This window comes from Podarcis raffonei, chromosome 2, assembly GCF_027172205.1.
Source record: "Podarcis raffonei isolate rPodRaf1 chromosome 2, rPodRaf1.pri, whole genome shotgun sequence".
Classification (NCBI taxonomy): Eukaryota; Metazoa; Chordata; class Lepidosauria; order Squamata; family Lacertidae; genus Podarcis; species Podarcis raffonei.
In genome coordinates, this window is record NC_070603.1 from 59318019 (window position 1) to 59389658 (window position 71640).

Consider the following 71640-nt stretch of genomic DNA (forward strand, 5'->3'; position numbering starts at 1 on the left):
TCTCATTCTCAGGCTGCCTTTCTTTGACTTCACCATAACAACAATGCCAGATAAATGGAGCGAAAAGAGCTCTTGGAGAGATCATTTGAGCATCTTCGCACAGAAATAGTACATTGAGGCCACTTTCCTGGCTGTGGATCTGTCAACTTGGCTGAAGTCTTAGGATATTGGACACAGATTTATGCAGAAAATATGGCAGTTCTCCACATATCACATCCCATGTGATTTCTCTCTCCCTCCCCACCCCTTAACCAGCAATCAAGTTCAAAATATGAGACTAAAAATAGTTCCAATGGCTACCACAAATGACGTAGTCACCAAAATAGCCAATTTTTTCATACAGTTGTTGCAGTGAACTAGGTGTTTTTTTTTAAGAATGCAAAAAACACAGCACGTGGGAAAAGCTAGTTTTACCGTAAGATAGTATGTCATGAAACAAACACGCCAGGCTTACGTATGTATAATTAAATAAACCCCCTTTGTTCAAGAAAGGGGGTTTCCTGATGCTCATGTTTACCTAACCTCATAGTTACTGTATAGTCGCAAATTTGACCTTCTTTGACAATTTGATTCTCCTCTACTTTTCAATTCACAATCCAACACATTTACTAGGAAAGTCTAATTGTTTTCAAAAGGGCTTCAAAGTATTCTTAGGCTTGGGGTGTTAGTGGCTTTAAGTAACCTCTTTCCTAGCAATGCCCTCAGCAACAGTCTCAGTAGTGTTATCCTTCTCTACATGGCTTTGATATGTAAAAATAAATGAAGCTATAGAGATATATTGGGAGCACTTCAAACCCTATTGAAGGAATCAGAATTATTGTTTCTGTTCCTGTGAATGTGTCACTTTACTCTCATCTTGGATAGATTTGGGATCTGTGCAGGAAAGCCAAAGACCTACAGCCACCTTTGTATTTCATGGCTATTTGCCCCCCCCCAATCCCTCCTCCTGGGACGTGGGTGGCACTGTGGGTTAAACCACAGAGCCTAGGACTTGTCGATCAGAAGGTCGGTGGTTCGAACTCCCACGATGGGGTGAGCTCCCGTTGCTCAGTCCCTACTCCTGCCAACCTAGCAGTTCGAAAGCACGTCAAAGTGCAAATAGATAAATAGGTACCGCTCCGGCGGGAAAGTAAACGTGCGCTGCTCTGGTTCGCCAGAAGTGGCTTAGTCATGCTGGCCACATGACCCAGAAGCTGTACGCCGGCTCCCTCGGCCAATAAAGCGAGATGAGCGCCGCAACCCCAGAGTCGGTCACTACTGGACCTAATGGTCAGGGGTCCCTTTACCTTATCCCTCCTCCAGTACCATCACCCCTCTTTGAATTCATGCTGTGTACATCTCAAGCAACTGAAACTAACACTTAAAAGGGGATTCTAGTCCATAAAAGGTTCTCTCTGTCAGGAAAGTGTGTTTAGGATTGCAGCCTAAGAGCAAGCCCCATTGAGCTCAAGTTCTACTCAGAACTCAGAACTTATTTCTGACAAGATTCTTTTGTAATCGTGGCTAAATATTTGCCTGAGTATTGCAAGCTTGCTTTCAGCTGTTTATATTGGGGGTGTCGGGAACTCCAGTTCTGTTCTTGGCCTAAAGTGGAGTATTAAAAACCTACTGTTGTACCATGCTTTTTCTCCAGTGTCGTTTTTTCCCATCAAGCTGTTGGAAGTCTATGGGGTATACACCAGGAGTATTGTTAGGTTGGAAAAGGGAGTGTGTCCTCTACTTCTCCCCCTCAGAAAAGGTTCAACAGAGGGATGGTGCTGGTCCACAATCTTCTCACTTTTTTTCTGGAAAACTGGCCTCAGATTGTTTCAAATATTTATTTGACCAAAAAGGTTGACACAAAAAAATGGGATGGCTTTATCAAAACTATGTTCCGCTCTTAATTAACCTGCTGACTGTCTCTACCCAAAACTGCAGGCTTCAGCCAGGAGCTCTGATGCTGGAAACATCTCTTTGGAAACTGTAGAGCTTACTTTCTATTAACAAGGAGTAAAAAAACAACAAACCCAACCCTTTCCATTTTCCAGAAATGGAGGAGCAAAAAGCCCCTCTGTTCTTTCTCTTTGTCTTTCTACTTTCTCCCATGTACTTTCTCTGTATATGGGAAAGACCCTGATTTTAAGGGCAAGCCCCATCACTTCAACCAGGAAATCATCTCCTATTGATTTCATTGTAGTCACTTCAAAGTTAAGTGTACTGTATTTAATATTGTAGCACTGAGATCACAATCTTGGAAACAATATCACTGGAATCTTTGCACTAAATATAGGGGACTAATTCAATGGCTTTGAGGCAAATCCCACGGTAAAGTCCATGGGACTCAATTGCAATGTTCAGTATCAAAGTTATAGTGATACTTGATCAATTTATGCACAGGCCACTCTTTCACTTGGTCTCATAGCATGTTTACATTTTGGGGCTCATTATATAAGAAGACAAAGGAGGAAAAGCCCACCACTACCAGACTGCAGTATTAAATGTAATATTCAAAATATCCTCTGGGATATTTTCTTTAGATTAGTGGATCTAGACATTAATATAGCTAGAAAGGAAGACCGAAAGCATTTGAAGAGGTTTTTTTTTATTATTATTCCCATGCTCTTAATTTTGAAAAAAAAAATCACAAAAACATAACTTATAAAACAATATATATACTGCATCCTCCACAACAGCATTATTGAAACATCCAGCGTAACGGTTACCACAGGTGGGAATACACTGGGAAAGAAGTACCTTGTGCATTTTATATTACGTTTCTTTGTCATCTACAGGTAATAAGTACTGACAGAAAGAAGCAACAAATATGTCTGCAGGAAAACTTCATATGCGTTTTTAATGCGTATTAATAGTTAAAGATCATATTTATCATTTTCATAGTCATTTTAAGTATTATCTACATTTACATCATAACACCTTTTTAAGATTTCTTGTTTGGGCTCCTTGCTTTTTGTTCAGAGCTGGAAAAGCAAAGTCACTTTTTTCAAACATTTCCCCCAACCACGAGATTACTATACTCCTTTCCTTTTAAGATGCAGTATCGACGTTTCAGGATAGTCCTTTTCCGTATTTTAAACATTTCTGTCCCTAGATTCTCTAGGAGAATTCTTTCTTAATTAAAAAAAAGAGCCATTTAAATAAGGATGAACGATAATTTGATTATCAGGGGTAAGACTTTGCAAAGGGGAAGGGCTGGGGGTGGGGTTCTGCAAAGTTCCTTTTTAAAGGGAGGCGATTTAAAGAGGGATGTTGGGGGGGGGGAGATACTGCCGTCTTGGGAGGGAATAAACGAGAGAGAGGTAGGAACCTTTCCAGCCGCTTAGTGCTCGGCATGGCCGGCTCTCCACCGCTTTCAGCTAAAGAAACAAATCCCCATCGAGAGTCACTCATGCACGTGGAAAGCAACGCCGCCCACCCGACGGCCAAGCGCAGGGAAAGGCGAAAAGCTAAACAGACCCTCCCTGAAGTGGTTGACCCTTGTCAGGATGACATTTGCTCCGCTTGAGAGTTCCCATCTTTCCATTGACCCGAAGCCCCACCCCCTCTCGCCAGAGTCCCCGCCCCTTCTCCTGAAGCGGCCGGAAAAGCAAGCAAAACCCCACCCCGGAAACCACGCCTCTTCCCCCTCCCACCCTCTACCACAAAAAGCCCCGCCCACGACCCGCGCATTTCTTCGCTGGCGCGGTTTCTTTCCCCCCGCCCCGCCCCCTCTCCTCCCCGCCGTATTTCCTCGAATAAAGTGGACGCTTAGAAGAGGAAGTCCTGTGCAAGTTCAAGTAAACACGCATACAAAACCCGCATCATCCAGAGGAGAACGAAATACATTGCAACTCATCCCCGTGTTTCAGGGCCGGGCTGGGGCGTCGTCTGAACCCCCGCCTCTCTCTCCTTCTCTCTCTCCTTTCCCGTCGTCGTCGCCGCCCCGCCGCGCCCTTCCTCCTGCGGGGCTCCCTTGGCGCAGCCGCCGCCGCGGTCCCTGTGCGGAGGCGCCGGCCCGTCAGCTGTTGTACTGGCAGGCGTTGAGGGTGGAGCCGGGGCTCTGCAGGCCGCTGTAGCCGAAGTTCGAGTGCTGCTTGGACTTGAGCCTCAGGCTAGCCAAGCTGGAGTTGCAAGTGTCCCGGTAGACGCTGTAGGGCGAGCCCGGCGGGCCGTAGGGGCAGGCGGGCGACGACATGGCCGTGTTGAGCGACGAGCCGCTCAGGTTGTTGAGGCCCGCGTTGGGCACGCCCGGCACGGCCGAGTGGCCCATGGACGACGGCATGCTCATGGAGGGCAGCGTGCTGGGCGCCGAGAACATGGACTGCGCCGACGAGAGCGGGCTCATGGAGTTGAAGAAGGTGAAGCTCTTGGAGGAGAGCGGCGCCGGCGCCAGGCTCTTGGCGTGCCAGTAGTTGGACGGGTAGCCCGCGTACACCTCCTCGTAGGGCTGCATCAGGCCGCTGAACTGCGGCACGTAGCCGCTCTTGCACAGGTCCATCTGCTGGTTGCGCTCCCGCTTCCGCCACTTGGCGCGACGGTTCTTGAACCACACCTGCAAGGGGCGGACAGAGCAGGGCTTAGCAGGGGGCGGCCGAACTCCACCGACGGCCAAAGCCAGGCACGCCTTTCCCCCAGTCACCCACGCACCCACCCACACTCGCCAGGGCAGGAGAATCGTCATCTCAGGGTCGTGGGGTAGGGCAAAATATTCCAGCGCGCCAGGAGTTGGACTCAGGGGTGCCAACTTGAATAAAATATTGGCGGGGGGGGGAGGAAGGCAAGTCACACCCCGCATACTTGATCATTGAGCCTGGATAGCTCAGTTGGTCAGAGCGTGGGGCTGATAATGCCAAGGTTGCAACAGTTGCATAGTCCTGCATTGGTCCTTGAGTTTACTATCTGCAAACAGGCGTTTAATGCTCACAACCAGCTCTATGATTCTATGATCACATGAAGTGGCGCGCACACGCCATTTGAATTGCAATAGTCATCAACAGGGGGGGCTCCCTCAAATATTTTATGGGGGGGCAAAAGGCCCCTAGAAGTTGGCTCCTATGGTTGGACTAGATGACCCTGGGACATAGCTGTCAACGTTTCCCTTTTTTAAAGGGAAATTCCCTTATTCCAAATAGGATTCCTCGCAAGAAAAGGGAAAAGTTGACAACTATGCCCTGGGATCCCTTCCAGCTCTTACGATTCTGATTTCAATGGCCTTATTTCCCTTGCGCCCCCCCCCTTTATTACATGTCACCATTAAGCGGTACAGAAAATAATTAATAATAATAATAATAATAATAGCATAGAGGGCTTCAGAGTTGGCTGCCAGCCCTGCTGACCTAAAGTACGTCTCCCTGTGGCCCCCGCCGCTACGCGGTCGGAGCCTTTTTAATGGGAAGCGCTCAACAGATGAAACTGAAGGACCCAAGAAGGGTAGCATCAGATTCCAGGGATGGCCAGCTGATGGTGCGCTTCAAGATGCCGTGGGCGTCCACTTCCCATCATCCCTGGCCTTTGCTGATGCTGGCTGGGGCTGACCGGGGGTAGACAATATCTGGAGGATACGACCCTGGCAACGCCGGAGCTAGTTGCGTACTAGCCAGCCCGATGCTTCCGGAAAGCGTCTCCGCTCAACTGAAGCTCGACTAAAGATGCCGTTTAGTTAACAGCTAATATACTATCTCTCCGTTGTGGCATCTTCATGCCAGATTATGGAATCACTTGGTGGAAATTCTGGAGGCCTTGCTAAAATGTAGCAGGATGGATATTTTCTGAAAACTACCGTAGAAGTATTCTGCCAAATGCTTTGCAAGGGTGCAACATGGTTAAAAGTAATAGTTGCTTCTGAGCTATTTAGAAAGGAAAAAAGGGACAACCAAAGTAAAGGGAGAAACACTTCGAGCATGTTCAAAATAGCTTTTCTTTCTCTAAAAGAAGAGCCATCAATGTTCAATAGATTTCTGCTATTTCTTTCTCCTTTAATCCTCCAAATATGAAAGAAATCTATGAGTTATTCTACTAGCTTATTGCCCCCAAATGCATTGCTCACCTGATCTAGCAATATAACCCTGGCACTGAAAATAGGTTTGGGGCCACCTCTTAAGTTTATTGAAGTGGATATGGAAACATGAAGTTTATTTATTTTTAACGGTCTTTCATGTGTATGTTGCCTTGATGTTTTATGATACGATAGTGTCGAAACACTGTTTAGAAATTTAAAAAATGGATGGCAGAGGGTGACCGGAATGTTAAAAACACGCAGGATCAGCACATTAAACTGTTTTGTTTTTTTAAATTCTCCACTGTATATAGACACCTATGGGCACTGTATATAGACACCTCCATTTTATATAGACACCTACCAGTTTCTCAGCCCAACTTATGCATTTGATAAAAGTAAGCTATTGCCTTTAGAAGATTGCACAACAATGTCAGCCTTTAAAACAGGTGTGGGGACCTGTGGCCCTCCAGATATTACTGAATTACAGCTCCCATCATCCCTGACCATTGGCTATGCTGGCTGGGGCTGGTGGCACCCAACAACATCTGAGGGCCTTAGGAGTTCCCTGTCCTGGCTTTAAAAGGGGCCATGGTACTTTTGACCATTTTTTTTTGCTGCAAGCTAGCATGATTGCTGGTCTGGATTTTTTTAAAAGCTGAACTGTCACTTGCAATATTTCTCATATTCATGCTGCTCCACTCCACTGGGAAAGCTGTTTGTGGATAATCTATTATGCCAGAGAGGCCATTCAGCCTCCCTCCACCTCCACCCCCAGCCCTCCCAAAGGAACAGCTGGAGTTGAAGTCAATTGAGTAGAACCAAGAAGCCAGTAGAGTACAATTTGTTTCTGGGTCTCAGCTAGGGTCCAGTTCCTGTCTCTGGGGAGCAATTATCCTTAAAACTATGGCTGTGAGCCAGTTAAATAACGTTGGCTTTAAGAGGGCTTTTAATTGATTAATCAGCAAATGAATTAAATATAAATAAATATGCCAATTTCCGAAACCTCGGTCTAGGTGCCTTTCTGGGGATACTGAAGAAAATACATTGTCCATCTATTTGTGCCCAGTCTGAACTTATGCCAGATTATAGATTTCCCTTATCAAGTTTTCCTGCTCTCCTTTAAAAAGCCCTGGAGAAAGTTGTCTTAGGAAGAACACACTTCCTCAGAAAGGAATTCTGTATCTGCCATCCCTCTCCCAAGCATGATGTCTTTGAGGTTCCATGCAATAAGACATGTAAGCTGTTTGTGTCCTTGCATAAATCCCTTCTTGCAGACTGCTGCTTTGGACGGGCATCTGATCTCTCTCCTTTCGATGATCTCCAAAATTTCAAACCCTCCCTTCCTTTCTCTGCAGAGAATTAACTACCCTTGACCATACTCTTGTTGTGATCAGGCCCTGGCTATGGCGGCTGGTCTGCTTTGTCCAATGCTAACGCTTTTAACAAAAAGCACACCAAAAACACCCTCCTTACAGATCATAAAAAGTGGGACTGGGCAAGTAGGTTTAAGGTAAACACAGAGCCAACCACCCCCTACATCCTTCGCCTTTCAATGCATGCAGCATCTGCCTTTGCGTTTAATATTCAGAATTTACAGCTTTGCTGCTGGAGAGCAAAAGGAGGCTGGTTGCTCCTGGGGTTTAATGTAAAAAACGGTGAAAGAGGAGGGGGAGGGATCTGATGCAGATTTGTGGAAAGTGCATCTTTGGGAAATGCTTTGAGTTCCTTTTCATAAAAATCCAGGGCTCAGAGAACAGGAAAAGACACCCAACTCATAACCTGAAGCAGGACACAGCCGGATCTGGTTTAGCGTCCTGTTAAGAGACAGCAGGTCTAATGGGGAGGTATGTCTTCCACGTGGTTTCTGCTACAGGTTAAAATATCTTCCCCTCCCTTGGTGGAAAATATCGGCCTCCGGAACTGCCTGTGTTACTGGTGGGTTGTGTGGTCTTTGTACAGGTCCTGGCAAAGGAGAGTCAGGGAAAGCAAGCAGATGTGAGACGACATCCACCTGGCCTCTTAGAAAGTGAGCTCTTCCTTCTAACAGAAACCAGTTTTCCTTAAGTAAGGTCCTTCCCAAAAGTGGAATGGTTGCTGTGTCATTCAAGGGAGCCTTTCAGACTCAGCCACCTACTTCAAAATAATGCATGTAGCTGATGCTCACCAGTGTCTGAGTTCAGGGGCAACAAACTCGAATGCTACATTGAGAGCAGGAAGGCAAATTGTGAGGGGGAAAGGACCAGGGAGGAGGAAGGATCCGGTTTAAATGTAAAAGAGGAAACGAAGGAAGGCGACACACTCAAAACCTGTAATTCATTTTTCGGAAGGTGCTTCCAGACAGGAATTTCCTGAAAATGAGGCTAATAGTTTTAATGATGGCTTCTAGACGTTTTAAAGGAAGGTCCTCTTAGCAAATTAAGGGTGGATTGGCAAAACTGAGTTATAAGGCTGCTTCTAAATATATATGTATTATCTACAGAAGGCTGAAGGAGGAGAAGAATTGCAATGAATGGGAATGAATTCCCCGAAATTTTTCCACACCAAATGTTCAGCTTGCCCACACGTCTATTATTATTTATTGATTGATTTATCTACCTCTTACTTGCCAAAGTGGCTTCTGAGCTGTTTACAAGTATAAGCGCAATCACAAAATTTACTTGGGAGGAAACCTGATTTTTCTGGCTGCCCCTGAAAGGTTAAAAGCGGCATCTGCAAGCGACGTTTTTATTGGTTTGTTTTGTTCAGGTCTCAGTGATTTACGAAGGCCAAAGTGGGATTTCCGAAAACGGCCTTTCTTTTAGATTTGGACAGAAGTAAGGACGGGGCGATTCCAGCCGGATGAAGTCCTACAAACGGGGCTAGGTCCTAGAGTTTGAGCCTACAGTCTTACATCTCGCTTAGGGGGAGTGACACGCCTTGGCAAGAATATAGGAAGGTGTCCCTCGCCTTCCAGTGATCCTCAGGTGATCCACTTCGGGTGGATCGCGCCAAAACTAGACTAAACGCATTCCTGCAAAAATGCAGCATATTCCCCGATCCTGCTCATGCTTTTTTTCAGACACACGTCCCATTGACCTCAGGGATACTTCCTCTCAAGTCACTGAGCCTCGGGGTTACTGCTTAAATTTCAATCAATGCAAAAACGACCCATAGCCCTTTTTTTTGCTTGTCACAAGAAGGGCTGCCATTTCGCGCGCAGTTCCCGGGGATTAAGCCGGGATTCACTTTTGAGGAGACAGAGCTTGCCTAATTGCATTTTCTGAAATAAATATCAAACCTCTGCGGATTTCCCAGTTCTAATAGCCCGATCCCTAAGCCGGTTAAGCGCCCGTTTATTTATTTATTTATTTATTTGAAAATAAATTAGCGGGGCTTCCTTTGCAAGTGCCACTTGGGGATAGAATATCAGCCTAACAGGGCGATTTAAGCAGACTGAGGAGGAGGTGGCTGAGATCCCATGCAGGCGTGACTTGAGAGTCACTCTGGACTTGGTGTGATTTACCCCCGAGTAAAAGTGCATCGGATCCGGCTTCACCGCGGTTTCAAAAACCCCAGTACTCCAAGCTGACCTCCATCGAAGAAAGCAGTTCCCTTAACGTTTTCCCGAGCTGAGTTTACGCATATACTCCCCGATCGCTTCTCCTGCCCCACTGCGGTATACAAGCCCCTTTGGGGTGGTCGCCAGCTGGAGACCATGATGACGCGGTTTTAAGAGGATGCAACGCATAACCATTGAACTGAATGGGCGTCTTGACATTCGCTTCCGCCCACTGTAGTTATGTCGCAAACTATCCACAGCGGGGATTAAACGCACCCGCAGCTTTGGCGCTAGGAGGATTCATTCTCCCTACAGTGTAAGGAAGTATCCTGGGCTCATAAATGGGGGGTGGGGGTGGAAGAGGAGAAACAGAGAAAGAAAAGAGGGCGGAGAGAGAACCTCCAAAAAAGTCCAATAAAATAAAAATCCAAAGTTAAAAACAAGCAAAGAGAAAGTCTAATAAAATACTAATCCTCTCCCTACGGCAAGATATTTTTTCCTACCGGTTGGGGCAGGAAAAACTTTTAAAACAAACAAACAAACAAACAAACAAACAAACAAACAGAAACAGCCTCTTCAGTTGTAGGCAAGAGAGGCGTAAGAGAACATCTCTGTACTGATTTAGGACTATAATGATTTGTTGACTTGGGAGCCCAATGCAACTGGCCCTGGTAGCCGAGTTTACTCGGCGGATCCTGTCCCTGCTGCGCTAGAGATTCCGACCTACGCACAGACTTGAAAGTCGCGGATCCTTTGATTTCAACGAAATCTCTTGAAGCGAAAGTGTGCTTTGGGGTGTGTTAGAGCTACAAGTTAGGAAAGATATTAATAATCAATATATCCTCTCCTGCCACCCTCAACATTCCCACACCCACAAGGCCCAGGCCATATAAAGTCAACACCAATGGGATTGTTACTCCGATCCCGAACACTGAATTTGTAGTTTCTTTAATTCCAGGGGAACTTAGCGTTTTAGGGCCACGCGCTTGAAATGAACTCTCGCCAAAAGCGGGTCGGGCACAGTCAGGGAGACGGAGCCATCCGCTTAAAAAAACCAGTTTTGTGAATCAGGCTGTTGGCGTTCAAACAATATGTACACGAATATAAGGAAGGGGTGGCCAAAACAAAGCGAAACAAAACAAACCACACAGGAAATGGGGCCTTTTATATATGGTTCCCTGCTGGTTTTAGGGATTTTGCACAGCTCTCTCTAACACACACAGAGCACCCTCAGCGCAACATATCAAATGGCATTTCATTTCACCGGGATTTACTTTCACGCAGTGGGCACGATCCAGCAACAGACCCTAACTATGTTTAACTGAGAAGTCCAACTGAGCGCTATGTAATTCCCCCTCGCGGATTATGTTTCCTGGGGAGAGTTAAGCAGGTCTAGGCCGCTGAATTCAATGTGACCTTCCAGGCCAAAGCAGGGCATCGTTGCTTGGAATTAAGTCTCAGCGAGCTCAGGTGAACCTGAACCCACAGCAATGCACCTTTCTGAAGTGCTTATTTTGGGCTGGATCGTGTCCAGTGTTCTCCTCCAGGGCACTCCAGGACAAGCCTCTTAATTTATTTTAAATCTCCGCGTTCTGCAGTAATTTAAGTACAGCGCGCAAATGCCACGTTCTGTCCAGCCAGCGCCATTCACAATGCCCAGCACGTGCAAACGAGCGCGGCCCTTGCCTTCTCCTACATTAGCTAAAGGCGCAGTGTGGTCGCTCCCCTACGTAGAATGCGTAGACGCCAGAATGTGGGCCGGCGCTATACAGAGGGCTAAAGAAACGAGGCATTTCAGAGGGTGTCTCCTATTCTTCCCCGCCTCTCTTTTGTTTAAATATGCTTAAACTTAGAGCTGAAGTGCAGGGTTCTGTCCTGAACGTGTCTCCCGGTCTCACTGACCAAGTTAGCTGCAGTCTACCATCTAAGGAAATGCGCCAAGGAAACGCCGCGCAAGCGAAGCACCACCCAATGAAAGCGGCCGGGGCCAAGACTCCCCGGGGGGGGGGGAAGAAACCCACAAGTTCCTCACTTCTAGATCAGACGACACAATTGTTTTTGTTTTGTTTTGAAAGATCCCTTCCTGGCCCCACGAAAAAGAGCGCATTCATAAAGACTTTCTACCCGGATGCCTGGGCTCCCTCTCTCTCTCCCCCAGCAATCGCCCGAAGAGAAAATAGATTTCCTGCTTGGTATTAAATGGCTGCATTTAATTAATGCAGGAGAGAACAGTAAATTCTGAAAGATGGCTCTCCTGGCCAAGACCCGCTTTTCCCATGCTACGGAAAAGGACAATGATCTGGGGCGGTCTCAATCATCTCAAGATTATTATTTGTTTACGGCCCAATCCTGGGCATGTTTACTCGGTTGTGCTTGCTCCTTAACGTTCGTAGGATTGCGCCATCAGGAGTGCAATGGAGCAGGGATTTTGTTTTAAATAAAGCCTCTGGAGGCCTGTCTCCCTAGCGGCTTTAAAGGGCCAACGACGTGCCAGGAAGGGCGCCTTTCCACTGCCGCCTTCTCCACCCCTGGGCCCGGGAGGCCCCAGACGCCTCGGAAGGGCTCGGAGCTGCTTGGATCCTGCACTCTGCGGATCCTGATTTTCTGCGGGAAATCACCTCTGATGCTCCTCCAGGGACCTGGCTCCAGCCCTGTGGTCGCGGCCTGTACTCGCCCCGGGATTTCCCCTCCGCCGGGAGCCCGACGCGCAGTTTGTTGCGCGTGGATTCTTTGGTCCTCAGGCCCCCAAGTGAGGCCCGATCCCTCACCTCGTTTACTGTGCGCCATGCACGTTTTCACTGGGTTTTACTCCCCAAATCGCAGCCTCCCCAACCCCCACAACCCTTGGCGTATAGGGTGCTTCCTCGGATTTCCTAAAGCAGGCTTGGAGCTGGAGCTTAGCCGAGTCCACTCAGAAGTAAATCCCGTTTGGTTTCTTACTCCCGAGTAAAGCTGAGGTCGCTTTCGTGCGAGCCCGTTGCTTGGGAGTAAGCAGCGAGGCGCGCGTCTAAGGAGTGAGTTGCGCGGCTCCTACACGACATTCGACGGGGACTTTCTCCTCCATGCAACCCAACTCTGTGCACGTTTATTCTGAAGCAAGTCTCGCTGTCCTCGGTGGGACTTCCTTCCGAGTAAGTGGGAATATAGGGCTGCAATAATTACCTTGGTTAAGGAGATGGCAAGCACAGAGCAGGTCAGGCCCAGCTCAGCCTTGTTTTCCTGCATGGAATTATGCATTTTGCTGCCTTCAGTACTGTAAAGCAGATTCCCCCATTCCTGAAAGACTGCCTCTTTTTTCACTACGAAGGACCTAATTCTAATTACAAGCTATAGGACTTCCCTTCTCTTTCTGTAGATCTTCCTGGCATGAAGTGAAATCGACCAGACATGGCTTAGGATCTGTAAAAACAAAGCACCCTTGGACAGCCCCACCAGCGCCAGATCCCCCGGTTGTCTTCCTCATCTTCCAACAACGGGCGCTTCCTCTTAACCGCCTCCTGCCCCAATGGCTCCCTCTCCTCGGATTCCACCTGGGACTCCTCTATTTGGTAGACCGGTGTCTAAATAAGGGTCGAGGCTGCGCTCCTCTCGGCACAGGCGCACCTACCCGGGAGGAGAAGGCCGCGCTACCTCTGGAACAAACTTATTTGGAAGTCCGTCCCCTGGGGGGGCTTACTTCCGAGAAAAGCTCTTTCTCGACCTGGGCTCCATCCGTGCCCTGCCAAGAGGCGGGAGGGCCCAGGGGAGTTGGCGATGGGCTCTTACGGGCTGCCTCGGAGTTGTCTTCAGGCAGGCCTGGGAAGTGGCTGGGTTGGTTAACCCTGGGAGGCGGGCGCCCGAGGAGAGAGCGGAGCGTGGCTCACCCTGACTCGGGGCTCCGTGAGGTTGGTCCACACCGCGATCTCCTCCCTCATGCTCATGTCCGGGTATCGGTTCCTCTGGAAAGTGGCCTCCAGCTCCTGCAGCTGCTGGCTGGTGAAGTGCGTCCTTTGCCGCCTCTGCTTCTTCTTCTTCGCCGGGTCATCCACGTTCCCGTCGTCGCTTTTCTGCACGCCGCTTCGCTCCTTTTCTGCAAAGGCAAAGGGCCGGGCATAAGGAGGCGAAATAAAGAATTACAATTAGAAAGGGCTGGGGGGGGGGGGGAATAGAAATGCCCAAACTGCTTCTCCTAACTCCCCAGCCCAAGTCAGCGCCACCAAACTCTCCCTTCGGAGAGGAATCTGAATGAGGTCTGGATTTGTAGCCCAAATCTTCCTCAAATGCATCTTTGCACAGCACAGCAGCGAGAGCTCCTGGACTGGAACCGTCGCGTCTGTTTTAGAAAGCCTCATCAAACACAACCCAGAACCAAGGATTTTCCATTACAAAAGCAAAGGCCAATCAAGCCCGGATCCTGACCTAGTCTTCCTTTTACGCAAATGACAACAGATTTTTTTTGTTTTTGTTTTCATAATGGACTTTAAGAGATTCAAGGTGGGGGAAACATTTCTTTAAAAGGCGTGGGAAACTTTTACAAGCCATTTCTTTAGGCACTTTTTAAAAGTCTCTAAAAACAATGAAGAATTCACATCGATTTTGTTGTTGTTTTTGGATATTTTCCTAGCAGGCACCAGGACACAAAATATACTCTCCACAAGGGGAAAGTTTGAATTTACTTAACCCGAAAACGAAGCCTTTCACACAACTGGATTAAATTTCTACTTTGGGAATTTGGATTCTGACAGTCAAATGATTTTTCAGTTAGGTAAAATTTAGAGCCTTATTTTTTATGGTTCCTTAAATAAAGGAAAACAACAACAGCAAAAACAAAATACATTTGATCCCACCTACACCTTTCAAAAATGGAAATTATATGAATTATTTTCAGTTTCGAAGTGCACACACAATTTAAGGCAAAACATAATACCTGCTAGTTAGTTACAATACAGCATGTACAACTGGTACAAGCTTCTATTGGCACATTACATCAAGACCGGGGCTTCACTCTACGACCCTCTGAAGTCAATGAAGGAAGACTTCGAGGGCAAGAGCTCCATTGACTTCAACGGGCAAAAATTAATCATATTCTGAACTCTGCCTGACATCCATAGGACTTTCAAGATGTCATTGGTATGCGCCCTGGAGTGCAAGTATCCTCGCCTTCAATTGACTCGCTTCCGAATAAATACGCACAGGATCGTGCTGCCTGGGCAGTGATTAAATATATTGCCTTTGCTGGTTCGATGTCTCCATATTTTTATTCCTGCTTAATAATATTAGTATATCTACTTAAATTATACAACGTTCATTTTATAGCAATGCATTCTACAATGGGGCGAGGGGCGGCGGCGGAGAAATCTTATGGCTTCTTACTTCTTTAAAAGCAATATAAGAGGAAATACCTAGGCAGGTCAATTTGATTTCAGTGAATTTCGTGGTTCACCGGAACTACCGGAACTACGGTGCTAACATATTAATGTAGTAGAAACATATTTCAGACCGGCAAACTTTTTCTATCATGCAGCACGATCCTCTACTTGTTTACTCAAGAGAAAATCCCAGAGTCCTATTGGGACTTGCTCCCAAGGGGTTGCCTCCTAAGGTGATGCTTTGAGATCACTAATCATTTCGTCTTAACTGAAGCTATTCAGCTTGCAATCCCTGGCAGCAAATATTAACCACTGAACCCAGCGGCACTTTCTTCCGAGTAGAAACGTTTAGGGTTGGGTTACCAGTGGTCTGTTTTTCTGCATCGATATATTCGTTCCTTATTGCAGAGCCACTCCAATTTTACGGGCCTGCAAACCGGTTTTTAAGCTCATATTTTACGAAGTATTTTATCAATAGCAATAGACACGTGTGTTAACCGATGATGATGCGTTGCGCGTGTCTATCGTAGTATGCAAACAGGAGTCCATATGCAAATCTTTTCAGGTGGGATTATGTGTACTCCACACATAATCGACTATGCAAACGAAGCAAATATTATGAAAACCACCCATTTTACTCGACAACGCTTTTCAAAAAAGTAACATCCTCAAAATAATTGCAGTAAGTTTTAAAACAAAGGGACTATGGATCTCAGCCATAGGCTGTTGTGTGTGTGTGTGCAGAACGAGAACGATTTTGTTCTCACGTACATAAAACTTTGCTTTTTTTTTTAACAAGCTGATGTATAACAACATTATTTGAAGTCCCAGTGCTATGGCATTGACTTAGGATCGTTACCTTCTAATTTCTCTATGTATTGAAACGCACAAATTGTAATTGAATCCGTGCGTAAATATATGTACAACACATCAGTGTTTATGTAATTAACAAACCAAACCAAACCATAGCACAGGATCCATCAAACAGCAACCTCTTTCCTCCCATTGATTTCAAAGGTGAGATTAAAGCATACACTTTAATCAGTGGGATGTAGGGGGCTTCAGAATCTCTCTCTCACACACTTTGTTTGGATCGGGAACTATGTGCCATTCTATAGAGCGAGAAGAATTCCGTGTGCTCCTATCAGTGTGTGTAAGGCACGCACAGCACACATACAAACAGGAGCACGCATACACCTCAAGGACTCACGCGAACAAGAGTGAATGCGCTTTAATTCGCATCTGGAATGTTTATCCTAAATCCAAGGCTTAGTACTGAATTAATTTCCTTGAAATTTATTTCCTTGAAACGTCGTTTCATGTACCGGGCAGTGAGGATCTGAAAATCCTAAATAAACGAGCTCTACTCCTGCAAAGAAACAACAACCCTCAATTCCCTTTAAGTCACCGATTAATGCCTATCCCCCGCTCTGGCTGTGCTTAAACTGACTCCTGCGTTCATCTGGGAGCTCTGAAAGCAAAGAGGCGAGTTCAAACGGTTACACGGTTCCAACCCCAAAGTGGTAAATGACCTTACTGCAGCCTGTGATAGCCCTCTTTCCAGTAAGCGGTTTGCAAAGCAAACAAGGCCTGGAACGCGCTCGCCTCGTTAAAAGTTTCCTTGGTGGTGTCCAAGCCAGAAACCCATCGCTACCCAGATCCCACCCACTCCAGCCCCGGCTGGGCTCCTCCAGCAAGCCATCCCTGGAAAGAGGGTCCGGCTGGCTAGCAGCACAGAGAGAAGATTTGGGACGCCTCTTCGAATTGGTAGAGGGCAGGAGAGCTGCCTCTGACACACACACACACACACTACACACACACACACACACACACACACACACACACATGAATTATATACATATAAATCTTTGGAAGCGCCATCCATCAAGGCGATTGAGATCTTGGCCTTTGATTTATCCCTCTTGCCCGTTTCATTACAGGGAAAAAAGGGGGAGTCTGCCTTCTCCAACGGGCCTCTGATACAGTTTCAAATCATAACACACATTAGGCTTAATTGGTCTTAGCACATTTTTCCACTTAGAAGAAGTGAGAGGTACTTTGTGTCTTGGCGTGGACTAGCTCGGGCCCTGCTCGCTGAACCGCTTTGGGATTTATGAGCCACAGTTTAGGGGGACAACGACCACTGGGAAAGGTCCCCCCCTCCTCTTTCCCACAGCTCCCTCTCCCCGCATCAAGACACATCGGCCTTTCAGCCTAGGCCCGGCCGCTTTCAAACTGCCTTTGGAAAAGAAAAAGGGGAAAGGAGGTTTCTTTCTTTTTTCCGTGACTTGGATTTAAGGCGCCTCCTTTGCGTTGGAGCTGCTAAAACCGAAGCTCCCTATTATTTTAAGACCTCGTCAAAGCGCCCAGAATCATGGATTTCCGTGGGGAAATCTAGAGGCAATAATGACCATTCCCAGCCCTGTTTTTTTTACTGCTTTTGTTACACAAATTAGGTTTGTTTTAAGTTATCCTGCTTCTCTTGATCCATTTTCCTTTGTCTACGGAGCTTATGCAGTGTATATGCGTTCTCGGTATATCTATATTGTGTAGATGGCTGCGCGTGTCTTACAGATCCGTATGTCGAAAGTTACAACTGTCTATGCAAAGGAAAACGCACGGGGCGCGGGGAGGTTGTTCCAGAGTTATAAAAAGATACTTAAATTTAAATGAAGCCAATATATGCATTGCCCTGGAAAACGAGGCTGCGATCCTGTGCACACGCAGAAAGAAGTGTGGCACAATGAGACTTGATCGCAAGTAGATTTGTATAAAATTGGGCTGCAAGTCCCAAAGGTTTCAGTAGATCTCCCTTCCAAGGGTGCACGCAGTATCCCGGCCATAACCTCTTCCTGTGCTCTTTTAAGCTTCCAACCCTCCCCATTCACTTCCAGGTTACAATCTGTCATCGAGGCCTCTAATCGTGGTTTTAAGTTTCTAGGGATCTTAACCACAGAGCTCTGGAAATTAAATGGCAAGGCAAGGAATAGGGCCGTATGTACCGACTTGAGGGACACGGCCTGGGTGTCTGTGACTCTGTTTTGTGTTGAAATAAAAGATAACCTTTTCAGCGGAGGGGCCTTATTATATGCGGGACATCCGCCAAAATTGAAACAGGCAGACAGTTTGGAGGGGGGAGAAAAAGAAATCCGAAAGTCTCCTTAAAATAACTTTGAGCATTAACTTTAAGGCTGCGATTATACTACGCACGTTTACCTGCGAGTAAGTTTCAGTATAAGCATACACACGCGCACACACGCGCACACACACACACACACACAGAGAGAGAGAGAGAGAGAGAGAGAGAGAGAGAACCATACACCCGTCCCCTTATTTTGGCATCTTCTAAAAATGATTTTTCCCTTTACGAAGATATATTGTAACATAACCCAAGTTTTACGTGATGCGCAGCCTATAGAATAATATAGATTCTGAATGTCTGGATTTCTCAGTCTTTCTCTCATGTTCTCCCACCCTTTACCCCCTCCTGATTTTTGATGGGTGCTCCCCTGTTTTGACAGAGAGATATATTTTTACATGTTGTACGGTTTCCAGGATGGAAAATAAACCCATCAGAGCTGACATGCTTTCAGAAGCATTCTACAAAAACCGCAATCGGAATGACAGCTCTCAAATAAATTTATAGCACCTAAATTTATGTGCGTGTGCAACGCCAATATTTCGCTTGGATGTGGAGAGCAATATACGACTTTATGTTAGAAAGTTTTAATCCCTCCTCGCCTCTTTCCCTCTCGGTGATTAACATAGTTCTGCATTCACCTATTTGGTTAAAAGACAAAATTCCGGTGTATCTTCCCTTGGTAAGGAAAGCAGGCATTTGCCCTCTTTTCTTACGTGACGCAAACAACCCCAAGAACGACGCCACTCGCAGGATGTCAGTCCTTACCTGGGACTTCGGTGTCGGACGATTCGCTGGCGGAATTCTCGATCGCTTCCCTGGCCTCGGACGATCTCTGCAAATGGAAGCTGGAAGCCATGTCGTGGGGCGCCTGGGGAGCTCTCAAGCCGTCGGGAACCCTTTCCAAATTCATCCCACCTTTAAAGGAATCCATAGCAAGAAGAAAACTCAGTTGTGCTAGCCTGTGCCTTCGGGGAGGCGCGCGCGCTGCTTTCCCAAGACAGGGCGAGGGTTATTCCACCGCGGTTGCAAAAGGAGAAGTCTGCTTTTGGGTTTTGCTCTGATTTTGACGGGTTAAATCCACTCGGCTCCGGGCTGGGCTTGGCTCGCTGCGGGACAGGCGGCGCCAAGCCTCGACGGGCTCTGGCTGCATATGCGGGGCAGTGGCAGCAGCCCCCCGCGCCAGCCAGCCCCTTCGATGGAGAGCAGGGGGGCCGAGCGCAGCAGCAGCAGCAGAGCGCAGTGGCGCGAGGTGGCCGCTGGCGAGCGAGGGAGCTCCGAGTGCGCTGCCCGCACCCGTAGGTCTGTAAGCTGTCTCGTAGCTCCTCCCTCGCCGAGGTTCGAGACCTCCCCGTCCCTCCTCGCGCTGAGATGCCTTCCCTTCGACGCTGGGGCGGCCTCAAGGGAGCTGCCTGCGAGCCGGCGGCCCAGGCGAGCGCTCTCGGGGGCTGGCGGCGGGGCGCATTTCTTAAAGAGACCGCGCCGGGGAAGGAGCGCTCTCGCCTCTCTCCCGGGTGGTTTGGCGCTGCTCTCGCTCTCTTGCCTCGCCTCCCCTCGCTTGGCTTTAAAAGAACCGAGGCCCCGGAGCAGCCTGGAGCCAATCAGGTGGCTCCTCTTGCCTCTCCATCAGCGCCTGCCTCCTGCCAGGATTTATGGCGCAAGCCAAGGTCCCATTCCAGCCAAAGGGGACCTTCTGGCATTGACATCACCGGAGAGGGGGGAGGAGGAGGAGGAGGAGAGGGGCTGGGAAAAGGTAGATCGCCCCCCCCACCCCCTCCAGTCTCCTCCAGGGAACGGTCATAGCTTTTAACCACATCCTACTGGAATCCACGAAGCCTCCCACCCCACTTAAGTGGCATCATACGGCGCCCACTGTTTGGTTGCCAGTGCGCATGCTCCACTTCAAAGGGGATTAGTTCCTTCCTAAGAACTCCTGTCCCAATTTACCTGTAAACGAGGCTGGTTGGAGACCGAGAGGCTGAGCCGCCAGTAAACCGGCCATAGGATCGGCTTGTGCGGCTTTTTTGGGGAGGCGGCGGCGGGGATGGGATAGTCCAAATTGATCCTTAAGGCTTCCTTCCCCAAACCTGGGAGTGAGCCCTTCTGAAGACAATAGGGTTTGCTGCTGAGCAAACCTGCACAGGATTGCTGATAAAAAAGTGGGGGCATGGGATGAGCTCTCAACACCATTTCGATGCTCACGTGCGGATTTGCTCGGGATTATCATGTCTCACCTTCCCAATAGAACTTTCTGTGCCGATAGGATTGCTCAAGCCTAAACGACTTTTAGGCACAGGACATAAGCCGCAAAAACCAGCCGGGGTGTGTAGTTCTTTCGGATTAAATCCCGTTGTGCAAAACGGGTGTGCTATTGCTTAGGGCTCGTGGTGTAAGGTCAAAGGGGGGGGGGGAGAGCACGAGAACGAATTCAGCCGAGTTGCTCTGGTTTCGGATAGGGTGGTGGCATGATGTTCTAACTTCTTCTACGGGTTCGGAGGTCCCTCCGCGCCCCTCCATAAATTTAAGAGCGACAGAGAACATATTTCACCCCTGGATATAAATCCCCATCGAAAAATCCAAGTACAGTGATGCTCAACAGATTTTAAAGAAAAAGCAAATTAAAGTATTCATTAAGACCCCCACCAATTTGCAGGATAAAGCACACCAGCCAAACACTCTCTCTGGGACTGATATACAGTGGTACCTCTGGTTACGTACTGAATTCGCTCCGGAGGTCCGTTCTTAACCTGAAACTGTTCTTAACCTGAAGCACCACTTCAGCTAATGGGACCTCCTGCTGCTGCCGCGCCACAGGAGCACGATTTCTGTTCCCATCCTGAAGCAAAATTGTTAACCCGAGGTACTATTTCTGGGTTAGCGGAGTCTGTAACCTGAAGCGTATGTAACCCGAGGTACCACTGTAATGATGGCGTGGAAACGTTGAACATAGGAAAGTTCTCAGTTTGTTACATATTATCTTTAAATATATCAGTGAAAGAACTTGCCTAGCTGCCTGTAAACTGGCGACCGGGGAGCGCAGTCGGGAAATAATTTGTTTTCATGGGGCAAGAAAGGCGACGCCTTTCCCCCCTGGCCATTTCTGGAGCCTTTGGGCTGAAGGTGTAAGAATCCATGCCCCAGCCCCCCCCCCCCGCCTCGCCCGCATTGCCGTGAGGCTGAATAAGAATCTGCCCAATTGTTATTCTTGAAGGCCAGCCGGAGATTTCCTTAATGCGGGAAGTGGATTTATTTGGTTAAAAAGAGAGGCTTTTCTGGCGGGATCCTACCAACACCTGCCTGAGTAAGTTGCGGTGCCCCCAGTGTTGCTGAACTGAGCGATGGACTCGTTTCTGAGACCCTTTGATCTCTTTAAAAAGTAGAGCCTTTGGGGAGTTTTCCCTCGCGAGGCGAAAACAGTACCGCTTGAGGATGCAGCCTTTGCATTCCGTGGGAATGTCTCCCGACCTTCCCGTAGCATTTGGATCGCAGCCCACGTGAACTGAAATTCTCGTTCTTCAAGTCAACCGGGAGGCCCATTAGGGATTGCCACAACGTGCGAGGCTCTCATTCCATGCAACTTCGGGAGGACTACTTGGGAAACTGGTTGTGGCTTACAGTTTGGAATAATAATCCCTTTTGCTCCTGTGGTTTAAAACTCTCCTCTCGGTTGCCTTAAAACTGGCCTCCTAATCTCGTCCCATTTTGGAGCCCAGGGCCACTTTTGGGGCAGGTTGGATGATGATGGGAAGGTCGTAGCTACCACGTGCGCGCGCGTGTATACGTTTTGGTGACTCCCTAATGAGTTGTTTACAGATCTGTCGACCACCCTGAATTCACACACACATCTCAGCCCGAGAGGCCAACTTCTGGATCCCACTGCAAGCCCACCGAATATTTCAAATCGGGGAGAGGCTCTTCCTATTCCTACTCCTTGAAATCTCTTCTCCAAACTGGGCTCAAGGGCAGAATATAAAGCCTGGCTCTCCCTCCTCCCACTCAAAACTAAAAAAGAGACAACGCCACTTTCAGATCCTCTGGCAACCAATGTTGAAATGTTTCTCTCCAGGAGGCCGGCTCGGTAGATCGGTTGTGGTTTGATGTCTACCTAGTTATAATACCATTCGCATATGCACCATTACTAGCAATAAACCAGTCGATTCTATGAATCTACCTTACATTTATAAGTCCTTTAGTTGGCTATATACAGTGGTACCTCGGGTTAAGAACTTACAGTAATTCGTTCCGGAGGTCCGGTCTTAACCTAAACTGTTCTTAACCTGAAGCACCACTTTAGCTAATGGGGCCTCCTGCTGCCACCGCTGCGCGATTTCTGCTCTCATCCTGAAGCAAAGTTCTTAACCCGAGGTACTATTTCTGGGTTAGTGGAGTCTGTAACCTGAAGCGTCTGTAACCCGAGGTACCACTGTATATAACTCTTAGTGTTGGTGCATATTAAATTCCACCTTCACCTAGGAAGGGCTCTTGCACAAACCTGGGATTGAGGCATGTGGGCCTGGGGATAGATTCTGCGTCTATACACTGGAGAGTGCTCAGGATCGGAATCTTCCCCCATCCCCTATCACTCTGTCTTGTCTTTCACCCACGCTAAACAATAAATGCAGGCTATAATGTTATTTAGCATTCTTCTTCTTTACAACTTATCTGTTGGGGACGGAATATGCATTTTTTTGGATAGGAATGCCGAGTGTGGATGTTAAAGAAAGAAATCGCATCACAAAGAGATCAGCTCAGAAGCTGGAACTTTCCCTGTGTCCTGTTTAAGGAAGCCTCCTCCCCGCCCCATTGTGGAGCATCCCAAATCCCTCCTGTAACCCCGGAAAAAGGAACACCGGGAGTGCTTCAGTGGTGCCAACTTTACCATTTGCAAGCCTAAGCACAATTTCTTGGAAACTATTCCACCTGAAAACAATCAGGAGGCCTTGTTCCAAATAGAGGTGGTTTGGGTCGAGAAGGCCACTCCTTGCAAGATCTTGCTTGCTTGGCAGGGCTGATGAAACTGTGGTCCTCCAGATGCTGCTTGACTTACAATTCCCATCATGCCTGACCATTGGCTGCCTGGGATGCTGATGGGAGTCGGAGTTTCGCAACATCAGGAGGGTCACAGGTTCCCTTCATCCCTGGTCTAAGCCGAGTGCCTATGCTGAAAGGATGGTCTCCCCAACAGACTGAAATCAGAGACAAACCTCTGTGTGTGTATGTGTGTGTTTTAAAGGGCTGTGTGGGTTACATAGAATCATGGGCAACTATCTAAAGCAGGAGTGGGGAACAGCCCTCATCACCCCTTGCCATTGTCATGCCGGCTAGGGTTGTTGGAAACTATAGTTCAACAATACCCGAAGGTTCCCGGGTTCCCTCCCCCCTTGAGCTAAAGGGCGTCTTCGTTTCCCAGCTCCCAGGTTCCAAACAGGTTCGATTCGGCCCAAAATACGTTCAGAGAGAAGAAGAAATCTGTGGTTAACCTTCATGCTCCATATTCCGGGGAAATGTCACTGGAGGAAGTTTTCCAAAAAGGGAAAAGGGCCCCAGGAGGTCAGTTTCGGTTTAGGAAACCCCTAAATTCCTGTACTGGACTCTTTTCTTCTTTAATCGCACCCTCCCCAACCAATGTGCGAAAGGAAGACTGGAGAACTGTCTTGAACAGACTTTTCCCAGACAACCCCAGAGCGCGCAGCTCTAACGCGGACTCAGGGCCGCCGAACCACTCCCCGGTTAAAATGGCCCTTCAGCGTTTCACTCTCACTTCTCTTGAAACCACCGACCCACCCACTTGCTCTGAAAGCGCCGGTTTCCTTAGAAGCTACTTGTAAGTAAGTGCGCCTAGGATTCCAGCCTTAATCCAACATCCCTGCGTTTTTCAGCTGCTTTAGGCTCGGATCCTAAACCAACAGCTTAGAAAGGCGCTTCAAATCACAGGGGCAAAAAACTTCCAGGGTGGCCGGGACAACCTTGCGTCGATCGCCCAGGGAAACTCCTGCGCTCTACAAATCCCTCAGAACAAACTCTGTGGCCTACACCAGGATCACTCCGGAATCAGGTGCCAAAGGCGGTTCGAGTGTCAAGAAGAGACTTGCCCGGGGGTTGTGTCACCAGAGGCTGCTGGGAAGCCGGATCCACCAAGCTGAAGTGGCGGGTGGGGATAAATCATCCATAGAAGCACAGAACTGTAGAGTTGGAAGGAACCCTGAGGATCATCTAGTCCAACCCCCTGCAATGCAGGAATATGCAGCTGTCCCATATGGGGATCGAACTCGCAACCTTGGCGTTATCAGCACCATGCTGTAAGAACCTGAGCTATACGGAGTGTTTTCTCTTGACATCCGTTCTTGAGGCCAACAGGACCCAGCAGTTTAACTCCAGCTGCATCATGGGCTGTGAAGGAACTCAGAATTTGAGCTCCCCCCTGGCTCCGCTTGGAAACTATTTTTCATGAACATAGGATGCTGCCGTTTACTGAGTCAGACCATGAGTCCAGCAGCATCTCGAGGGTTCCAGGAACAGGACATTCCCAGCCCCACCTGGGATTGAACGCGGGACGTGTTGCAATGCGAAGCAGATGCTCTGCCCCTGAGCCACGGCCCTTCCCTAAGTGGTGCAATGGTGCGGGTGATCTGTTAAACAAATGCACCGCCAGTGACCCGCATTCTCTGCCATCGTTATGACGGTTTCTGTTGACAAAGCGCCACGGAGCTCTGGGACGGAGCTCTCAGAAACACCCCACTAGGGTATTTATTCTTTTATTATCTGCGTCTCTTCCTCCCCCCGGGGTCCAGTCCCAAAACTACGACCTCTGGACTGTGTTTTAAAGAGACAAAATATTTGCCTGTGCTGATTTCAGACACAAGGAGCCCAGTTTGTTTTGTGGGGGTGTGTGTGTGGATTGGGAGTGGAGTTTTCCAAAAGAAAATAAAAGACAAGCGCTCCAGAAGTCAGTTTGCTTAACCGAAACTCCCAAAGTCCACGGCAATTTCGTCTCCTTGAGTTAATCCCTTCTTATCGCCCCTCCAGCAGCAACGCATGGGCGAGAAAGGTGTGAAACCAAGCCTGGAGATTTGGGCTGCACAAATGCAACCTGCCCTTTCTTTCACGAAATCCAATTTCCCTCAGAAAGGATGCACCCTAAATCAAGAACATCGATTTCCCCAAACAAACTAGGTCTCGAAACCCGCTTCCTCTCCCGATTCACGTCGGAAGCTAATAGAAAACACAACTGGGTTTCTCCCATATGAGGCTTATCAATCGGCAGCAGCTAACAGACCAAGAGTGCTGTGGCACCTGGAAAACGAACTCGTTTCTTTGAGGGCATGCATTGAATCCGGCACATGATCCTGTGTCATAATTAGCGCGCTGTCTTGTCTCCTGTGTGAAGCCACAACGGGGTCCCTAACCATGTTCGGTGCGTCTTTGGCTTCGCACGCATCCCCCCCCCACAAGTTAAGGGTCAGCGGATGTAACCTCCACGGCAGGCTCATTTCGTTTCGGAAATGAAACCCAGCATAAAAAAAACACAATACGTTCTAATCTCCCCAGCCCTCATTTATTCCCTTTTTAATTTAAATTTTATATTAGTTTTACAAAGGGATGATCGGGGCACTGCTTGATTCCAAAGGATGCGGATCCCCTCGCTTTCTGATCTTCCATGGTTATGGCAAAGTGCCATTGAGACAACTACCCATGAGCTGGTTGGACCAGCTGGGAAATGGAAGTTACAGAAACACAGGAAGCTGCCATCACATCACTGGTCTGTCTAAATCAGTATTGCCTGCACTGGACGGCTGCAGCTCTCCTGGATTTCAGGCTAGGCTCTACATTGGGTTTCAGGTGGGAGTTTTACTTACTTCTTTAATATCACGCCTTTCCTCCAAGGAACTCAATATGGCATAAAGGTAAAGGGTAAAGGGACCCCTGGCCATTAGGTCCAGTGGTGACCGACTCTGGGGTTGCAGCGCTCATCTCGCTTTATTGGCCGAGGGAGCCGGCGTTCAGCTTCCGGGTCATGTGGGCAGCATGACTAAGCTGCTTCTGGCGAACCAGAGCAGTGCACGGAAATGCCGTTTACCTTCCCGCCTGAGCGGTACCTATTTATCTACTTGCACTCTGACGTGCTTTAGACCTACTAGGTTGGCAGGAGCAGGGACCGAGCAACGGGAGCTCACCCCGTCACAGGGATTTCAAAGCACTAACCTTCTGATCAGCAAGTCCTAGGCTCTGTGGTTTAACCCACAGCGGCACCCAAGTCCCATACTTCTCCCCATTTTGTCCTCACAAGGACCCTGTGAGGTAGGTTAGGCTGAAAGCGAGTGACTGGCCCAAGGTCACCCAGCGAGATTCATGGCTGAACAGGGATTTGAACCCTGGTCTCCCAGGTCCTAGTCCAGCACTCCAACCACTACACTACGCTGGCTCTTTTCTCTATCGTACCTGGAGATGCCAGGGACTGAAGCTGGGACCTCTTGCCTGCAAGGCAGATTCTTGACGTCTCAGCCACAGTCTGTCCCCTGGTATTGGCAATCAAATTGTAAAGAGCATTCATCTGAAATCTAAAGGGATAATTTCCCAGTGTCTGTGTTTATCACTGCACAATGCATCAATCAGTTAAAATCCATGTTTTCTCTTAATTTGCTTGTGGGTAGAAATATGATTGAATCAACCTTTTTTTAAAAAAGAAAAACGGCATGTTGTGGTGGAGAAATGACAAGTCTCCAATCTAAATCAGAGGGTCGCAACTCATTTGCTGCAAAATCAACATTGACAAACTTCACCGAAAATGCTCCAGGGCAAGCTACCTGAGACTTCGAAGTTTATTTTCTTGAGGAACGCCCTCTGCATTGTTTCACTGAAAGTTAACACAAAGGGACTGAATTGCCCTTATCTCTTCTTCAATGATCAGCTGAGTGGGCTGGGAGGGAGGGAGGCTGCAGTCTGCGTTAGAAAGCCTGATATGGGAAGCTGCTGTGGCAAAGGGAGACAGGGCCTGTGACAGTCACAGAAGATGGCATTTGGGCAGGTGCAAAGGACAAGGAAGCTTTATCTCTCTCTCTTTTTGAAACTTTTGCAAAAAGTAACTGTGATTCCTGTGTTACCTTTCAACCATGTCATCAGAAAGCCATGAGAAAGAGTGTGAGTTCAGCATAGCTCTTATTTGGGCTGGATGTTAAGCAAAAAAGAATAAATGAAATAGATGAAAAGAGAAAATAAGAAGTTGCAGGGTATTTTGCAAAAGGCCCAGTTCATAATTTGTGTTTTAAACACACAACTTGGGCCTCTCTAACCATGATATGTTCCTCAACGCCCCCCCACCTTTTGCTTGACATACAGTCTGACAAAGAGTTCTGTTGAAAGTTTGTGACCTTTTAGGGTTAGGAGATCCTAATATAGGCACTATGGAGGGGTCAGTGGTAGAACATATATTTCTAGGTTTAGTCACTAGCATTTCCAAGCCAAGTACAGTGGTACCTCTGGTTACATACTTAATCCGTTCTTAACCTGAAACTGTTCTTAACCTGAAGCACCACTTTAGCTAATGGGGCCTCCTGCTGCCGCTGTGCCACCGGAGCACAATTTCTGTTCTCATCCTGAAGCAAAGTTCTTAACCTGAGGTGCTATTTCTGGGTTAGCGGAGTCTGTAACCTGAAGCGTCTGTAACCCAAGGTACCACTGTATCTGGACGAAACAAGTCTGTGGCATACTGTTTTTGAGGATCTGTTAGGGGACAGGGTAGGTAAGAGGAGGAGAACCAGTGGCCCTCTGGATGTTGGTCTCCAGTTCCCATAAGCCCCAGCCAGCATGACCAATGGTTAAATATGATAGAAGTTGCAGCCCAACAACTTTGGGAGGGCACCAGGTTCCACACCCCCAAGGAGCTTGATTATCCAGTGGTGTGACTCAATGAAAGACAACGTCAGCTATGGGGTGGGGAGCCATGCCAGTGGAATAGATTTCCTAGCATAGAGAGAGAACAGAATCAAGAAAACATAGAGGAAAATGTAAATCTCTAGGGCATTTTAAATCTTCACAGGGAAGAACTGAGGACTTTGAAATTGCAATATGCCACAACGTGTGCAGCAGCATAGTGCAGTGGTCAGAGTGCCAGACTCTGGGGTTCAAATCCCCACTTGGCCACGAAGCTCACTGGTTTACCTTGGGCCAGTTACTGTCTTGTACCTCGCAGGGTTGTTGTGGGGATTAAATGAGGAGGGGGCTCCACATTGGGCTCTATAGATGAAAGGTGGAATATAAATGCAATGAATGAATAATTAAATAAATAAACAGTGGAAGAGGCAAGTCTTCCTAGGAACACAGGAAGCCGCCTTTCATCACGTCAGTCCACTGGTCCATCTAGCTTAGCACTGTCTATGCTGACTGGAGGTGCTCTCCAGGGTTTCAGATGGGATTCTTTTCTCAGCCATACCTGGAGATGCTGGAGACCGAAGTTCTGCATGCAAAGCACCTGCTCTGCTGCTGAGCTCCATCCTTTCCCCTTCCTACCATTATTTCACCATCATCATTTTATTATTTATACCCCACCCATCTGGCTGGGTTTCCCAGCCACTCTGGGTGGCTTACTGAAAGGCTGAGAGTCCTCATGGAATCAGAACTTTTGTCTGCCTAAGGTCACTTCTTTTTACCATATCTATTAATAGGATTGATATGCCGTCCCTTATCACATGGGAACCTTGGGGCAGGTCACAACATTTTTAAATACAGCAGCCAGTGTCAGAGAGACAGTAAAATACTGTACAATTAAAATCAGAATCGCCAGTCCCTGTATTAATTATTACAATCAGTAGTTACAGGGACCGACTGGATTCCTTTATTTAATAGGGCCTAGTCAGTAGCCAAAGCAGCCACCAAAGAGGAACTAACTTTCAGAAGCTAAGAGAGAATTCTTTGAAACCACGACCTCCTGTGCCAAAGATGCAACAGCTCAGGGTCTTCTGGCATAATTGCCTTTAAGTGTTGACACTCCTGCAGCCAATTTAAAACCAGCTTCAAAATCATAGCCTGTCCAAAGAGGCCTGGAGAATTGCAGTCTTGTAAAGTGGCTGGGCGCTGGTCCCACCAGAAAAAGTACAGCCCCCACAGTCCACTGCAGGACCATCTCTTTGAATGCAAAGTTCTGCAGGATGTTTGAACGCCAAGAGGAAGATCCTTCGACTTCTAACTATCCTGTTCGCCCTCTCTCTTCCTCCCTGACCCATTTTGCAGCCTGACCCTTTGATATGAAACTCTTTGCTCCTTTCGAAATAGCATCTGGTTAACACCTCAGCCCTCCTTGGGGGGGGGGGGAGACATTTATTTGGAATACTACTGATTCTATGCAGCGTTGCTTACTCTCAAGGAGCGATGCTCACGATCGAGTGTGGCTGCCTGAGTTTTCTGGCCAGGAAAACGTGCTCATGGACTAAGGGGGTTTGCTTCCAAAAGAAGCAACCCCTCATCCCCAATTATCCCCTTCTGGAAATCAATTTCTTTTCACTGAAGAGAATTGGATGCGTGAGCTACAAGGCCTGGTGGTGTCTGAAAACACCAAACTCCAAGCAAATGATGGGTGCAGATGCATATTTGGGGACGTGGGAAGAGGGTTGCCTTGATGTGGGCCCGCCCCACACAGACGTCCATAGGCACAGATCAGCTGTAACGGGGGCAATGGGACTGAATCTCCGAGTACGTAAAAGTGATATTTTTAACTGGGTGCGTCAGCTCTTGTAGAGATGCCTAGGGGTCTGAATTAAACCCTCGATCCCTTAAAAGAGTGGCACCCAGCGCTGGGCTCTGCCAAGTGGCTGGTGCGACTCTGCAACCCAAAGGGTCCCCGGCCGGTACTCGGCGCTCGCTCTCCCCTCCTGGCGCCTTTCAAATAGATCCGTGTCGGCCTGTCATCTTTTCCGAGCGCGGAGGGGCATCCGGAGGCAGCCGGTTGGTGCCAGCGGAGCTCCTGCTTCCCTCCTCTTTGAGCTGTCAAAACTTACACCAGCCTTTTCCATTGCAGAGAGAGAGAGAGGAGAGAGACCCACCCGTGGCTTTCAACGAAATCTCCCAGCGGAGCCTCCGGGGTTTGTGGCTTGGAGAGATCTTCCAAGCCAAACAACCAAACAACCGCCGTCGGTTGGTTAGCAGCCTTAGCCGAGTGGAAAAACTACCGAGGCAGCCTGCGATTGTCACCGCGGTCGATCTCAACCCGTCTCGCCTCTCTCGCCAGCCAAGAGCAGTTTCGTGCGGCGATGCTGGGAACCAGGAGGTGGCGGGTTCGAATCTCACCAAGCGACTCTTGTTATCTCTAGCTAATAGGGAAAATGGAGATATTGGCCCAACCTTACAGGGTTGGTGTCGCAGTGGCGTAGCGTGGGTTGTCAGCACCCGGGGCAAGGCAAGTAATTTGCGCCCCCTAACCCGTGGATTTGCGCCCCCTAACCCTAACCCGCCCGGGTTGCGCCCGGTGCGGCCGGCCCCCCTGCACCCCCCACACTACGCCACTGTGGTGTCGTAAAAGGTGGCGCACGTTATTAAAAACATGGCCGCCGATCCCAAATGTGTCTGCCTTGCTTTGGAGGCCTTCCGTAGCTTTCGGTGGGGCTTGCGAGGAAGGGCGCTTAAACGTCCTGCCTTTGTTTCACACACATTCCTAAGCATATTTGGGAAGCAATTCCCATTGGTTTCCTTGGGATTTTTCTTCCAGGTCAGCATGAATAGGATTACAGGATTTCCTCAAGTGGCAGTTACTTTTACGAATTTGTAAACCCACTAGAAGGATATTTGTTGTAGCCAACCAGTGCTAGTCCTGCTCACTATGGAGAAGCACCACTAATTTGCCTCCATTGACTTTAATGCCGCTACTCTTCGTTGGATACAGCCCAAAACCTGTGTTCTCCCATGCTATTTCATCTGTATATAGTAAGGGGGTCCAATGAAGTAGTGGACTATATCTCTTGTCATGTTTTCCCACTCATACTAGTTGGTATGACGGAAGAGCGCCGGTTCAAATGAAGGAATGGACGGAGAGGATGGCAGATGAACAAGATTTCATTAGTTAAACGGTTCTGATAGCTTTGTCTTTTTTCCCTTTTAAAGCAGAAGCATCAAAGGACACACTCACGCAGGATATACGTTTCAATCTGAAATTGCGACCATATAACGTGCGTGGACGTGGGATCTCAGAAATAAAGGCCTTACAGAGACCTGTCTTGTTGTTGGTGCTCTTATTTGAGTCCACAAGAAACATCTAACCCACTCTCCCAAATATTTCGCCAGTAAAATATAGAGATTGCACGTTTGTGCTAAACTAATCTTGCCGCGCAATTCATGGTAAACTTATGTTCAAAGTGGGTTTTCTTCTTTAATCTTAGTAGGTTATTTTTTAATTCTTATTTAATTAGACGCTCTTTCTGCCCCACGTGTCTATCATTTGGAAGCTGCAGCTGAAGGGTGATGTCACCAAGCTCCTTTAATGCACGCGCATGACGTCACAGGCTGGAACTAATCCCGGTCCAGCGGGCTCTCAACTTGGCGCCCTCGACAGCGTCCACTGATCGTCCTATGTCAGGACGTTTTGAGGGGGCTGGCTCCATTTTCCACGGGGAAATTCTCCTATGAATGCGTTGGGCGCCTTATGGGAAAGTGTGCTAAACCGGAGTTTTTTTCTTATGTTATTATAGATTTATTTATTAAATTTATATTTCGCCCTCCCTCCTAAAGGTGCCCAGGGCGGCAAAGACAGAAACCATAAAACAACCAAAACACCCGAAAACATTTTTAAAAAAAATAAACTAAGAGCCATTCCAATGCACATATTTTGGAGAGCAAAAAAGAGGACACATTTGCCGACTTTTAACTATGGATTGCAATGACGACTCTCATTTTACATACCCATGAAAAACAGGACGTGTCCTGGAGATAGAGGACATACGGCAACCCTTAAAAGCTTCGTTGGAAGCCTTTTTGTTGTCGTTGGCTTGTTGGGGAACAACTACAGAACAGAGAGTCAATTTTAGGAGGATCTGGTGGGGCGAGGAATTCAGGGCCTGTATCGAGCGAAAGGGGTCCAAGAGGCTTGGGAAGGCCGAACACAGGAGGCAAAAGGTTGGGAATGAGCCAGCAGGAGAAAGGAGGAAGATGGGCACAGATGGGAAGGCAGGTGTCGGAGATGCGAGCCTGCACATCCTTGAGGGTGTACTATAGAGGATGAATGAAGAAGGCAGGAGGGGTCCTTGGAGCAAACCTGGCGGGGCGGAGAGGCTGGGGGGAGAAGGTCCACCTGCTTGTATTTCAGTAGCACTTTCTCTGTTCAAGACTATCAAGAACACAGGATACGGTCCTATATGGTCCAGTATTATCTACACAGTTGGCAGCTGCTCTCCAGGATGTCAGACGGGGGTTTCCCGCAGCCCTACCTGGAGATGTTGAGAATTGAACCTGGGTTCTTCTGCACGCAGAGCAGACGCCCTGCCATTCCCCACATTCATCCTATGCCCACTCAGTGGATTTAGGATCGGGCTGAAAGACGTGGGACGCAATCCTAAATCACTTGTGTGGGCTATCTAGAAGTCGTGTCATTGAACACCGTAGATCTTTCTCGCGTTGGCTCAGCTCAATGGCGCAGCCACGCAATTTCAGGCTCTGGATTGACAGTGAAACTCCATACATGACTTTTCAGAAGTAAACTCCACCGAACTCAATGGGAAGTGTACAGGATTGCAGCCTAAAGGGCTTTGGAGTTCTTGGTTTTTTCCCCCAGATGGCGGAGTGTTTTACTTCCCTGACTTGATAGGCCAGCCAGGCTGCATTTGGGGGCCCTGCTACTGATTCTGCCGAGTGGGATCCTAGACCTCTAGAGGCCCTAGACCTCTGCCCTGACGGCAACACGGGTTCCTTACTCTGATCCGGCGGAAGCAGATTCGGTTGGAATCGGCGCGGGTCTTCCTCCCAGAGGCAAATGGGATTTGATTCAGGGATGCAAGCAGGGTTGTGCGTTAACAGCAGCAGTGCAGTTCTCACTTATCTCTCTCGTGATTATTAAATCCAGATTTGGTGACTAGGGGAAACAGCAGCAAGGGCGGCCTGCACAGGGGAGCCGACCAGCGAAACCGTTAAGCCGGAGTACTCGGCTTGTGCAGTTCCAGCCAAGGGGGCATAAACCGAACAAACCAGCCCGAATTGAACCAGATTGTGGGCCAGAGCCGCGCTTTAAAAGGTCATTGCATCCCAGCTCTCGCTTTCCTGAAAGGTCTGAGGTTTGTTTGCGTTCAAGGAATTCCAGCAACCTTCCTACTGAAGACCGAAATTACCCTGAACCGATTAACCCTTTGCTTCCCACGGCGACCACACATCTGAAGGCCTTTTTCCCGGCAGGTAACTTTCCTTTTACGAAAAGTGCCAAGGCGCTTAAGTGGAAGTAAGTAAATCCACAACGACAAACCTGTTTTCTTTTAATGTGTTGAGGGTCCCGGTGTCAGAATGGTTGCAACGGCCCATCTGCAACAATGCTATCCAGAACCAGGACCCCGAGCCTGACATCTTATACACGCCTCCTCAGAAGTGTCCCATTGAGCTCGGGAGGCGACTTACTCCCAGGAAAAGGTGTATAGGGATTGCGGCCCAAATCTGCGGCCTTAAACGCATTTATTAGGGAGCAAGTCCCTCTGTTTTATCAGTGAAACGTAGAAGGTTGCGCAGTAAACTTCTACACGACTTGTTTTCTTTCCCGAGTCTGGGATCAGGCTAGAAGGAGTTCCTCCAGTTAAAACCTGGCTATAAATCCGGATCTAAGCCTAAATTTCGAAGCTGCAAGCATGTTTGCTTTGGCTGAAAATGCAAGTGAATGTGTGGTTGGGACGCAGTCTGTTGGTCTTGCGACAACGGGGCTGCACCGTTTTTTACTACAAGCCTTGTTCCTACAGGGAGGTTTAAACGTCGCAAGAAGCTCTTCCCAAATGCCTGCATTCCCCTGGGAACAAAAATGTGCTCCGGACATAAAGTTCATCACAACACACTCACGAGAAGGCTGAAATGCGATTGTAAATCAAGCTTCCTACCTGGCCATCAATCAATTAAAAACACGGAGCAAAGGTATTTGTATAGTTCAAATGCCAAGGGTGGGACGCGGTGGCTTAAAAGTGGTACGTGTGAAACGCGGTTTGGGGTTTCCGGATGGCGCTGCTTGGAGCTGTTCTGAGCCAAAATTGTGGAAGGTTGCAAATAGGCTTCCCTGCCTGACCTCCGCCCCCTATCTGTGTACAAGAAAAATACCTAGAGTTGTTGAGCTGGATCTGTACGTCCAGGAGCTCCTATGCGCTCTGGATCCGTATGCCTATGTATTTGTGGGTTTTTACAATAAAGTCTAACTCGATCCCATGAACGTTCAGACTGGGCGATTTCCCTCCACCGCTTGGTCGTTTTGCGACGGCTAATTTCTCAGTTGTTTTCTAATGTTCAAACTAGCAGCCCACAATGTATGTGTGTTTAAAAACTTGATGATTCCTTTTTAAAGAAAGTTTCCCCGCCCACCTTGTACAGATCCATAAACCAGTTAAGTTATAATATAGAGCTGATTACTAAACAGGGTATTATGCGCAGGACAGTAACCCTTGGATCTCACTTAAAAGCCACCTGGCAGCAAAATGTGGAATTCCGCCTCCCCGCCCCCCCCCCGCTCGATTTTCTGCAGGTTTATTAGCGCTAAACAGACTCATGTTTCGCCGATAAATTATTGAAAATCGTTAAAGAGTAAGTGACACCGTTTCCTCTCAAATTCCAAGGAGAAGCCTATTATAATGAACTACTAGTTTATATATTAGGCAAGTCTTCTGACGCACAAGCTCCACAAACGCTCCTAGGACGACATGGATATTATTTTGTGTTTTTTAAAACAATAAAAACTCCTTATTTCCTGAGACGTTTAGCAAGCAATATTTTAACTGACTGATATTCCCAGTCAGTCCATCGTACTTTCAGTAGGGCAAAGAGTTGGATGGCTGCATGAACCTCAAGGGTGAGATTTTGGTCTGGCTACAATCTAAGCGCCCGGAACAGGGCTGAGAGCAATCGCTGGCTGATACAATCGATTGACGAATTCACACGTGCCAGTTAATCAGGTGGCTTTAAATGGGACTTGAACTGGTCCTTGAGCCGGTTCACTCCGGCAAGCAATCCTGTGCCCTTGTCGGGGTTTCCCTTCCCGGCAGGAGTATTGCGTTGCGTTGCGTTGCCCAAGACATTGCCAAGACCAACTGGGTTCCGTAAGAAACGCTTCCAGCCAAGAAAGGAGAAGGGGGGCGGGGCGGGATGCGTAACTCTCGACAGAACTTGTCCTAATTGTTATGCTTTATGGACAGTTACTGGGGAGTAAATTTCATTGGATTCAATGCGACTTAACATCCGTGAATTATTATTATTTTTTAAAAATGCACAGGCTCTGGTTGCATATGTCTCCGAATGAGGACAGTTGGTTAATGAATAACAAGGTAAGCCTATGTATGTCTACTCAGAGGTAAGTCCCCCTGAGTTTAATGGGACTTTCTCCCAGCGGGATGGCATCCTTAATACGGTATAATTCATTGCACACAAACATGTACGCGTGGATGGCAAGTTCTGAAAAAAAAACTCGTAGGAAGACTTTTGGACGTTGGTTGACTTGGGACTGTGCTCTCTCCCGTGGAGGAAGCAGAGAGTTAGGAAATTAGGGAGAAACGTTTTTTTTATTATTATTTACGCAACTTGAGCCCCCTCATTTCAGACTCACCAGCTATACTTCGATTTGTGCGCTGCTTGCCAAAGCAAAATATGCCCCAAGATTTCTAAGGAAAATATGTAACTGTTTTATCAAGAAGACAATGAGACTGTGGGTGGCGTTGAATGATGTGCCCATTCTCCTCTTCCAGACAACAAACAAGAACAATAGCCATTTCTATCTCGTCAGGAGAGATAAGTTCTATCTGCACAAGAAGGTGCAGCTCGGAAAATGGCTGGAAGGAGCGGGAGGAGGGAGATACTAAAAAATTGAAAGGCAGAATAAAGCTTCAAGCTGCGCTTGAGTTGGCCTACATCATTCTGTTCACTATTGAGGCACGCCTTTTACTTTTAAACTAAGGCTTGCTTGGCTGTTATTTTTAATGATTTTACAGAGCGACAAACAAAATAAATACCTAAATAAAGAGTTCCTGCCCCAAAGATCTTACAACCTCCATTTTGCCAGCAGGAAGACAACTGCGCAAAAGGAAGAGAAGCCTTCTAAAATTATGGATATTTGCATGGGAGTAAGCCTTCCTAAATGTATTGAGCTACTCCTTAATTTACTCCTTAAGGACAGCAGTCTTTATTTTACCTGTGCGTTTACATGGGTGCAGCCAAGGGTGGGGCAGGGGGGCAGCTGCCCCCTAGATCAAGTAAAACAATAGAAATACTTAACTAACTGACCAATCACGTCGGTTCTGCCCCCTAACGAAAGTCCTGCCCCCCATACCAAGTCCCGCCCCGCCAACAAAAATCCTGGCTACGCCCATGACCTAATCTGAAAAAACCTGTTGTAAATTATTCTCCGATTGCACTCATAATCTTAAAATATGGGACACGACTCGCTTTTGAGTCCTCCATTTTCCCCTAGAGAGTATTAGACAGGCCCCTAACAGACCACTCTTGTGCATGTGAATTCGAAGTAAGCCCGGTGGGGATACTCCCTAATACATTTTCTTAGGACTGTGCGTCTATCCTGATCTCAGGGTCATAGAACCGTAGAGTTGGAAGGAACCCAAGTGTCACCAAGTCCAACCCCCTCCAATGCAGGAAGGATATACCTTGTAAGAAAGGCATCAACGTAGCTGTGTCCCTTTCTTGGTCTTCCTCATTTTTTGTCCATTTACATATAACCGTTCTCTCATCTATAACTGGGGGGGGGGGGACGACGACTATTCTAAGCTTCGCATCAGTAGTACTGTATTCTGTTTTGGAATACTTTCTGCTTCTGCATTATTATTTTTTAATTTGAGAGTTACATAAATTAGTATAAAACAGCACACTGCTGGCTTGAGGTTAAATGGTTGTACCCTCGACTTTGAAATCTACCAATAGCGCAATCCTAGGTCTGTTCATGCAGAAGTAAGTCTCACTGAATTCAACGGCGCTCACTCCGAGGTAAATGTGCATGGGATCAATTCACTTTGTACACAAGGAATTCGGATTAACTGGTTTGTCTGCTCAGAGCTGTGGAACCCAAATAATGAAACCAGGAGGGAGGTGGAAAACATTCAATGGTGCGCATACTAACGGTGTAGGATGGGACGCGACTGGTACGTGTTGAATTCATAAAAAGCAGACAAAAGCTAATATCAATTATTAAAGCCTTAAATCGCCAAGGAAGACCTCCGCGTGGTTTAAATGCAGTTCCTCGCACACATGCAAAGCACACAGTTCAAACCTTGCGTCCCGGGGGGGGGGGTGTGAGCGCCAGCCACGTCTCACCGAAGCCCGAAAGGCAGAAAACTAACCCCACGGATTGCCACCAGACTCCCCATTGCGCGCACTGAAACTTAATCTGTCCCGCGTGTATGTGTGGGGGAGAAGTTCGCATCCCGCGCCACCAAACCCAGGAAACAAAGACATTTATGCGAGCACCGCGACAGCTCAAGAAGCTCATTATCTGCCTGCATTTCCCCGCCAAGGAGCGCTCCATAAGGAGATAGGCGAAGTCGGTCCAAATCTTGCGCCCTTTTAAATCTGGAAGTCCGTCCCCGTGGGAGGGTGAAGCGGGACTTCATTCCCAGCTAGCCTTGGAAAGGACTGCAGAGACACGCCAACCAAGGGGCAGCTCTCGGATTCCCGACCTCATACGTGCTGCGAGGTATAGCTGATCCTCGAAAACAAGTTCCACGGGGACTTACTATTTTTCCAAACCATTTGTTTGGGTCGGATCAGGGCGCGAGTCCCACGAAAGCCAACTGAACCAATGCCCAACGCCTTTATTGGGGGAGATAAATGCATTTAAGGATGGGGACGTAGATATAGGCTGAAATCGAAGCCTAGGGAAGGGGAACCCTTGCGGCGGACCGGCGGCTCTTAGGATTTGCAAGCAGCCTGCTTCTTCTTAAAGCCGCGAGTCCCAGCGCGCCGCCCCGAGGCTAATGGAGTCCCAGGGGCGCGGTTCCTCCAGGCCTCTTTCTCCCACTTGCCCAAAGCGTTATAGAAGCGTGATCGCGCCGCGTTGCCGTCGGATCTGCCCGCTCAGCTGCCTCTGCCCTCCACCAACAGCATTGGGCCTGCAGCCTCGCCACCCCGTCTTTGCGGTGGTGGTGTGCTTGTGGTGACCCGGAGGATGCCAAGGGACGGCGGGAATCACACCGGCCCTGTCCTTGGAAGCGGACCCGTGGCCTTTGGGCCCCGCAGGCGGATCCTTCGCCGGCTGGTCTGTCCTAGCCAGGGCGGAGAAGGAGCAGAAGGCGCCTGCCCCGCTCCAGGTGCCCCTAGCGTCCACCACCGTGGCAGCCATCCAGAGCGAGGCAGGTTTTATAGAGCCTTTTATTTTACACGGGACAATAAAACAGCTCCCTGAGCCGTTTGCCAACATAAAAACACCCCCGACGACGGAGGTGCCAATGCAAAGCGGAGGGCAACGCGCTTTGGGCTCGGGAAGCGATCGCAGCAAGAAGGGAAAGGGGGAGCATTCAAGAAGAAGGAGGCACTTTTTTGGGGTTCTGGACCCCAGAAACAGTCTCTCCCTCTCTCCGTGTGCACTTGACATGGCTAGACGACGTTTAGGCACTTAAGCGCGAGGCTGCTTTTATTAAGGGTGTGTTGGGAGAACAAGCAGGCTGGTCGGTTTCCTCGCGCATGGCGGCCCTCAGGACTGGAGGTCAACTTCTGGCCCTTTACACAAACCATTGCCAGGTCAACACCGCCGCCCAAGCAGCGTCAGCGCTTGGAGAGGCGTCCCAGAGGTCCGAGGACCTACCCAGGCATGCGGGGGTCGCCCAGGAGGAGGAAATGGAAAGTTACAGGGGCTACAGCAATAAGCCACAGGCCCTCCCCCCTCCAAGCACTGAGGGACTTCCCCCTCTCTTGGGGGTGCACAAGAAGAGAAAAACTAATCTCCTCGCTGATCAAAGCGCATCCTGACACGTACAGCCCAACAAGCAACATCCACTCCGCTGTGTGGAGTTCACCAACTCCTTCACAACTACCACCACTGCGTTATTGCAATCCATGAAAGGTGGGGGGGGGGGCTGTGCATGACCCCCCACCTTCTCGCTTTGCCTTGTTATTTGATTCACAGTCATCCTTGTCTTCGGGCAAAATCCCTCCTTTAGCCCCATGACGGGATCCCACTTCCCTCCTTTAAAAAAAAATGCAAGGGGGACATACAACCACACAAAAGAATTTGCTCTGGAGCTTGGTCTGCAAAACTTGCCTCTGGGCGATCTATTTATTCAAGTGACATTCCAGCTTTAAGCTTCAGAAGTGGATAAATTCAAGCTAGAAAACCCAGATTAGTTAAATAAATGGGCGAGGACCACCTACTTTCTCTGTCTCACCCCCCACCCTCTCTCTTCAGACGTGGCAAATGCACTCTTCCGCGAGCACTGGGACCCAGTGTGGGAGCACCATATCAGCGATCTACCTGCACGGATTTGAGAGAGTGCGTGCGTGCGTGTGGACTCGTGTGGAGCTCTGACTGTAATAGGATGAGGCATCGCGCGCTGCGCAGATGCAACGTCTTTAATATATTACTGTCCAAACAGATGATGGAACTTTAATAATAAGGCAGCGGCCCTGAACTAAACGTTGGGAGAGCTGACAAAAACGCGGGCTAAAAAACAGAAAGCTTAATTTTCCCTGACAGATACAAATGACACCCCAAGGCTTTTTCGAAGAGCAGCAACTGGCTGCCGGAACCGCCGCTGATCTCTCCCGCTCCCCTCCACCCGCCGCTTGAACATGCTTCCCAAAGCTGGGAAGAAAGAAAAGCCCTTCCCTCCCCCTCCCCCTCCCTCTACAGCAAAGCGAGCTGGGTTTCCGCTTGGCACCGGGACAGCCGGCCTGCCTGCCTGCCTAAGGCGCGCCTGGCTGACTGCAGGGCCCCCAGGCCGCCAGAGCGCAATGGCTGAGCCTCTCTCGGGGGGCCTCCGCCTCTTGTTAGGATACGGAGGCTCTCTTGCGTCCTGATCCTAGACGTTTCCAGGAGGAAGAGAAAAGGAGAGGATTGCAAAGCGCGTGTGGGAAGAAGTATCAGATAATAAGAGCATCTTCTTTGCATGCAGTCCCAGGTTCAAGTCCCGCCATCGCCAGGCAAGGGCTGCGAAAGGCCCCTGTCTGAGTCGCTGCCGGGACAGCCACGGGGAACCTCTGGCCCTCCAGATGTTGATGGGGTCCAGACAGCCAGGGGGAGGGTGACAGCTGTACTCCTGCGACATCTGGAGGTCCCACCGGTTTCCTCATCCTTGGTGTAGACAATAGTGGTCTGTCTTGCTATTCGTTTAAAAGGAAAGAGGTCCCACAGTTCCAGTTTCTACTAAAAGAAGCAACCCTTGGGGCTGAAATACACGAGTGACAGCCTGGCACTTCAGTTTCGGGACAATTACATCGAATCCCATTTTGGACACTGAAGGCACGTTCGCGTCGCATTGGGAGGGAGAAGCAGGCCTTCATCTGCTCTTGCTTTTCAACCCATCTTAGCATGCAAAGAGGTGAACCTCAGCAGGAGCGCATCAGCCCCTTGGAACCCGAGTTTCAGCCTTGGGGCTACGAGGACCCTAATCCCAATGGAGTAGCAGGGACCCCGCCCGACTCAGTGGCCTCTGAGTCGACGCGCTCCGAATCCCGGTTCTAGGTCGCACTTCGAGGCGACCACTCATTCCTTGGCAGGCCTGGGACTTTAGTGCTGCAAAATCGAGATGCTTCGTTGCAGCAGAACGTGCTGCATTCCGACTTCGGCTGCAGCCGGGTCCTGTGCATGTTGAAGACACGGAATAGGATTCGCTTTCCAGGGGGAAATAAAACGCGCATCTAATTTCCCTGTTAGGCTGCGCTGGGCACTTACACCAGAGCAGATCTATTGATCTTAGGCGGGCCCCGGAGTCCACGAGCTGCGGGTTGCTGTCTTCTTTAATAGCTCTGACTATCTTCAGAGCAGGAGAGAAGGGAAGTTTCGGAAGCGTCCGGAGGGGCAGGATAGGGAACTATAATATCGTTCCTTAGCTCGCCCCCTCTGGGAACATGCTTTTCAGATTAATTGATGGAGGAAAAGGGCAGGGGAGTTTGTTAACCAGGCTGCTCATATTACTCAGGGCATCTCTTCATCTGAACTTGGTGCGCTTTTTTTTCTTCTTCTTTAGGGCGGAATTAAAAAATATGCCTCTGATCCAGTGTAATCAAAAGCGCAGGAACCACTAGCCTCTCTCATTCGTTAGGGAGCCTTCCCAAGCTGAAAAGAAGCTGCAATCGGAGCCACTCGGGATTGTGTTTCCAACATGTATTCCAACCCCCCCCCCCTGTCCTTGTTTCATTCGAGCAAGCCTCTTAATTGCTGGCAGTATTTTGCTTGGTTAGGGAGGGAGGGAGAGAGAGAGAGAGAGAGAGAGAGAGAGAGAAACACTCCCCCCCCCCCAAACGGGACATTTCCTGAAAGGCTGAAGTATTCTAATAACGCACGGGGCTTTTTAATGTGCTCAGAGCAAACCCAGCCAGGAATGTTTCCTGTTTCAAACGACAAAAAAATCAGACAAATAATTACCCTTTGTGGAGAACCAACAAACCCAAGATGCCTTTAAACACAGCTAAATTGACAACCCGGTGACTCTGCTGAGGAGAACGGTCAACGACCAATATTTAATAATGGTAATTATAAACGTTTCAAGAACTTCGTCCGCGCCCGATAAAACCCCCATTAAGAAAAACAGAACCCAGACAAGTGCAATCCACAAGTCAGCTAAGCTGAGCTAACCACGGCATCGGCTAAAATCCTTTCTGGTTCTGAGTTGAGCTGCGGATCCGTATGTCTATTCACTCTAGAAAGTTTTATAGGAGTTTGGGTTTTTTTTTTATAAAATCTAATCATCATTATAAAACTGTTTTTACTGACTCTCCCGGAGTCGAAACTCTATGGAAAGGGAGCCTCGTAGAAGGCGATCCTGCACACATTGGACCTGATGAAAACGCCGCTGGATTCCCCCTCCCCCTTCAGATCAAGTACTTGCAGGATCGCAGCACCCAAACAACATCCCCACCTTGAACATGTTTCTCTGGAAGTCAGAAAGCCACGGGACTTTATACTTCCAAGTTCTTATCAGCGTGTGCCAGCTCTATCCATTATCTTCCCTGCAGTCATGGGGTCCAGAGAGCAAACAACGTCGCAGAGAAATAGCTCAGATAAGGCTGGTGATGCCTTTGCAGTTGTATTTGGGGGAAAAAACCATCCCGGTTTATCTTAACACTAGTAGCAACTTGATGGGGGGTGAGAGTCAAATATTCCCTTAAAGTCTTTTTTTGTGTGTGTGGGGGGGAAGAGAGCCGAGTTAATCAGCAGCACACGCAGAGTTAGAGATAGTGAGGCAAGAGTAAATAAAAGAAACGCGCCTCAATTAGTGCCTATAGAAATCCGCCCAACTAAAAAAGGGCTCAATGGACTTTACTAGAGTATTAAAAGCGACGCGGAGCCTAATGCCCAGGAAGACCCCCCCTCCCCTCCCCCGCTTCCCTGCTATTCCGAATTTCTCTAGCGAATAGACACTGTCTTACCTAAATCCACATAGGGAGGGATACTCTTGGGCAGACCCAGTTCCATAATACAATCTGTGTAGACAACAAAACACACCGTAAATGAATCGCATGGGGATGCTTGTATGTGTGTATCTATGCATGCATGCTGGAAGGATGAAACAGATAAGATTTATACCAAACCGCGATTATTATTTTTTAATGGAAAAACCCACACCCAATATTTCAGCTGAATGCCTTTTCTTACGGGCCTATACCCAAGCCACCCCTTGCAAATAGGGGACACTTAGGTCCCGCTGATTTCACTGTTTAGGCACGTGCTTAGCTCACTTTAATGGAAATCAATGGAGGAATTAGGTTTGGCGGATCACGCCTGGGATTTATTGGTAAGTCGGCTCTTCTGTCCCAATGTATGTTAATATAGCTCCCCTCCAAACAGAAAATCAAATGGCAGCGGCAAGTGTTTGACAGACACTCTTGGAAAGCTGTATTTTAGCAAAAAGCTGCTTTCCCGCACACTGGAAAGGGAGATTTTATAAAGCGAGCGGATGCAGTCCTATTCCCCACTTATTCTGTGTCCCTCTGAGCACGGTGCGATTTACTTCGGAGTAAACATACAGAGTCGGGTTGCATTGGCGCAATCTAGAGCCAAGAGTGGATTTCCTACTGACTTGGACAGGATGCCAACCCCACATTCAAAACTACAGAAGCTGAATATCCCGTTTTTCCGATTCTCCCCAGGGCTCCTCGTACCTGATCGAGGTTTTCCGAATGGGGCGGGGTGGTGGGGGCAACGGGAGTACGAAAACACAAGATTAGGAAACTATGGGAATTTGCAGCTGGGCGCTTTCTTATCTTAGCAAGCAATTAAATTTTTAAAAAGCCAAATAAAAGAACATTTCACCCGTCCACATAGTACTGTATTATCCAGACTGGAACTATGAAACAGAAGTAGTTTGCCACTCAATCTTAATATGTTTACTCATAAGTAAGTTCCATGGGATAGATCTCCCAGAGTATGTTTAGGACTATATCTCAGGAGTGTGTGTAGATTAAAATGAAAACCACACAACCAACACCTATCTATTCCCCGCTCCCCTCACTGTAATAGTAACAAGAATTGCCAGGGTGGATAACATGCAAAGAAACCAAAGATATTAGTCTAACCTCAAATTAGACAGGAACCGATTCAGAACCTTGACACAGATGTGTGTACACACATATACAGAAGTGTACACCAGGTAGCTTCTCTCTCTCTTTTGGTGCTACTGCCTTATTCACAACAAAGGCAACAACTGTTGACAAATGCTTGGCTGATTGTTTTATTTATTTTTATTTTACTCTAATCTACAATCCATTTTAAACCCCCGTGTTGTTTGGATTTAAAATGATTATGGGACTGGCACCCAGATTTTGATTTTTTTTAAAAAAGTAATCAGCTTTGATAGAAATAGAACTTACTTCCAAGTAAAACTCAAGTCCTGAACAAACATACTTGGATGTCAGTTCTGTTTAAATAATGTAGCCTCTTCTATGCTTTAACACCAGGGTTTACTATGGAAACTTACATAAACTCAAGTGGTCTGCCTTAAGCTGCGCAAGGAGCGCAAAGAAAGCCAAGGAACTAATTTCTAGTAAGAGGAACTAAGGATTATAGTCAGCGTTTAACTAGGGCAGCAATTACTGTACATGGACGGGAAATGAAGGTACATGCTTCATTATCAATAACACAAATCTCATTTAGGATTTAAGTCAGGACAGTTTTGATGGTGTATATATTTTTATTTAAATGGATATTTCCAGTTTAATAAAATAGCTTCCATTTAGGTTTTGAATATGGACAGTTTGATTTCCTATTTATTTTATTAAACCGTTTGTTTGCAGTTTAATAACTAGAACCAACAGTTATTTCGGTCTATGTGAAAAAAGAAAAGAAAAAAGACATCGTCTTTGTAAGGCATCGGGTTTCCTACTTGATTTCTCTTTGGAGTAATGCATTCTTAGTTTTATTTGTTCTTCCTAAAGTTCTCCTAGACTTTTGGCAAATTATTCGAGTTCTGGCGGATAAATCAGCGCTCTGAAAAAATCATTTGGACCTTAAGCTCTTGTCACATGACCTCTAGAAAAATACACCTGTGAAATATTAGGTTAGCCTTTTCAACTGCATATATATATTATAATAATACTTCAGGATCAAGTAGCTGCAGCTATAAAAAGAAAATCGAATTCCATAAAAATATAACATTTATTAGCGACGTTCCGACGTGTTTCTTGTCATGCTGATCCACAACGCGCAGGAGACGAAATTGTCCCCTGCAGCCTTGACACTAGACAGCCCCGAGAACTGTCTCCCCTTGGCAAGAAGTTCTGGTTTGATTTCCATCTTCGCAGTATGCAAAATGAGGTAACCCCCTTGGAATTATATTTTCGGGTATATTTGTCAGATTTGACGAAGCGCAGGAGCCCTCGAGAATTTATACAAGGTATAAAGAAGTCAAGGACTTGCAACTTCAAGGCTAAGCCCAGGCTGCAATTAGGAAAGCCGCGGGGACGGCGGCGACTTCGACGGGGGAAAAGGCCGAGGCAGCCAAGGAGAGAGAGGGCGGGGCCCGGCCGGGGTTGCCCGGCGAGCGACAGGATCCCTCCAGGCTGACAAAACCCGACGGGCGACCGGTCAAGGCGACTCCGCCCGACGGATCGTTCTGCGGGCCAGCAGATAACCTCGCTTTTTCATTCTCAAGAGAAATCCCCTTGGATGTGGGGTTAGGAACTCCAGATTCCGCCTCCCCCGCCCCCTTTCCAGATTTAAGCACTGCCCTCTAGAGTGGTGGTGGAGGAGAATCAAGGGGGTATATAAACAACGTGGGGTTTGGGGCGGGGGCAAAGGGGAAGCCTTCCCCGAGTCTCCCAAAACGATTGAGGGAAGGCTTCGAGCTTCCCTTGGACTACAACAGACTCCGAGACCAGGAGCTCTGTGGAATCCGCAACCCGGCGACACCGGCCCGTCCCCGCGACCCGAGTAGCGAGGCGCTTACCCTTGGTCGCGCCCCGGTCTTCTGGAGCGCCTCGTATGTTATCCCAGCAGAGAACGGGCTGCTAAAATTAGGATAGCAGCGGCGGCGGGGGCGGCCTCCTCCTCCTCAGCGCGCTCTAAGCGTCCTGCCAGGGTCCATGTCGACTCCGCTCTCCAAGCCTTTCGCGGGAAGCCGTCGGAGGGAGGCCCTTCCTCCCTTCCCTTCAGGGCGCTCCGGCCCAGCAGCAGCAGCCCTCCACCTCCCGCCCCTCGCCTGCTCTGGTCCCCGGGCCCAGCAGGGAGCTGTGAGCAGCCGGCGCCGGGGGGTTGGCAGGTTTTCTCCCGGCTACCACGCCGGCTCCTTCTGACGTCAGTCACCCAGGGTCCCACCACCGGCACACACGGTCGAGGGGGGAGAGAGAGACGCCTCCAGACGAGAGCGGAGCCTTCCGCCGTGTATGTGTACCTTGCCCCGCGCCCTCGGTTTCTCTCTCCGACCCCGGCTCCCGCTTCCTGCAGTGCCGGCGGCCTCGAAAAACGTGATCCTTGCAATCCACCCCCCTCTTACCGAAGGGGATCACACTTTCCGGTGCGTGTCTGCCCTAGCAGAGGGCTGGTGCCAGTTGCCGAGGAGGCAGGAGGCGGCAACGGAGAAAGCTCCCCTTGCCTTTATACATATATATATATGGAGAGAGCGAAAGCTAAGAGATCCTGGAAAGAGGAGGGTAGGTTTGTTGGGCCACAATTGGCTGGGGACCCTGCCTCGCCAAGCTTTGGCAGAGAAGACCTCCTTCTTGCAAAGGCGACCTCCTTTATCGCTTGTTATTCGGCCCCCCTCCTCCAGCAAGTCTCCTTGATCCCCCCTCGCCTATTCCCCTTTCCCCAATCAGGAGCAAAACGCGGAGGCCCCGAGCGGCCCTGATGAGGCACAGGGCCTACAAATTGGCTGCCTTCGTTTCCTTCTCTCAAATTGCCCCCTTCCACCCCTTGCAGCCCCCACCCCCAGCCGCCTGCTCGTTCCTTACTCGCCACTGCCAGCGACAGACAACATTAACATTTCCTTTTTCCTTTTTCTTTCCTTGCCTTCTAGGGGATGATTATTATGGAGACCCTCACCCTGGCAGTGGATAACAAGGTCTTTGCCTGGGGATTTACAGGAGCAGGACTCCCTTCTCTTGCTAGGCCTAATCCTCCAGTTTCTCAAGTTAGCAAGGCCTTTTATTAAATCGCTGAATAACAGGATACAGCAACACACAGCCGAAGAAAGGACTAATAGGCCGGTGGGGGTCGGCGTGGTGGATTGGTGGGGGTGCGTAAGAAGTGTTGCTAGCTTGCTGTTTCCTTATTGAAGAAAGAGCAAGAAAGCTCACTCCATCATCCCATTGTGGCCAAGGCAGCAATCCTAAACTCTTTGCTAGGGAGGCTGACCCATCGCACACATTAGAGCTTCCTTCTGCACAGGCTTGGCCCAACTTCCCCTATTTCCTGGGTTGAAGGGGACAGTGGTGAAGAAAACTATACCTTGTTTCCCTTTTTATGGAGGCAGCTTAAGAATGATTGGTAAAGTTGGCAGGGGATTGGCGGGGGGAGCTTAGCCTGCCTTGACAAAACGGCTTTAAGCCTAAGAGTCTTCCACTCCCCCTTTTTGGAGCTGATGATCCAAAGAACCACCAGATTCTAGGTTTTGTACATAAATCACATATCCTGGTCTCGCGAGATTTAAGGCAAGGCAACTTCGGTCAAGTCAAGACTGACCCTCCTGAATTGGGGGATGCAGAGGAGCTAGGGGCCTGTTTGGAAAACAGGGTGGTGTGGGGGGGCAGTGGTTTAGAAAAGTTGTTGCAGTTGAGAACCTGGATTCATCACAGATCTGATTCTTAAGAACAGGTGTGCACAATGCAGTTTTTGTGCCAAACCATTTTAAGTGCAGATGATGATGATGATTTTCCTGCCTTTCACCTTAGGCCCCAGGGCAGGTTCAATCAAAATACATAGTTCATAATACACACAGTTCATAATATGCACTGCAGTCTTCAAGATACTTGCTAGGAAGTAGTGCCATTGAACTCTGCGAGATGAATTTAGGATAAGGTTACCAGATTTTTTTCAATGAATTCGGGGACACTTTTCAACTTCAATGGATTTTGTATGGGGGCTGATTTGTAAATCCGGGAAGTGTCTTCAGGGAAACAGGGATGTCTGGTAACCTTAATTTAGGACTTGGCGTAAACGTGTTTAGGATTATGGGTGGACTAGTTTCCTTCACTAGCTACTTAATTAAAAATGGATTAAAAACAATTACACCCTTATCCCCAAATTTGTTGTGTCAACCATGATGCCTGCATTCCTCCAGAAAGCCATGGCAGCAGAAATGTTTAGAAAATGAGGTAACCAGCAAGCAACATACTCCAGTCTAGTTAATACACGAAGGGGTTAATGCCATAGAGTATGCAGTCCCACCAGGCATAGCTATGTCACTTCCCCTCATCTTGGGAGGAAATAGGCAATCATTCCTATTGCCCCTAGTCTACCTGAGAAACTCACTGTGTGAGGAGGTTTGAACTGGTTGCTGCAGCTCAACTGCTTGGCTCTCACCAGCCACTCTTGAGTTCCTATACCAATAATCTAGGAATTTTTACCACTTTGTAACTAAGCTAAGTTTTACTGCCTGTGCAAGTTTTCTGACTGATGTATGGAAAAGTACACGAACCAGATATTTGAAGAGTTTGTAAATAAACCAATTTTTAACTTACCAAACGTGTGGTCTTTTCCTATGCTGCTGGAAGGGAACTTACGGTACTTGAAAGGACATAGTTTAAAGGTCTAACAGCCTATATTTCCACACTTTACTTGCTGCATATTTTGTGACTTTAAATCTCTGCTGGGGTTCTCTCACAAAGCAGTATTTTTCCCAAAGTTGGATTTTGGCATCCAGGAATTCTCTCATTCCCTGCCCCCCCCCCAACAGCATAGAATTCGTAGTGGTCTACGTGGACTAATTGCAGACTAAAATACCTGTATTTAAGAACCCTGAATCCATTATGTGGAGACAGGCTCTTGTGACATCAACTGGATTTATTTCCATGCAAGCTTCAGGAGAATCGAGCGTTAGTGCTGTTACTTCTATTCTTCTTTGCCCTCTGTTCAACAAAATATGGATTTAAAGTCAGACTTGTTGAAATTAGTGGGGCTGCCATGCTAGGTGCAAGCTATCCACTCTTCACTAAAATTGGAAAAACTGGACTGTACCAATCACTGGAGTGTGGGCCCATTTAAAGAAGAAGGAGTTAGTGCACATCATAGGCACAATCCAACACAGAGTTAGGTACACATAAACCCATTGAAATCAATTAGTTAAGCAGGCCTAAGCTATGCTGAATCTTTAGGATGAAGGCCTAGTTTAATTTACTTCTAAAAATGGAAGGCTGCAATCTTCTGTTCACTTACCTGTGAGTAAACATCACTGATGTCAATGGGACTTGCTTTTGAGTTGATGTGTCTAGGATTGTACAGTAAGACTGCAATAATATGCATATTTACTTGGGAGTAAGTCCCATTGAAGACATGCACGAGTTACTTCCAAGTAAATATGATTGGATTAAGCCTGTATTGGGCTTTGATTTCTTACTTATTTTAATATAGTAAGATAGGGCTTTTATCTGAAATAAGTAATACTGTACATTAACTCAATAGTAATTCCGAGAAAGAGGTGGTAGAGAGATACTATGATACAAGAGAGGCAGACCCCATCTGTACTATGCATTGAAAGTGGCATCATGATCTGCGCCTGGCATCAGGGGCAGACCCCCGGGAGGTGGGCCAGATCCGTCTCCTTCTCCCGCCTGCCCCGCTATAGCCGCCGCTCCTCGCTCTGAGAGGAAATGGCTAACTCCAGGCCGGGGCTTGAGTGGGAGCTGCAGGCCTCGCTCTCCTTGAGCTCCTCATAGCGACAGGCCTGGGAATCGATGCAGGGAGGGGAGGGCGACACGCGAGTGGCACATCGCAGCCCTTGCGAAGTGTCTCTCCCGTGTGTGTGTTTCGGAGTCGGGGTTTCCCTCTCTCGCAGCCGTGGCTGGGGGTGTCTTGACAGGTGGCCAAAGGGAGGCAGCCCTTGCCTGCACCTCCCTCTCCTCGAGGAGGAAACGTAGGCCACGGATAGGAGAGTCATGATGCACAAGGATGCTTAATCCGGAATAACTACCACCAAATGGTTCTCTACACCATTTATAATCTCACACTTGGCGGCTTCATCCACTCGAGTGCCTTCTCTCTTTAACCTATCCCGGCTTGGAAAGTGGCCCAGTGGCTGAAGCCTGTTTAATGGGAAAGTGGCATCATAACACTAAATAGTCATGGCTTCCCCCAAAGACTCCAGGGAATTGTAGTTTGTTGAGAGTGTTGAGCTTTGTTAAGAGACCCCTATTCACCCCCCGCCCAAGCTACAGTTCCCAGAGTGGTTTTAACAATCCCTATTCCCAGAGAACTCCGGTCTCTGAAATAATCTATATGTATATCTTAAGGACTGCATCTTTCCATCAGGTCTAGACATTAGAGCTTGCAAGAGAGCTGCTTCTAAATAAGAGAACTGCACCTTTAGAGTGGCAGAGATTTGTAAGGAAGATTTTGAAGAGATTTATAGTGCACGGTCTGGGGCGTATTTAGTGTAAAGCTAAGGGTACACATTTGCGGAAAGTAGTAGAGCACAAGCTGTGCATGTAAGAAGTCCCAGAATCAATCCTTGTTGTCTCCTGATAGGGCTGAGGAAGACTCCCACCTGAAATAATAGCCACTGCCAATCAGTGTGGACAATACTAAGCTAGATGGACCAATGGTGTGGCTTGATATAAGGCAACTTCCTTTGTCCCTCAGCTTCATGCTGTCTTGTAATTCTGCATTTTGATTGTGGAATACAGCTCCAGTGAAACACAATCTTGGAACTTGGGTCTGGATCTGACAGTTATGCAAGATACATTATGGAATTCAGAGGGTAAATAAACCAAGGCCTAGCTAAGCTGGGAGTCCTGTTATGATGCAATCACTGGGCAGTGCTTTCCTATGGAGAATATGAGCAGGACTTCTGGAAAATCCTTACAGTGCAACCGCAGCAAGGGGAAAATTGGCTAGGTTCCAATTCTGGACAGCTTTAAAATACCGTTGTATAACTAAGGAGAGCAGAATGAGTACATTCTCCATTCCAGGTGTATAGAATTGATGGGTTAGGAAAAAGATGGCTGCTCCTTGGAGCCTGTTTATCCAGAAGAAGAAGAGTATGATCCAGAAATAATAGGCGTAACAAGTTGTGCCCTTTATTTATTAATTTAATATTGATCACAGTCTCCAAGACTGTAGAAGCAGTATACGGTACTCACATTTGCTACTACTTCTTCCTTTCTTCCAGCCAGGATGTTGCTGGATACTGAAAGGATTCAGTTCGTATTCACAAATTTGCATATAGTTTGTTTATGCTGTTTCTTATATGTAGCTGCCTCTGGGAAATTAAGAAGAAGGGTGGCTAGGATTTCATCAGCCACCTAGAAGCAAATGTTTTAAAGAAAGTTGGTTTTTTTTAAAAAGGAAGGGCAGGAGATTTGAAAGCAGAAAGGACACAGGGCTTGGACACCCACAACCACTTTCTAACAATGTCCCTGCTTCCTTCCTTCTCAAGCACCCAGTGCTGCCTGGGCACTTAATATCCCAAGGAGGGAGTAAGTTTTTCAGTTTGCATGCAAGAAAGGGCATCTTTTGGAGTTTCTCAAGCACATCACAGAGGTCCATGAGAAAACCTCACCTGAGCTTCCCTCTTGTTCCGCATATAAAGCAAAATGAGAGTATTCAATATGGAAAGGATCATAAAGATAAATAGCATTAAATGAGGAACAGTCCAACTGCACACTCACCGTTTGTTCAACAGGGAAAGAGTAAATGGAATTCACATGCCAGGCATTAGCCAATTCTTAGATGGTATGATAATATTAATGTTAGTATTAGTATTTATGGGTTGCTTGAGCTTTTCAAAGGGACTAGTAGGGTGGGGTTAATATGGGATGGCTGGCGCACACGCGTACACACACACACACACACACACACACACACTGTGTGAGACATTTTGGCACAAGAGCCTACCCAATACAACAAGGTGATATGAAGGTCATAAAAACTCATTGGGGAGCTCATAAATTAATGCATTTTACTGGTTTAATGCAGGCAACTAACAATGTGTTTCCTGTTTGGCTGGGAGTCCCCATTGCACTGTGGCAGCTGTTTTAAAGGGGATGTGAAATTAAAGAGAGCAAAAGGCGATTGTCCCTAAATCAGTGCTTAATAGAGTGTTATTAGGAAGTCTTCTTTTATTCGCCCCCCTTTCTTTAAACTCCACTCAAACGGATCATACACAGACATCCTCTAAATGGAAAGGGAGAAGGGGGCACTTCCTGGTGTGGGTTGGATTCCCAGGAATGTGGTGAAAATGAAAAGCCACCAGGAGAGAAACACCCCAGAAAGTTAGACAGAAAACAATAATTACAGCCTATGTACCCACCTCTTCTCCTTCACTCTTTACTTAGATTGAGATGATTGTTTGTATAGGTGATGCGGGGTGTATGGGGTGTTAGGGGAGGGGCGATTTAGGGACTTCCCCTGAATGCCAAGACAGGCTCTGGTGGATTGAGAAGGTGGTTTCTGCACATGCTGTAGGGGGAATTGAGGGGCAGATGGGGCTTGTCAACCTGGGAAGGTAGCTTATCCAGGAGAAAGAAAACTCTGATCCTAACCCTCCTCTGCCTTGTGGGACATCTTCAGGAGAAGAAAAGGCTAAGGAGTAAACCCTACGCCAGTGGTTTTCAACCAGTGTGCCATGGCACCCTGGGGTGCCTTGAATGAGGTGCTGTGGGCAACACTGGCCGTCTTTCCTTCCTTCCCTCCCTCCTCTGATGCCCTGTCGCATCTCTGATTCCCAAAGGCTTGCAGAGCTGTTTATTGCAGCAGCCCTGGCCATAAGCTCCACAGGTGAATGGTGCTTCTGGGAGGTACCTCTCAAAGACCAGGGACAGCAGTATTAGCTGCTCAGAGGACTCCCAAGGTGAGGGCGAGAGGAGAGGAGGCTGCGGGAATACTTCACAAGGGAAGGTGTTCGAAAAAAGGTGAGAGGCTGTCAGCTTTGCAGGCAAGGGGTGACGTAACTGCGCTCTTGAGTCCCACAGGGGTGCCACAGAGATAATGTAGTTGGTCAAGGGACTCAAAAAAGTTGAAAAGCTCTGCCCTACACAAATCTGTAGTGGACTCCCTAAGGCGGTTGGATGGCACCTTGTACGCCTCCTTCCGGCAACTCCTGTAGCCAAGCTGGTGCCAAACATATTGCTCTGCTTTCCTTTGGACCACATCAGCGAGGCTGGGGGGAGGGGGTCATGTCATCTGGGCAGCCCAGGACCTCCACACACACTGCCCAGGCTTGTGTCTTGCAGAGGTCACTTCAGTGCTGTTAATGCAGCTGTTTGACTTCACCCCTGGAGGCATACTCCATTGGCTCTCGAGACAGGTGGATGCCAACCAGTAGGTGATGCGGGCGGAACTGTACTGCCCTGCTGCCTGTGGGGAGACATTTGTGTGAAATTTAGCAAAGTCTACCATTCCAGAAAGAAGATTGCTCCCCACCTCCCCATATACATTGGTCCTTGCCTTGAAGTAAAATAAATTTCGGATGGAGGTATTTACTAAATCAAGCCCACTTACCTTACTATGCACTTTGCCCATCCCATGGGGATCTATTCAGGTTTCTTAGCCTTCGGTTATTGCATTGTTGCAATAACAGACCCCAGCCATTAATTTTCAGTTAGATTGATATGTGTTTGGAGACATGACAATTAGGCCAGGCAAACTGTCATGTCTCCAAAGATCCTCTTGGACATTGCAGGCTCTGTGGATAGGTTTCCAGTGTTTTCCAGAGGATGGCATGCCACATTTTAGACAGGTACTGTCTTGCTGTCCTGGTATTGCTGTTGAACCCTCTTTTGTAGGCAGCCAGATAATTCTGTAATGTATACATTAACTGATTAATCCCATCTATACAGCTATTAATCACCTTAGCTCTGTTTTCCTATACTGCAAAGGGCCAACCACCCACACTCTTCGTACTAAAGCAAATACTTCTTTCAGCGCATCTGATTCAGATTTGCCACACAGTCATTGGAGCGATCCAGAAGATGAGCAGTCTATGTATCTCCTAACCTGCCTGCTTAACATGTGCTTGGTTTGATGATACAATTAAGGGGAGTGTGAAAATGAAGACAATATGCCACACCAGGGTATTTCACTTCCATTTAATAACCTTTTTTTCTTGCTCTCCTCCTCTCCTTGTCTATAATGAGGGATGTAATCCTCATCCCCCCCCTGAGGACCTTTAATGGCTCATGGAAAATTTGCCTTTTCTTGTCTCAGTCGTGCTGCATGGGAAATTCCGTAAATTAGCTCTAGGGAAGACCAGCCTAATGATTGGTTGTTAAGGTGCATTTCCAAAAGGGGAATGTGTGGTGTGCTTGGTGCTACAGCTAAGGCAAGATCGCAACCGCATAGCCATTTAAACAGCAGAATTCCTGCCTTACATTCTAAGGATTCCATCCTGAGATCTGCTTATTTTAAAGTTGTTTTGTGCTCAGCGTATATGCGCTTGATATATACATGGGGTGGGGAAAACAACTCGGGAGACCTGTTGACCCTTAATAGGTATGTAACACAACACACTGCACTTAAACATTGTTATTATATACAGCTTTGGACTGTAGTGGACCTACATTTGGGGGCCCCTGAAGCTTGAACTGTTATGGGACCCCCTTTGCAAGCAGCAGTGAGGTCTGAGAAACCACTGTTATCTTCTTCAACAGGGCTGTTCCATAACAGATTGCCACACTGAAAAAATAAATAAAAATTAACTACTACATCTCAGATTTTGATTAAAATTGTACTGGATTATCTCACATGCCAAAGTCACTGGTGTAAATAAAAAAAAATGATATGCCTTACAGTTTTCTAGTTACGGGGTGGTGATAGTTAGGTATGTACATGCATGATGCATCATAGAATGATGAAACTGGGACTAATTTTTTTAAGCATTGTGGGCTAAAGTCGCTTCTGAGGCCCCTCCAGGATTAGGGCCCCTGAAGCTTAAGCTTCATTGGTTTCATAGTAGATCCACCTCTGGCTGTGGACTTGTAATTTCTTTAAAATTTACCTATTTATATCCCCAGCAGCATAGCACATAGATACCAAAATCTAGGGAAACTTAGTCATATTCAAACCCCATTAAAATCAATTATTATCTTAAGCTATCCAACAAGGTGTTCCATTGGTTTCAATGAGAGTGAAGCATGAATAAGTTTCTCTGGATTTTGGCCAGAGCACACACAGCTCTGCGTACAAGCATACCCTAATCAAATCTGCAAGCACATTCGTATATATCCATGTTTGCTCTAGTTAAAGTTTAGGACATGTGGCCTTTGCAACTACAATTTGGGTTAGTCATCATAGCCTTCACCCAAAAACCTTGGAATTTATAGCTGAGAGAACTCAAGTAATTGTAGAAGTTATATGTTCACTTTAGAAATTAAACCTTGCTTTGCGTAAACTAAGGCTTACTTGGGCTGCACACCTTTTGCCTAGGGATCTTTCCCCCCTTAATCCCAGATATCTGGGGGTTGGATGTGGTTAGGGGAAATAAAAGTACTGCGGCAATATTAGCAATTCCTTTTTTTAACCATTACTTTGCATATTTCAAGGCTGGGCCAAATAGACATATTTTTCCATGTATAAGACTAGGCTTTTTTCCTAAAAAAGAATGTCAAAAATTAGGGGGCGTCTTATACACGGATACATCTCCCCCCCCATTTTCTTAAATCTGAGTCCCCCAAAATAGGGGGCGTCTTATACATGGGAGTGTCTTATAGACGGAAAAATACGGTAATTTTTACAGGAGCGAGCATCAAAATATAGCATGTACACTGCCGTGATATTTTTTTAATGAGTCAGCGGCTTATAAATTGAATGAATGAATGAATGAAATGTTTTCTCCCCTCTTTCAGACTCATTACCATACCAAGATATAAAGTTATTCATCCAAGAAGGTACAGTGTGGCATGGCACAGGGGAATCCCCCCATGCAGTCAGAGCAGTGGTGGCTAGTGGCCACTGGGATTGGTAGTGGGGGAGGGAGAGAGAGCCAGTGTGGTGTAGTGGTTAAGAGCGGTGGTCTCGTAATCTGGAGAACTGGGTTCGAGTCTCCGCTCCTCCACATGCAGCTGCTGGGTGACCTTGGGCCAGTCACACTTCTCTGAAGTCTCTCAGCCCCACTCACCTCACAGAGTGTTTGTTGTGGGGGAGGAAGGGAAAGGAGAATGTTAGCCGCTTTGAGACTCCTTAAAGGGAGTGAAAGGCGGGATATCAAATCCAAACTCTTCTTCTTCTTCTTCTTCTTCAATTGGACAGGACAACAGCGCTAGTCACAGGCAGCCCCAACTAATTCCAGTTTTGCCTCCATTCGACCCACTGAGGGTTCTACAAGGGCAAAACTGGAAATAAAGAGGAAGCTGGCAGTAAATGCTACGCCCTGGTTGAATTTAAGAGCACTGATTATTGTTCCTGAGTGGTTCAGTGACTCTTATGTCTTAAGCCAATTATTGGGCACCGTTTGGGAATAAGGTGTCACTTCTGTGGCTGTTCTAAACCACTCTCATTTGGAACATCTAGAAACAGCTTCAGTTTGTTGCTCAATTAAGGTCCATTTACCCAGTAAATGTAAAGCATTTGAAGCAAATTATTATTATAGCATTTTCTGTTTTGTCTACCTCCCTAAATGGTTTCCTTCTTCAAAGTACTGAGCTAATGTATGTGAAAGACTTTGAACACATGAAATGCGTGATATACTAATACGTGGTTATTAGCAGCAGGAATGGAGAGTTTCCCATCACCACCAATCCCAGGGGCTGTGCTGGGAATAACTTTTCAGACCTCTGTCTGCTTCTGACTTTCTGACAAAGAATAGGATTTGAGGGATTTGGGCATTCGCTTGATGTAGTCAAGCGTAGACATTGATCTGTCTATATAAAATGTCATATCATAGCATTTGGATATAGAGTTCCTTTACTTTCAAATGCTGTGCGTAGTAGTGGCCTGATTACATTTGATAACCATGTAAAAACAACCACCGTACATTTCAAAAAGCATTAATGTCATGAAAACAATTCACAAGAGCACAGTTGTTTTACGCTAATATTACTTGAATGCTGTGTACTTACTAGGATGTTAGTATCCTGATCATAACCCATGTGTGATTTTCAAAAATGTTTGAAGTTACATCCACATAATGGGTTTAGGAATCGCTGGGTGCTTCTGCTGACAATTATTATTACATTTAATATTCAATAACATTAAATATTTATATAAATATTTAATATACCTTTTAAACTTGAATACTAACAATGCATTTGATTTATTTAACTTTTAATTTCTCTCCAAGGACCTCAAGGCAGCATGCATGAATCTGCCCCCTCTTCATTTTATCTTCACAACAAGCCTGTGAGGGAGGTTAGGCTAACAGTTGGTGACTGACCCAAAGACAACCACTCACTTGCATGGCTAAATAGGGATTTGAACCCTCATCTTCCAGGTCACAGTCCAACACTCTACCACTACACCAGACTGAATTAAAAGCATACCTCTTTACCTGAACTTTTTCTGACTTGTAATACCAGTTCCTGGCATTTCCATCTACTGTAATTGATACTGATGTTTCTTGCTGCTTTAATGATATGGTTTTTACTGCTATATTTTGCTTTGTTTCTCTCTCTCTCTCTCTCTCTCTCTCTCTCTCTCTCTCTCTCTCACACACACACACACACACACACACACAGAGTTTATGTGTGTATGTGTGTAATACAGTTATATTTGCTGTATCGCGCGCGCGCACACAAATATGTATGTATGCATATAAACTGCTTTTTACAATTCTTGTTCTTTAAACTCAAACCCTTTTAAGAGGTTTCCAACAAAATAAATATGTTCCCGGCAAATAAATCAGGCAGCTTCTAATTTTATATCTCCCCTAGTGAAGCCTAAGGATTGAAGGCATCTTGCCTTCTTTCATTCCAATAAGATATAAATAAACTCTATTTTGCAATAAAGGAGTTATCCCTTTGTCTGCCTCCCCTAATCCTAATGATATTTGTAGGTTTTATCATTGTGCTGTACGCCAAGCCTTATTTATTCAGGTTTCCAGTTTTGGGTGGGGTGGGGGGAGGCCTCTGGATTCCTCTGCATCAGCAGCAGGCGGGAGGGTGGTACAGGCAGGACTGCCTTGCTCACCTGCCTTCCAAACACTGAGCATCAATGCTGCTGGTTCTTGGGAGGGAGAGAAGGAGGCGTGAGGCTCAGGGAGTTCAGCATGATATGACAGTGTAGGGCAGTGGCTCCCTAAGTGGGCGGTACCACCCCCTGGGGGGTGGTGGGTTATCCTAGGGACATTAAGAGGCAAGAGGGCAGCAGGGGGATGCTGGAGGTGTAAATGACTATCAGAATTTGAGAAGCTGGTATCACTGGATAAAGTTCATCCATTTTGTTGAGTTAATTAAACCAAATACAGTGGTGCCTTGGTTCTCAAACACCTTGGTTCTCAAACACCTTGGACCCCAAACACTGCAAACCCGGAAGTAAGTATTCCGGTTTGCAAACTCTTTTCAGAAGCTGAAAAAACTCCATTTTGAATGTTATGCTTCCAATTTTAGTGTTACACTGAGGTCTGTCTGTTTTTGCTATTTATTTTGCGGCTCTTTTTGTCATTTGTTTTTGTGACTGTGTGGAACCCAGTTCAGCTATTGATTGATTGATTGTGTGGCTGTAGTACATTGTTTATTGCTTTCATTTTATGGATCAATGGTCTTGTTAGATAGTAAAATTAATGTTATATTATTGTTTTAGGGGTTCATTTTAAAAGTCTGGAATGGATTAGTCCATTTTGCATTACTTTCTTTTGAAAAGCACGCCTTGATTTTGGAACACTTTGGTTTTGGAACAGACTTCCAGAACGGATTAAGTTTGAGAACCAAGGTACCACTGTAGTTTTAATTGGATTTTGAGTATGTGTGCAATTGTTTTTAATGTGATTGTGTTATCATTTTCCTTAGTGGGTTGTGCAAACTGTTTTTAAAATTAAGCTTTTTAAGGGGCACTGGGGATGAGTTTATGAATCCAAGTAAGGGACTGCCCCCTCCCACAAATTTGGGAACCACTGGTGTAGGGAAATTCTTCCTTCCATGGACCACTTGAAAATTGCTGAGGGTCTCTCCAGACAACTTAATGCCATTTCTGCCTGTGGTAGCAATTGTTATTTTTAATTGCATTTGTATTGTTTCTTATATTTCATATATACAGTATTGCATTTTATTGCATCATAGTTTGAATTCAATTTAACTCAAATTGTAATACAATGAAATACAATACATAATAGGAGAAATAAAATTATAATTAAAATCTGTATGAAGACAGGTGGCGACCATTTTGCTCAGGGGTTCCATTCCCCCCCCCCCCATGTCAGTACAGCAGGTATCAGTTCCACCTGCCCCATTACTGCCTGCCCTGCCCCCATTCCACCCTGTTCCACCCCCTGTTCCACCCCTGTTCCGCCTTCTTCTGGATCCAAAAGTACCCGCACGTAAGCAATTGGACATCAATTGGATGAGCCTAAAATGGTTGCCACCTGTATTTAATGTGATGGCGGTGCTGTCTCACCTGTCTTCAGCCACAAACCCACAGATGCACCACGGACACTCTGAATGATGCTTGTGGATCAATGGTGCTTCATGGATCAGATTGGGAATCCCTGGTGTACGGGACTTAGTTGAACCTTATTTCTTTTGAGCACTTTATGAAAATTAGACAGTTTGGATATGAATGGTGATTCCTGACTAAACAAAAGAAGTTTACGGCATCTTTATCCCATTAGTCTGTTTTCGATTTCTCCACATTTCATTACCCTCAGGAGCATAACATCATTTTTGCAGAAATGGGCCTTTACCTATTCCTCTTTAAAATAAACAGCCTTTTTGGAAAGGAGATAGACATTTAAGGGCAGACATAAACCGACTCTGTACGCTGATGATGTGGTAATCTCAGCTGTAGATCCAGTATTGTCTTGTAGAGAAACAATGGATACAATTAAAAAATTCTGCCAAATATCTGAGCATGAACTGAATGAGATCCCCCTCCTATGATTATGTCCTTAATTTGGAAAATGAAACTTGAGTACAAATTATGATGTCATTTGTGTGAAGTCCCATGGGGGGAAAAGAATGAGACAAGTAAATTATATGAGAATATATTTTAATCAAGCAACATTCAGGATTTTTTAAAAGCAGGGGAAGTCCATGGCCTTTCAGATGTTGCTGGATTCAAACTCCCATCAGTCCCAGCCAGCATGAACAATGGTCAGGGATGATTGGAAGTATAATTCTAAAACCTGTGGAGGGCCACAAGTTCCTCACCCTTCCCCTACAGATATCTATATATTTTAAAACAGATGTATGGCAGAGGACTGATTGGATATTTGTGGATTTACCTCCCCAAATGATATTCCATTTACTATTCCAATTCCTAGGAGATAAAATGGGGGGAAAGTTTTGCCTGGTATCTTTGCTGTTGCAGGAGTTAAGTAAATCACAAATTTTTTTCAAAAGTGATATATAGTGGTACCTCGGTTTACAACTTAATCCGTTCCGGAAGTCCGTTCTTAAACCGAAACCATTCTTAAACCAAGGCGTGCTTTCCCTAATGAGGCTTCCCTTCCACCATTCGATTCCGTTCTTAGATCGAGGTAAATTTGCAAACTGGGACGCTATTTCCAGTTTTGCAGAGTTCGTAAATCGAATCGTTCTTAAACAGGACTGTTCTTAAACTGAGGTACCACTGTACAGATGGATGCAATAGAAAATTATAGACCATGCATGTTGCGTATATATAATCTGGAAGAGATGGACTGGATATTTCAATTTTTCTTGACATTCCTTCTATATTCTTAGGGTTGTAGGCATGGCTAATTCCCATTTGTACACACTGCCTGTTCCATGGTTTCAGAATTATTTGGGTCTCCCTTCAAGATATGCACACAGTTCATTCCGTGTTGCAGTTTTTGGCAGCGAGCTGGCGAATGTCAGACACAGAATTCCTGAAAGAAAGTACCAATTTCTGGTGAAGTGTTACAATTGCCAAAAATATTCAAGGTGTGTTAGCATAATTACATATTGTATACCTCAGGATTAGGGAGTGCATTAAAATGTTTGCTTTTAAAGACTCAAGTTTACCCCACTTCATACTTACGTAAACATAGGAACATGGGATTTTTTTAAAAAACCAAAAACCGGATAAGACCGCTGGTCCATCAAGTCTAATATCCTGCCTTCTCTGGCAGAGACCCAGGTCTTGATGCTTTAGAGAAAAGTCTCCCGTTCATAACGTACCAAAGAACCGTAAAGGAAAAAGCACATGCCTGATTTGTATGCCTATGTATAGTTATCATTTGCATGGCTGAATGTATTTTATCAACTGATTATTTTTTGTTTAGTTTTGCCCTTAGCAGCTTGTTTAGCTTTGCTGTTTTTCCCCCTGCCAAATTTAGAACCCAGTGCCAATCCACAGCATCTTCAGTGAACATGGCATTTTAAGAAAATTGCTGTGCTTATAGATTAAATGAAATGGCTAAGTCCAGTATCTCAACCAGGTAGCTAGATCCATGTTGGGATCTCCACAGAACTGGAAGGGATCTCAAAGGTAATCTGTTTCTAGTTTAACTACTGGGCAATGTAGGCAATGTACTATCAATACATTCCTGATAAGGATACAATTGATCTATGCAATGCTGTTGGGTTTAAGCTGTCAAATCAGTTTATTTTATTTTTATTTTTTACAATGTTGCATGGACTGTTTTTTTGGGAATTTATTTACGTATTGATATTACAGTTATTTCCAGTTGTTTCTAATATGTTTTTTTAATTGTTGTACTTCTTGTTCTTCTGTTTTCAGCCATTTTGGGCACAATTGTGTGGAAGGTGGCATATATCTATGTCTCTATATCTATATCTATATCTATATCTACCATCTATATCATGCATATCTATATCTATATGTCTATATAAACAGATGATGGCAAGTTGGCCTCCAGCCTCTTGAAAACCCCTAGCAAAGGAGAGTCCACCTCCCTCCTAGGCAGCCTGTTGAATATCTTGCTCCATTTAAGTCATTTTACTTCCAACCTGAACCCAGTGGTTCAGGTCCTAACCTTTAGAGCAATGCTACCCCAAATGTTATTCATGTGATGATGGAGCCTGTCCTTGAACTCCAGTGCCTCCTGGTTGTCTGGATGAAGCGTAGCGAGGGGCATGTGAGTGTCTTAGAAGCTAGCCTTCTGTACAAAGGTAAATTTCACACTTGCTGCTTCACTCACTTTTGCCTCTGGACCTGCCCAACCCAGAAGGCTCTTTGGCTGTAAAAGCTTCCTTACATCTGTGCTAATGGGGCATCCTTGCTGGGTACAAACCACTAATGAGATTCTGCAAAATGATAGCACCCATTAAATCAGAGTACAAACTGGAACCAATATTAAACCGTCTATGTAAGAGATACGTTCTTTGACCTAGATAGCGTCATCTTTTTCAGCTCACATATTGAGGTTTATGTGATGATATTACTTAGGGCATTTAAAAGTTGGTTTTGAAATCTGGGCTTTAAAGAATTAGCTGCTTTCATTTAATGGGAGGACTTGAAAATCCTGCAGGTTGCTTGGATGTTTCTTTTCCGAGTGCCGCTAACTTTTTGTAACTAGTCCATTGTTGTCTGTATTAAGAATACAGTGGACTTGATGACCCTTCTTAATCCTGGAGACTGCTGTCCACAATTGCCCTATATGCTTTCCAGCAAGACTGTTTCACAGATGCTTATTTCACAAATTTGGTATGTTTCTTGCTTAACATATTTTTCAAAAAAAAAAAAAAAAAGGATTGTTCTTGTGGTATTGATAAAGCATGTCTGTTTCTTGTTTTGTCAATTTTATAAATTCTTTTTTGGTGTGCTATCCAGGTTTATCATAGAATAACATTGTTCTTAGGTTGATTTCCACTCTGCATTATTGATATACTAACACACCACTGAGGAAGATGTGTTAAAAAGCTTTGCTAAAGTTCTTTTGCAGGCCCCAGTTGGACGTTTATCTACCATTGGCTTCTTTAGGCATTTCTGATGCTGCAATTATTCTCCCTCCCCACACTTCTCCCTGCTTGGGAGTTTCCTGAAGGTTAGCCATCACTGGGAAACAGGTTGCCACACTAGATGGACCTTTGCTCCTGATCCACCCAGGCTTTTCTGATGTGCGTGCTTACCCAGAATGGCTTGCTTGTGTAGTACATCTTCACTATGCTCCCCCCCAAAAAGATCCTTTTTATTGTTTTGAATGCAAAAACATCAACAAACAGTTACAAAATAAAGGGCAACTTCATTGTACAACTAGCAATGCCAGGTCTCTTACATTTCTACCGTGCAGGAGAATCATGACAAGGGAATGCAAGACTTGCAAGTTGGTAAACAAAGTAAGTCCCCTTATCGTACAGAGTCTCTCCATAAGCCCACATGAGAGTCCAGTGGTTTCACTCTCTCGACCGACCTATTAATGAGCGTCATAAAAAGAAACCAGACAGTCTCAAATGCATCTGGCTTAGATTGTTCCTTGGCCAACCTGATGCTGATCTTCACTCAATTTGAACAAAAGTCGTTCCTGAGAGGTGAGTACATGGTAAAGGACACCCAGAAAACTCTGGAGGGAATGTTGCTATTTACCACTGCTTTGCCTCATAAGTCAGACTCAAGGGCATCTTGGGAGCTGCCATCATCATGTTTCTGAGTCACCATATCCCCTACCAGTGACCGCCAGGAAATCTACTGGGGGCATAGAGGCTCTTGGAGTTAAGATTATGGTTCTTATGCAGTGCTGGATTTATGTATAGGTTAAGTAGGCTGAAGACTAGGGTCTCTAAATCTAGGGGGCCTCACCAGCCCTCCCGCTCCCCAGTGGGCAGTCTTCCCTCTCTCAAATTGCAAACCCAAGACTTCATGTGAGGGCAGGGCAACTTGGGCCTCTAAGACTAGGGGGTCTCACCAGCCTGCCCTCTCCCCAGTACTGCAGTCTCCCCTTTCCCAACATTGCAAACCCAAGACTTCATGCGAGGGCAGGGCAACTCAGGCCTCTAAATCTAGGGGGCCGCACCAGCCTGCCCTCTCCCCAGTGCCACAGTCTCCCCTCTCCCAAAATTGCAAACCCAGTACTTCATGTAAGGGCAGGACAACTTGGGCCTCTAAATCTAGGGGACCTCGCCAGCCTGCCCACTCCTCAGTGCCACAGTCTCTCCTCTCCCAAAGTTGTAAACCCAAGACTTCATGCAAGGACAGGGCAACTCAGGCCCAGCAACTCTTAGACTCAGGGCTAGCCAATGGGGCCCAATTTTAAGCAGTGGGGCGCAACTTGATTTTATTTTTTTTTGTAGAAGAAGAAGAGTTTGGATTTGATATCCCGCTTTATCACTACCCGAAGGAGTCTCAAAGCGGCTAACATTCTCCTTTCCCTTCCTCCCCCACAACAAACACTCTGTGAGGTGAGTGGGGCTGAGAGACTAAAAAGAAGTGTGACTAGCCCAAGGTCACCCAGCAGCTGCATGTGGAGGAGCAGAGACGCGAACCCGGTTCCCCAGATTACGAGTCCACCACTCTTAACCATTACACCACACTGGCTTTCATTGTAGGGCCCCAGTTCACAGCCCAAGTCTGCAAAATCTTATAGATATAAATAAAATCCATCTAGATTGCCCTGGTGCAGGGGCCCCCTTAGGAGCGGCCCACAGGGCTCAATTTGGCCCAATTGCTCCAATTGCCTTAAGGTCAGCCCTGATGAGACTGTGCAGGGGTTGGACTGAGAAGCCCTGCACCTTTTAGGTTCCTGGTGTCACCACTCAGAGTACAGACTCAATGACTTGTTATGGAAATAAGGGGGGGGGGTACTTATTGGAAATCAGTTTTGTCACCTCTTCCCCTCCAAACCCTGAGACAATGAGCCAAGCCACCTTTTACTCACAGTCGCATAAGCACTACACTACAGCATGGCCATAAACTTATATGTTCAACCGCTGAAATATACACCTAATATGTAGCAATGGAGATTTATGTTACTGCTTTATGAATGGACTCTGTATTTTGTGAATTACCTAAGAGCCACCAAAAGGGAGCTCTAGAATCTGACAGCTAACCAATTGGGTACTACCAAACAGCGACCCCTATTGCTGAAAGCATGTAACCAGCAGGGAATGCTTCAGCTCAGCCTTTGCACTGTTGACTAAACACCCCCTACTGTGCAGATAATGGAGAAAGCTCGTTAATTGTATCCCTTTTGGCATCCTAGCCAACTCTATTGTTGTTGTTGTTGTTTAGTCGTTTAGTCTTGTCCGAACTCTTCGTGACCCCATGGACCAGAGCACGCCCGGCACTTCTGTCTTCCACTGCCTCCCGCAGTTTAGTCAAACTCATGCTGGTAGCTTCAAGAACACTATCCAACCATCTCGTCCTCTGTCGTTCCCTTCTCCTTGTGCCCTCCATCTTTCCCAACATCAGGGTCTTTTCCAGGGAGTCTTCTCTTCTCATGAGGTGGCCAAAGTATTGGAGCCTCAGCTTCACGATCTGTCCTTCCAGTGAGCACTCGGGGTTGATTTCCTTAAGAATGGATAGGTTTGATCTTCTTGCAGCCCATGGGACTCTCAAGAGTCTCCTCCAGCACCATAATTCAAAAGCATCAATTCTTCTGCAATCAGCCTTCTTTATGGTCCAGCTCTCACTTCCATACATCACTACTGGGAAAACCATAGCTTTTACTATATGGACCTTTGTTGGCAAGGTGATGTCTCTGCTTTTTAAGATGCTGTCTAGGTTTGTCATTGCTTTTCTCCCAAGAAGCAGGCGTCTTTTAATTTTGTGGCTGCTGTCACGAAAGTAAGTAAAGTAAAAGTAAAGTAAAACTCTCGCTGCCTCCATTTCTTCCCCTTCTATTTGCCAGGAGGTGATGGGACCAGTGGCCATGATCTTCGTTTTTTTTATGTTGAGCTTCAAACCATATTTTGCGCTCTCCTCTTTCACCCTCATTAAAAGGTTCTTTAATTCCTCCTCACTTTCTGCCATCAATGTTGTGTCATCTGCATATCTGAGGTTGTTGATATTTCTTCCGGCGATCTTAATTCCGGCTGAACTTGCTTCCTAAAGGAGGAACAAGACATGGGGACTAGTTCCAGGCCTGCCCAGGCCACGAAAGGTTTACAAAGTTCAGTTATTACAAAAGTTTTTCAGTGTTAATTTTATGCATTTAACAATAATATCTTATGTCCTTTATAGGAGAAATTATGAACTGTAGAATTTTAAATACCCGTCATCATCCTTGGCTTCACTCAATTTTGTTTATAACACGCTTCCATTTTCTTCTAGTTGTGAGGGTGGGGGATGGGGAGGGGCCTCACAAGTGGAGTAGCCTAGGGTAAGGTTACCAAATGTCCCCGTTTCCCAGGGACAGTCCCCAGATTTACAAATCAGTCTCCATACAAAATCCATTGAAGTTGAAAAGTGTCCCCGGATTCATTGGAAACAATCTGGTAACCTTAGCCTAGGGCCTCTCTTCATCTAAATCCAACCCTGTTCTTATGGTAAGCATGTCTAAGTGGGGTGAAGCTCACTCACTGTGGGATGATTGTTTTTAGGGTGCTTACTGAGTGTGAAGGATAGATGGGTTCTCCTTTCCTCCTCTCTCAACTTTTGGATCAGCAAAGTGGATGAGTCACGCCATCTATTTGATGAATTCACACATGTCAATAATGCAGCCCACCGTTGCATGAGGGCATCTGTGGAGCGGGGCCAATAATTTTAGGCTGCATTTACAAGAAACAGCATAGCATAATATGATATGGGAAGCCAGGCAGTTAGAAAGACCTTGGGAAGGAATGTTACTTTAAACAAATTGAGTGCCTGCACAGAGCAGATCTTCATAGTTGTATACTTTATCATCGAGGGACAAAGTAGATCTTCACAAATCAATGTGCTTTTTTCCGCTATTACTGTTATAGGGTACATAGGACCTTCGTAAAATAATTTCATCTCATTTGCATTAATGTTAGGTATCTTTTTTCTGAGAAAAGTCTCTTCGGCAAAACCCTTCCTGCTATTCAAAGGGCCAAAGGGCAGGCCTTCTATAGTTTTCACCCAGGTACATGAATTTTAAGGGGGGACACATCCAAGGAAGAGATCTAGCCTTGACTACAGACAATAATTATTAGAAAACAAAACCAAATACTGCCTGTACTCTTGTACTATTTGCTTGGGTTGTGAAGCTGGGGATGAAGGAATGGCAAATGCAGGCTTTCAGCATCAAGTAGATTCACTTTAATGCTTTCAACACTGACTACAGGCTTTCCAGTTCCATGTTTGTAAAGAGGCAGGAGATTTCTTTAAGGAAAGAGCTGTATACTTTATAGAGCCACTGGGATGGTGGAAGGAATACCACTTTGGCTATGTACTCTTCTACCACATGCTTTTATAACTTACATAAGTGTGCTTAAAAGGGGTAACATACTTATTCCAAGCAAAATTGAATAACATCTGTTTGAGCTCTAGTTCTAGTTCACTTTTTGAATTGTTTCTCCCCCCCCCCTCAAAATTTACACAGGCACTCTAGCAATATATTACAGCTCTTTTGTGAGTTTGGCTTTTAGCATAAAAAGCCCAGGGATGGTAACCTACATTTTTGATGTGAAAATGCAGGCTTCTGCTGAAAGTTTTCATCAGAACTTGGAAGCATTTTTAGAATTCCAGGTAAAGACTAAACTCAATTCCCTTCAGTGCTGGGGTGCCAACTGTGAGATTAATGAGCTACATGCATCCTACAAGGCTTTCCAATCCGCCCTGCAACTGATGCTGCCATTTTGGTTTGGTTGTAGGGCACCAACTTTGAAATAAACTGGGAGATCACCAGGCAGCAGAGCCTAGGTGGCCAGCTTTCAGGGATGTTGTCTTCTTCTTTGGAGATCACTCATAGCCGAGTAAGATTGTCTTCCATAAATACGGTTTTAACAATGAGTCCCTAAGTGACTGTGGAGGCCAGTTCTGGATCCTTACGTCCTTCCACAGTGGGGACATTGGTGTTTGGGTGGTAGTTGATCATGGTGAAGTTTTGCCAAGCATGCCTTCCTCTTAGCACATTTTCCCCTTGCGTCCTGAGTTTGAGTGTCTTCAAAGCCCATGACACCTTTGGTAAAGGCTGTTCTCCAACTGGAGCAGGCAAGTGTTTCCCAATTGTTGGTGTTTATACTACATTTTTAAAGATTTGCCTTGAGACAGTCTTGAAACCTCTTTTGTTGACCACCAGCATTACGCTTTCCATTTTTAAGATCGGAATAGAGTAGTTGCAGGGATGCTGTAATAGTAGTGTGATGTACATACTAACATCAGCAGAGGTAAAATAACTCTGAACATCTATGCAGGGCTGAAGCTGAATACTGCATAGAGACAAATCTCCACTACTGCTTCAGAAGCAGTTACTCGCAGACTGAGCCTTATGCAGGAGGTGCAACTTTGTCTTCCACCTTCACTGAGAGGTGCCTCTACATTAAAGCGGCCCAGTGTCCTCCTGGAATAGTTTACTCTGACAGAGTGGAAACACTGGCTGTATTGGAACTTCTGAGATGGAGTCCTCTGTGTCAGAGGAGGGCAAGGCAACATCCCCAGACTGGAGGAGTACTGGCTCCATCAGCTCCTCTTGCAGAAGTGCTTCCAGTAGATTTGATACATCGGGGGTGGGGGTGGGGGCTGGTCCTTAGGGAAATTCCCTCTCTGAACCGCCAGCCTCATCTCCTGAAGAAGGTGACTCTGACCCCAGGTCATGAAAAGTAGTGGGTTTCCTGTATCAGCCAGGGATAGGAGCAGATGACCCACGGGGCCCCTTCTAACTCCATGATTCTAAATAAATTAAGCTGTTTCCCCCCCACTAAATATGAAGAAGAATGCACAAAGGTTTGGTTAACAAACAAGCAAACAAAGTGGAATGCCTTTTGCTTGCACAACAGGACTGCCTCCCTTCTCCCCCTTTGTGCTTCCTAAATTATTGTGGGGTTTCTTCCAACCCCCCAGAGAAGATTTGGTGACAGCATAGGGAAGGGGAGGAGAGGAGGAGAAAATCCTGTCGCTCAAGTGGAATTCGCTCCTCTCATGTATTTATTTTGTTGAATACCATCCAGACAAAAAAAGCAAAGATGTTCCAAAATTAATGAATATGACCAGAACCAGGTGAGTTTTCCACATGTTTGTACTGCAGCACACATGTTGCATGACTTGCATATATTTATCCATTCTGCTCTATTATATATATTTTGGGTTCTTCTCTGTGAAATACTGAGAATCTTTTAGCTGAGAACTGGGTTCATTGTAGAATAAATGCTCTGGGTAGCCACTTAAGCTGTCTCTGCTGAGATTCAAAGGGTCCGTTTGATTGAGTTAATTTCATTGCTGATTTACTTTGTTAAATATGTCCACTAATAGGGGGAAGAGGAGTTGGCTGAGCCAGATGCCCTTTGAAAATTTATTGCTGTTCTGAGGAATTTCTTATACATACCAGAACCAGGAATCCGAACAACAGGCTGTCATGGCAAGTAAAGGAATATATGGCGTTATCTTGATAGCCAGATAACACAGTATCTGCTCACATAAAGTCATTTGGGGAATATTGTTTGGGAAAGCCACTTTGCTTTGGATCCACTCCTTTTCCCATCTTCTGATAAAAAGACCCCTAAACACCAAGCAGTTAAAGGCTGCCGTAAAACTGAGAAGAAACACTGACAAAAAAGACACTTTATCAACCTCCATCTGGGAGACAAGCCAGCTCTTCCTACTTCAAGTTTATTCTCCTACTCTGTTTTACCTCAGATAATGTCTCATAAACAGTTAAGAGGGTCATTTATAAATGTTTCAGAATGGGTTATTGCTCTCATCATAGGTTCTGGATCCCTAGACCTTAAGCTACACAACAGGATGAAAAGTCAGAGTAGAAAGTCAAAATTTCTTGAAAATTTGACACTTCTCAGACCGGGCCTGATCCAGAACAGCTCTTTTTATGTTCTTATTCTGTCTCTCAACGTTTTTAATGGTAAGATTCGCATTTTAAAAAAGGAAGCAGAGTTAGCGTTAGCCATTCTTTTGTTGCTTTTAGTTTGGTAATTTCTCTTTCGGTGTATACAGCTGCAGTAAAATACAATACAGTAAAAGGAAAAACCTCAATAACATTTAACCAAAATTTAAGATTGTTAGAGACACTTTACCAATGAGATATGTAATAATCACTCTAGTCCAGTTACATAATACTTTTTGTCTTCACACGGATAAGCCTTTCTATGACAATACAAATTGCTGTTTTCAAACCCGGAAGTTTGGAAGTTTCAAACCTGCAAGCTGGAAATGCCCACAGCTAAACTGTAAGAGCTGATCAACGCACAGTGTTTTATTGGAATATTTCAGATTGCTTTAAAACATTTTGGTCACAATCTAGTCCAAGTTAAGCATGTTTAAATTCTCTTAATTTCAGTGGGAGAATGCAGTATTTTCTGTGTTACACACTGAAATCAATGGGACTTCGAAAGTGTTAAAACTTTCACTGAATTGTGCCCATTTTATTTTATTTAAACAGGATAAAGCTGCTGTGGTCATGCTTAAACTGGTATTTATTTACTGACTGAAGAATAAGCTACTTCTAGGAGAAGTGTAGTGTTTTAAGTTTTTAATTAATTTAATTGCACCCACAAAGGTTGAAAATCTGAATGTCTTGCTTATAAAAGACAGAGGAAAAACTTTGAAGAATTATTATTGGATAGACACTCATGGTAGCCCAAAGGGTGATATAATTAGTGGGTGGGGGGAAAAAACACACTGTCAATTAATGGTTTGCTTCAAAATAATGAGGGCAGTCACTGGATTACGTAATTTACCCAAGGTCATTCTGGAAGACTGTCACAAAGTTGAAGATAGCATCATCTGCACCCATTAGATTACTAACTAGTAGCCTTAATCTTACAATAGATATGTAGCAGAGAAATTTTAAATAAGTACTGTGAAGATTTTGCTCTCAATTCAGCACCACAAGCAGAAAAGCTATGCCTAGCAAACAAACTCTTTAGCGAAATACAAGTATTTTGAAGGCAAAAGAACATTTTCCAAGACCAATACGTTGACAATTGTATTCTGTTAGTGCCATTCCTAACAAAGAGCACCTTTTGAATATGGAATGCCATGTATTTACTGTGTTTTTACTATTCTGCTTGGAGCTGCCCAGAGTGTCTGGGGAAACCCAGCCAGGTGGGTGGGGTATAATTAAAATTAAAATTAAAATTACATTTTTTTTGCAATTTCATCTGAAGATGCAGGTTTGAGAAGCAGAAACAAAAGGGTGTGTACAGGAACTGTTACCATTTTCTGAATGAAAAGAGCCTACCTGCAAAATCATTTTGGTTAAGCTATTTTCAAGAAATACTTAACATACAAAGATGGAAATTATAAAAATGACCGAAATATAATGACACATGGACTTACTCATTTCCCACTTTCAATGCAGTATACAGTGCAGTGAAATGAGCACAATTTGCCACCAGGATGAACTGCAGTAATCAACAGCATAGCAATGCTGTGTTATTCTGGAAGGAAATGATGCAAAAATCAAGAAGAAAAAGTTTTCTTGCATTGCCTCCCAAGACCTGGATCTCTTATTCAAACTTCCTTCTCTGGACACACAATTTTGTTGGCATGTTAAGGCCTGAGGAA

General features: G+C 46.4%; 1 protein-coding gene and 1 long non-coding RNA gene across 3 annotated transcripts; one reads left to right on the forward strand and one right to left on the reverse strand.

Moving 5' to 3' along the window:
• Nucleotides 1–2564: 2564 nt before the first annotated feature.
• On the reverse strand, nucleotides 2565–46157 carry PITX1 (paired like homeodomain 1). Of its 2 annotated transcripts, XM_053376848.1 has the most exons (5): nucleotides 45752–46157; nucleotides 42738–42791; nucleotides 18768–18917; nucleotides 13376–13581; nucleotides 2565–4528 (listed from the first exon to the last, which is right to left on the reverse strand). In XM_053376848.1, exons 2-5 carry the CDS (start codon nucleotides 42781–42783, stop codon nucleotides 3995–3997), a joined length of 936 nt encoding a protein of 311 aa, XP_053232823.1. In that variant the 5' UTR covers nucleotides 42784–42791; nucleotides 45752–46157; the 3' UTR covers nucleotides 2565–3994. The 2 variants fall into 2 exon arrangements, with proteins under 2 accessions (XP_053232823.1, XP_053232824.1); XM_053376849.1 differs by lacking the exon at nucleotides 42738–42791.
• Nucleotides 46150–48486, forward strand: LOC128407889 (uncharacterized). Its single transcript, XR_008328927.1, has 2 exons — nucleotides 46150–46454; nucleotides 46820–48486. It is a non-coding gene; the product is annotated as an uncharacterized LOC128407889 (long non-coding RNA).
• The last annotated feature ends 23154 nt before the right edge of the window (nucleotides 48487–71640 follow it).

What these genes read in the sequence shown, in the direction of transcription:
- PITX1 (XM_053376848.1), bottom strand. Translation starts at nt 42,783, where the DNA reads ATGGAACTGGGTCTGCCCAAGAGTATCCCTCCCTATGTGGATTTAG. An exon ending in GTCCGACACCGAAGTCCCAG is followed by an intron (nt 13,582 to 18,767) that starts GTAAGGACTGAC and finishes TTGCCTTTGCAG; the next exon opens with AAAAGGAGCGAAGCGGCGTG. An exon ending in TCACGGAGCCCCGAGTCAGG is followed by an intron (nt 4,529 to 13,375) that starts GTGAGCCACGCT and finishes CGCCCCTTGCAG; the next exon opens with GTGTGGTTCAAGAACCGTCG.